Raw genomic sequence first — 70,121 nt, 5'->3', positions numbered from 1 at the left:
CCCCAGTGGGTTATCTCAGAATCGGGTTCGGGGTCCTTTTTTCGGAAAATCGCGTTTTTCCGCGGGCATGTTTTCGTAGGAAATTAAGCCTGTATTTAACCTCTCATTAAACTGGCTGTAACTCCACAAAACGTAGCCCGAGGGCTCTGAAACTTCTAGGGTGCGTCCGTCAGGTCACTAGGAGCGTCCCCAGTGGGTTATCTCAGAATCGGGTTCGGGGTCCTTTTTTCGGAAAATCGCGTTTTTCCGCGGGCATGTTTTAATAGGAAATTAAGCCTGTATTTAGCCTCTCATTCAACTGGCCGTAACTCCACAAAACGTAGCCCGAGGGCTCTGAAACTTCTTGGGTGCGTCCGTCAGGTCACTAGGAGCGTCCCCAGTGGGTTATCTCAGAATCGGGTTCAGGGGCCTTTTTTCGGAAAATCGCGATTTTCCGCGGGCATGTTTTCGTAGGAAATTAAGCCTGTATTTAGCCTCTCATTAAACTGGCTGTAACTCCACAAAACGTAGCCCGAGGGCTCTGAAACTTCTAGGGTGCGTCCGTCAGGTCACTAGGAGCGTCCCCAGTGGGTTATCTCAGAATCGGGTTCGGGGTCCTTTTTTCGGAAAATCGCGTTTTTCCGCGGGCATGTTTTAATAGGAAATTAAGCCTGTATTTAGCCTCTCATTAAACTGGCCGTAACTCCACAAAACGTAGCCCGAGGGCTCTGAAACTTCTTGGGTCCGTCCGTCAGGTCACTAGGAGCGTCCCCAGTGGGTTATCTCAGAATCGGGTTCGGGGTCCTTTTTTCGGAAAATCGCGATTTTCCGCGGGCATGTTTTAATAGGAAATTAAGCCTGTATTTAGCCTCTCATTAAACTGGCCGTAACTCCACAAAACGTAGCCCGAGGGCTCTGAAACTTCTTGGGTGCGTCCGTCAGATCACTAGGAGCGTCCCCAGTGGGTTATCTCAGAATCGGGTTCGGGGTCCTTTTTTCGGAAAATCGCGTTTTTCCGCGGGCATTTTTTAATAGGAAATTAAGCCTGTATTTAACCTCTCATTAAACTGGCCGTAACTCCACAAAACGTAGCCCGAGGGCTCTGAAACTTCTAGGGTGCGTCCGTCAGGTCACTAGGAGCGTCCCCAGTGGGTTATCTCAGAATCGGGTTCGGGGTCCTTTTTTCGGAAAATCGCGATTTTCCGCGGGCATGTTTTAATAGGAAATTAAGCCTGTATTTAACCTCTCATTAAACTGGCCGTAACTCCACAAAACGTAGCCCGAGGGCTCTGAAACTTCTTGGGTGCGTCCGTCAGATCACTAGGAGCGTCCCCAGTGGGTTATCTCAGAATCGGGTTCGGGGTCCTTTTTTCGGAAAATCGCGTTTTTCCGCGGGCATGTTTTAATAGGAAATTAAGCCTGTATTTAACCTCTCATTAAACTGGCCGTAACTCCACAAAACGTAGCCCGAGGGCTCTGAAACTTCTAGGGTGCTTCCGTCAGGTCACTAGGAGCGTCCCCAGTGGGTTATCTCAGAATCGGGTTCGGGGTCCTTTTTTCGGAAAATCGCGTTTTTCCGCGGGCATGTTTTAATAGGAAATTAAGCCTGTATTTAACCTCTCATTAAACTGGCCGTAACTCCACAAAACGTAGCCCGAGGGCTCTGAAACTTCTAGGGTGCGTCCGTCAGATCACTAGGAGCGTCCCCAGTGGGTTATCTCAGAATCGGGTTCGGGGTCCTTTTTTCGGAAAATCGCGATTTTCCGCGGGCATGTTTTAATAGGAAATTAAGCCTGTATTTAACCTCTCATTAAACTGGCCGTAACTCCACAAAACGTAGCCCGAGGGCTCTGAAACTTCTAGGGTGCGTCCGTCAGGTCACTAGGAGCGTCCCTAGTGGGTTATCTCAGAATCGGGTTCGGGGTCCTTTTTTCGGAAAATCGCGTTTTTCCGCGGGCATGTTTTAATAGGAAATTAAGCCTGTATTTAACCTCCCATTAAACTGGCCGTAACTCCACAAAATGTAGCCCGAGGGCTCTGAAACTTCTTGGGTGCGTCCGTCAGATCACTAGGAGCGTCCCCAGTGGGTTATCTCAGAATCGGGTTCGGGGTCCTTTTTCGGAAAATCGCGATTTTCCGCGGGCATGTTTAATAGGAAATTAAGCCTGTATTTAGCCTCTCATTAAACTGGCCGTAACTCCACAAAACGTAGCCAGAGGGCTCTGAAACTTCTTGGGTGCGTCCGTCAGGTCACTAGGAGCGTCCCCAGTGGGTTATCTCAGAATCGGGTTCGGGGTCCTTTTTTCGGAAAATCGCGTTTTTCCGCCGGCATGTTTTAATAGGAAATTAAGCCTGTATTTAGCCTCTCATTAAACTGGCCGTAACTCCACAAAACGTAGCCCGAGGGCTCTGAAACTTCTAGGGTGCGTCCGTCAGGTCACTAGGAGCGTCCCCAGTGGGTTATCTCAGAATCGGGTTCGGGGTCCTTTTTTCGGAAAATCGCGATTTTCCGCGGGCATGTTTTAATAGGAAATTAAGCCTGTATTTAGCCTCTAATTAAACTGGCCGTAACTCCACAAAACGTAGCCCGAGGGCTCTGAAACTTCTAGGGTGCGTCCGTCAGGTCACTAGGAGCATCCCCAGTGGGTTATCTCAGAATCGGGTTCGGGGTCCTTTTTTCGGAAAATCGCGATTTTCCGCAGGCATGTTTTAATAGGAAATTAAGCCTGTATTTAGCCTCTCATTAAACTGGCCGTAACTCCACAAAACGTAGCCCGAGGGCTCTGAAACTTCTAGGGTGCGTCCGTCAGGTCACTAGGAGCGTCCCCAGTGGGTTATCTCAGAATCGGGTTCGGGGTCCTTTTTTCGGAAAATCGCGTTTTTCCGCGGGCATGTTTTAATAGGAAATTAAGCCTGTATTTAACCTCTCATTAAACTGGCCGTAACTCCACAAAACGTAGCCCGAGGGCTCTGAAACTTCTAGGGTGCGTCCGTCAGGTCACTAGGAGCGTCCCCAGTGGGTTATCTCAGAATCGGGTTCGGGGTCCTTTTTTCGGAAAATCGCGTTTTTCCGCGGGCATGTTTTAATAGGAAATTAAGCCTGTATTTAACCTCTCATTAAACTGGCCGTAACTCCACAAAACGTAGCCCGAGGGCTCTGAAACTTCTTGGGTGCGTCCGTCAGATCACTAGGAGCGTCCCCAGTGGGTTATCTCAGAATCGGGTTCGGGGTCCTTTTTTCGGAAAATCGCGATTTTCCGCGGGCATGTTTTCGTAGGAAATTAAGCCTGTATTTAGCCTCTAATTAAACTGGCTGTAACTCCACAAAACGTAGCCCGAGGGCTCTGAAACTTCTAGGGTGCGTCCGTCAGGTCACTAGGAGCGTCCCCAGTGGGTTATCTCAGAATCGGGTTCGGGGTCCTTTTTTCGGAAAATCGCGTTTTTCCGCGGGCATGTTTTAATAGGAAATTAAGCCTGTATTTAGCCTCTCATTAAACTGGCCGTAACTCCACAAAACGTAGCCCGAGGGCTCTGAAACTTCTTGGGTGCGTCCGTCAGGTCACTAGGAGCGTCCCCAGTGGGTTATCTCAGAATCGGGTTCGGGGTCCTTTTTTCGGAAAATCGCGATTTTCCGCGGGCATGTTTTAATAGGAAATTAAGCCTGTATTTAGCCTCTCATTAAACTGGCTGTAACTCCACAAAACGTAGCCCGAGGGCTCTGAAACTTCTAGGGTGCGTCCATCAGGTCACTAGGAGCGTCCCCAGTGGGTTATCTCAGAATCGGGTTCGGGGTCCTTTTTTCGGAAAATCGTTTTTTTCCGCCGGCATGTTTTAATAGGAAATTAAGCCTGTATTTAGCCTCTCATTAAACTGGCCGTAACTCCACAAAACGTAGCCCGAGGGCTCTGAAACTTCTTGGGTGCGTCTGTCAGGTCACTAGGAGCGTCCCCAGTGGATTATCTCAGAATCGGGTTCGGGGTCCTTTTTTCGGAAAATCGCGATTTTCCGCGGGCATGTTTTAATAGGAAATTAAGCCTGTATTTAGCCTCTCATTAAACTGGCCGTAACTCCACAAAACGTAGCCCGAGGGCTCTGAAACTTCTAGGGTGCGTCCGTCAGGTCACTAGGAGCGTCCCCAGTGGGTTATCTCAGAATCGGGTTCGGGGTCCTTTTTTCGGAAAATCGCGTTTTTCCGCGGGCATGTTTTAATAGGAAATTAAGCCTGTATTTAGCCTCTCATTAAACTGGCCGTAACTCCACAAAACGTAGCCCGAGGGCTCTGAAACTTCTTGGGTGCGTCCGTCAGGTCACTAGGAGCGTCCCCAGTGGGTTATCTCAGAATCGGGTTCGGGGTCCTTTTTTCGGAAAATCGCGATTTTCCGCGGGCATGTTTTAATAGGAAATTAAGCCTGTATTTAGCCTCTCATTAAACTGGCTGTAACTCCACAAAACGTAGCCCGAGGGCTCTGAAACTTCTAGGGTGCGTCCATCAGGTCACTAGGAGCGTCCCCAGTGGGTTATCTCAGAATCGGGTTCGGGGTCCTTTTTTCGGAAAATCGTTTTTTTCCGCCGGCATGTTTTAATAGGAAATTAAGCCTGTATTTAGCCTCTCATTAAACTGGCCGTAACTCCACAAAACGTAGCCCGAGGGCTCTGAAACTTCTAGGGTGCGTCCGTCAGGTCACTAGGAGCGTCCCCAGTGGGTTATCTCAGAATCGGGTTCGGGGTCCTTTTTTCGGAAAATCGCGTTTTTCCGCGGGCATGTTTTCGTAGGAAATTAAGCCTGTATTTAGCCTCTCATTAAACTGGCTGTAACTCCACAAAACGTAGCCCGAGGGCTCTGAAACTTCTAGGGTGCGTCCGTCAGGTCACTAGGAGCGTCCCCAGTGGGTTATCTCAGAATCGGGTTCGGGGTCCTTTTTTCGGAAAATCGCGTTTTTCCGCGGGCATGTTTTAATAGGAAATTAAGCCTGTATTTAGCCTCTCATTCAACTGGCCGTAACTCCACAAAACGTAGCCCGAGGGCTCTGAAACTTCTTGGGTGCGTCCGTCAGGTCACTAGGAGCGTCCCCAGTGGGTTATCTCAGAATCGGGTTCGGGGTCCTTTTTTCGGAAAATCGCGTTTTTCCGCGGGCATTTTTTAATAGGAAATTAAGCCTGTATTTAACCTCTCATTAAACTGGCCGTAACTCCACAAAACGTAGCCCGAGGGCTCTGAAACTTCTAGGGTGCGTCCGTCAGGTCACTAGGAGCGTCCCCAGTGGGTTATCTCAGAATCGGGTTCGGGGTCCTTTTTTCGGAAAATCGCGATTTTCCGCGGGCATGTTTTAATAGGAAATTAAGCCTGTATTTAACCTCTCATTAAACTGGCCGTAACTCCACAAAACGTAGCCCGAGGGCTCTGAAACTTCTTGGGTGCGTCCGTCAGATCACTAGGAGCGTCCCCAGTGGGTTATCTCAGAATCGGGTTCGGGGTCCTTTTTTCGGAAAATCGCGTTTTTCCGCGGGCATGTTTTAATAGGAAATTAAGCCTGTATTTAACCTCTCATTAAACTGGCCGTAACTCCACAAAACGTAGCCCGAGGGCTCTGAAACTTCTAGGGTGCGTCCGTCAGGTCACTAGGAGCGTCCCCAGTGGGTTATCTCAGAATCGGGTTCGGGGTCCTTTTTTCGGAAAATCGCGTTTTTCCGCGGGCATGTTTTAATAGGAAATTAAGCCTGTATTTAACCTCTCATTAAACTGGCCGTAACTCCACAAAACGTAGCCCGAGGGCTCTGAAACTTCTAGGGTGCGTCCGTCAGATCACTAGGAGCGTCCCCAGTGGGTTATCTCAGAATCGGGTTCGGGGTCCTTTTTTCGGAAAATCGCGATTTTCCGCGGGCATGTTTTAATAGGAAATTAAGCCTGTATTTAGCCTCTAATTAAACTGGCCGTAACTCCACAAAACGTAGCCCGAGGGCTCTGAAACTTCTAGGGTGCGTCCGTCAGGTCACTTGGAGCGTCCCCAGTGGGTTATCTCAGAATCGGGTTCGGGGTCCTTTTTTCGGAAAATCGCGATTTTCCGCGGGCATGTTTTAATAGGAAATTAAGCCTGTATTTAACCTCTCATTAAACTGGCCGTAACTCCACAAAACGTAGCCCGAGGGCTCTGAAACTTCTAGGGTGCGTCCGTCAGGTCACTAGGAGCGTCCCTAGTGGGTTATCTCAGAATCGGGTTCGGGGTCCTTTTTTCGGAAAATCGCGTTTTTCCGCGGGCATGTTTTAATAGGAAATTAAGCCTGTATTTAACCTCCCATTAAACTGGCCGTAACTCCACAAAATGTAGCCCGAGGGCTCTGAAACTTCTTGGGTGCGTCCGTCAGATCACTAGGAGCGTCCCCAGTGGGTTATCTCAGAATCGGGTTCGGGGTCCTTTTTCGGAAAATCGCGATTTTCCGCGGGCATGTTTAATAGGAAATTAAGCCTGTATTTAGCCTCTCATTAAACTGGCCGTAACTCCACAAAACGTAGCCAGAGGGCTCTGAAACTTCTTGGGTGCGTCCGTCAGGTCACTAGGAGCGTCCCCAGTGGGTTATCTCAGAATCGGGTTCGGGGTCCTTTTTTCGGAAAATCGCGTTTTTCCGCCGGCATGTTTTAATAGGAAATTAAGCCTGTATTTAGCCTCTCATTAAACTGGCCGTAACTCCACAAAACGTAGCCCGAGGGCTCTGAAACTTCTAGGGTGCGTCCGTCAGGTCACTAGGAGCGTCCCCAGTGGGTTATCTCAGAATCGGGTTCGGGGTCCTTTTTTCGGAAAATCGCGATTTTCCGCGGGCATGTTTTAATAGGAAATTAAGCCTGTATTTAGCCTCTAATTAAACTGGCCGTAACTCCACAAAACGTAGCCCGAGGGCTCTGAAACTTCTAGGGTGCGTCCGTCAGGTCACTAGGAGCGTCCCCAGTGGGTTATCTCAGAATCGGGTTCGGGGTCCTTTTTTCGGAAAATCGCGATTTTCCGCAGGCATGTTTTAATAGGAAATTAAGCCTGTATTTAGCCTCTCATTAAACTGGCCGTAACTCCACAAAACGTAGCCCGAGGGCTCTGAAACTTCTAGGGTGCGTCCGTCAGGTCACTAGGAGCGTCCCCAGTGGGTTATCTCAGAATCGGGTTCGGGGTCCTTTTTTCGGAAAATCGCGTTTTTCCGCGGGCATGTTTTAATAGGAAATTAAGCCTGTATTTAACCTCTCATTAAACTGGCCGTAACTCCACAAAACGTAGCCCGAGGGCTCTGAAACTTCTAGGGTGCGTCCGTCAGGTCACTAGGAGCGTCCCCAGTGGGTTATCTCAGAATCGGGTTCGGGGTCCTTTTTTCGGAAAATCGCGTTTTTCCGCGGGCATGTTTTAATAGGAAATTAAGCCTGTATTTAACCTCTCATTAAACTGGCCGTAACTCCACAAAACGTAGCCCGAGGGCTCTGAAACTTCTTGGGTGCGTCCGTCAGATCACTAGGAGCGTCCCCAGTGGGTTATCTCAGAATCGGGTTCGGGGTCCTTTTTTCGGAAAATCGCGATTTTCCGCGGGCATGTTTTCGTAGGAAATTAAGCCTGTATTTAGCCTCTAATTAAACTGGCTGTAACTCCACAAAACGTAGCCCGAGGGCTCTGAAACTTCTAGGGTGCGTCCGTCAGGTCACTAGGAGCGTCCCCAGTGGGTTATCTCAGAATCGGGTTCGGGGTCCTTTTTTCGGAAAATCGCGTTTTTCCGCGGGCATGTTTTAATAGGAAATTAAGCCTGTATTTAGCCTCTCATTAAACTGGCCGTAACTCCACAAAACGTAGCCCGAGGGCTCTGAAACTTCTTGGGTGCGTCCGTCAGGTCACTAGGAGCGTCCCCAGTGGGTTATCTCAGAATCGGGTTCGGGGTCCTTTTTTCAGAAAATCGCGATTTTCCGCGGGCATGTTTTAATAGGAAATTAAGCCTGTATTTAGCCTCTCATTAAACTGGCTGTAACTCCACAAAACGTAGCCCGAGGGCTCTGAAACTTCTAGGGTGCGTCCATCAGGTCACTAGGAGCGTCCCCAGTGGGTTATCTCAGAATCGGGTTCGGGGTCCTTTTTTCGGAAAATCGTTTTTTTCCGCCGGCATGTTTTAATAGGAAATTAAGCCTGTATTTAGCCTCTCATTAAACTGGCCGTAACTCCACAAAACGTAGCCCGAGGGCTCTGAAACTTCTTGGGTGCGTCTGTCAGGTCACTAGGAGCGTCCCCAGTGGATTATCTCAGAATCGGGTTCGGGGTCCTTTTTTCGGAAAATCGCGATTTTCCGCGGGCATGTTTTAATAGGAAATTAAGCCTGTATTTAGCCTCTCATTAAACTGGCCGTAACTCCACAAAACGTAGCCCGAGGGCTCTGAAACTTCTAGGGTGCGTCCGTCAGGTCACTAGGAGCGTCCCCAGTGGGTTATCTCAGAATCGGGTTCGGGGTCCTTTTTTCGGAAAATCGCGTTTTTCCGCGGGCATGTTTTAATAGGAAATTAAGCCTGTATTTAGCCTCTCATTAAACTGGCCGTAACTCCACAAAACGTAGCCCGAGGGCTCTGAAACTTCTTGGGTGCGTCCGTCAGGTCACTAGGAGCGTCCCCAGTGGGTTATCTCAGAATCGGGTTCGGGGTCCTTTTTTCGGAAAATCGCGATTTTCCGCGGGCATGTTTTAATAGGAAATTAAGCCTGTATTTAGCCTCTCATTAAACTGGCTGTAACTCCACAAAACGTAGCCCGAGGGCTCTGAAACTTCTAGGGTGCGTCCATCAGGTCACTAGGAGCGTCCCCAGTGGGTTATCTCAGAATCGGGTTCGGGGTCCTTTTTTCGGAAAATCGTTTTTTTCCGCCGGCATGTTTTAATAGGAAATTAAGCCTGTATTTAGCCTCTCATTAAACTGGCCGTAACTCCACAAAACGTAGCCCGAGGGCTCTGAAACTTCTTGGGTGCGTCTGTCAGGTCACTAGGAGCGTCCCCAGTGGATTATCTCAGAATCGGGTTCGGGGTCCTTTTTTCGGAAAATCGCGATTTTCCGCGGGCATGTTTTAATAGGAAATTAAGCCTGTATTTAGCCTCTCATTAAACTGGCCGTAACTCCACAAAACGTAGCCCGAGGGCTCTGAAACTTCTAGGGTGCGTCCGTCAGGTCACTAGGAGCGTCCCCAGTGGGTTATCTCAGAATCGGGTTCGGGGTCCTTTTTTCGGAAAATCGCGTTTTTCCGCGGGCATGTTTTAATAGGAAATTAAGCCTGTATTTAACCTCTCATTAAACTGGCCGTAACTCCACAAAACGTAGCCCGAGGGCTCTGAAACTTCTAGGGTGCGTCCGTCAGGTCACTAGGAGCGTCCCCAGTGGGTTATCTCAGAATCGGGTTCGGGGTCCTTTTTTCGGAAAATCGCGTTTTTCCGCGGGCATGTTTTCGTAGGAAATTAAGCCTGTATTTAACCTCTCATTAAACTGGCCGTAACTCCACAAAACGTAGCCCGAGGGCTCTGAAACTTCTAGGGTGCGTCCGTCAGGTCACTAGGAGCGTCCCCAGTGGGTTATCTCAGAATCGGGTTCGGGGTCCTTTTTTCGGAAAATCGCGTTTTTCCGCGGGCATGTTTTAATAGGAAATTAAGCCTGTATTTAGCCTCTCATTCAACTGGCCGTAACTCCACAAAACGTAGCCCGAGGGCTCTGAAACTTCTTGGGTGCGTCCGTCAGGTCACTAGGAGCGTCCCCAGTGGGTTATCTCAGAATCGGGTTCGGGGTCCTTTTTTCGGAAAATCGCGATTTTCCGCGGGCATGTTTTCGTAGGAAATTAAGCCTGTATTTAGCCTCTCATTAAACTGGCTGTAACTCCACAAAACGTAGCCCGAGGGCTCTGAAACTTCTAGGGTGCGTCCGTCAGGTCACTAGGAGCGTCCCCAGTGGGTTATCTCAGAATCGGGTTCGGGGTCCTTTTTTCGGAAAATCGCGTTTTTCCGCGGGCATGTTTTAATAGGAAATTAAGCCTGTATTTAGCCTCTCATTAAACTGGCCGTAACTCCACAAAACGTAGCCCGAGGGCTCTGAAACTTCTTGGGTGCGTCCGTCAGGTCACTAGGAGCGTCCCCAGTGGGTTATCTCAGAATCGGGTTCGGGGTCCTTTTTTCGGAAAATCGCGATTTTCCGCGGGCATGTTTTAATAGGAAATTAAGCCTGTATTTAGCCTCTCATTAAACTGGCCGTAACTCCACAAAACGTAGCCCGAGGGCTCTGAAACTTCTTGGGTGCGTCCGTCAGATCACTAGGAGCGTCCCCAGTGGGTTATCTCAGAATCGGGTTCGGGGTCCTTTTTTCGGAAAATCGCGTTTTTCCGCGGGCATGTTTTAATAGGAAATTAAGCCTGTATTTAACCTCTCATTAAACTGGCCGTAACTCCACAAAACGTAGCCCGAGGGCTCTGAAACTTCTAGGGTGCGTCCGTCAGGTCACTAGGAGCGTCCCCAGTGGGTTATCTCAGAATCGGGTTCGGGGTCCTTTTTTCGGAAAATCGCGTTTTTCCGCGGGCATGTTTTAATAGGAAATTAAGCCTGTATTTAACCTCTCATTAAACTGGCCGTAACTCCACAAAACGTAGCCCGAGGGCTCTGAAACTTCTTGGGTGCGTCCGTCAGATCACTAGGAGCGTCCCCAGTGGGTTATCTCAGAATCGGGTTCGGGGTCCTTTTTTCGGAAAATCGCGTTTTTCCGCGGGCATGTTTTAATAGGAAATTAAGCCTGTATTTAACCTCTCATTAAACTGGCCGTAACTCCACAAAACGTAGCCCGAGGGCTCTGAAACTTCTAGGGTGCGTCCGTCAGGTCACTAGGAGCGTCCCCAGTGGGTTATCTCAGAATCGGGTTCGGGGTCCTTTTTTCGGAAAATCGCGTTTTTCCGCGGGCATGTTTTCGTAGGAAATTAAGCCTGTATTTAACCTCTCATTAAACTGGCCGTAACTCCACAAAACGTAGCCCGAGGGCTCTGAAACTTCTAGGGTGCGTCCGTCAGGTCACTAGGAGCGTCCCCAGTGGGTTATCTCAGAATCGGGTTCGGGGTCCTTTTTTCGGAAAATCGCGTTTTTCCGCGGGCATGTTTTAATAGGAAATTAAGCCTGTATTTAGCCTCTCATTCAACTGGCCGTAACTCCACAAAACGTAGCCCGAGGGCTCTGAAACTTCTTGGGTGCGTCCGTCAGGTCACTAGGAGCGTCCCCAGTGGGTTATCTCAGAATCGGGTTCGGGGTCCTTTTTTCGGAAAATCGCGATTTTCCGCGGGCATGTTTTCGTAGGAAATTAAGCCTGTATTTAGCCTCTCATTAAACTGGCTGTAACTCCACAAAACGTAGCCCGAGGGCTCTGAAACTTCTAGGGTGCGTCCGTCAGGTCACTAGGAGCGTCCCCAGTGGGTTATCTCAGAATCGGGTTCGGGGTCCTTTTTTCGGAAAATCGCGTTTTTCCGCCGGCATGTTTTAATAGGAAATTAAGCCTGTATTTAGCCTCTCATTAAACTGGCCGTAACTCCACAAAACGTAGCCCGAGGGCTCTGAAACTTCTTGGGTGCGTCCGTCAGATCACTAGGAGCGTCCCCAGTCGGTTATCTCAGAATCGGGTTCGGGGCCTTTTTCTCGGAAAATCGCGATTTTCTGCGGGCATGTTTTCGTAGGAAATTAAGCCTGTATTTAACCTCTCATTAAACTGGCCGTAACTCCACAAAACGTAGCCCGAGGGCTCTGAAACTTCTTGGGTGCGTCCGTCAGGTCACTAGGAGCGTCCCCAGTGGGTTATCCCAGAATCGGGTTCGGGGTCCTTTTTTCGGAAAATCGCGATTTTCCGCGGGCATGTTTTCATAGGAAATTAAGCCTGTATTTAGCCTCTCATTAAACTGGCCGTAACTCCACAAAACATAGCCCGAGGGCTCTGAAACTTCTTGGGTGCGTCCGTCAGGTCACTAGGAGCGTCCCCAGTGGGTTATCTCAGAATCGGGTTCGGGGTCCTTTTTTCGGAAAATCGCGATTTTCCGCGGGCATGTTTTAATAGGAAATTAAGCCTGTATTTAGCCTCTCATTAAACTGGCCGTAACTCCACAAAACGTAGCCAGAGGGCTCTGAAACTTCTTGGGTGCGTCCGTCAGGTCACTAGGAGCGTCCCCAGTGGGTTATCTCAGAATCGGGTTCGGGGTCCTTTTTTCGGAAAATCGCGTTTTTCCGCCGGCATGTTTTAATAGGAAATTAAGCCTGTATTTAGCCTCTCATTAAACTGGCCGTAACTCCACAAAACGTAGCCCGAGGGCTCTGAAACTTCTTGGGTGCGTCCGTCAGGTCACTAGGAGCGTCCCCAGTGGGTTATCTCAGAATCGGGTTCGGGGTCCTTTTTTCGGAAAATCGCGATTTTCCGCGGGCATGTTTTAATAGGAAATTAAGCCTGTATTTAGCCTCTCATTAAACTGGCCGTAACTCCACAAAACGTAGCCCGAGGGCTCTGAAACTTCTTGGGTGCGTCTGTCAGGTCACTAGGAGCGTCCCCAGTGGATTATCTCAGAATCGGGTTCGGGGTCCTTTTTTCGGAAAATCGCGATTTTCCGCGGGCATGTTTTAATAGGAAATTAAGCCTGTATTTAGCCTCTCATTAAACTGGCCGTAACTCCACAAAACGTAGCCCGAGGGCTCTGAAACTTCTAGGGTGCGTCCGTCAGGTCACTAGGAGCGTCCCCAGTGGGTTATCTCAGAATCGGGTTCGGGGTCCTTTTTTCGGAAAATCGCGTTTTTCCGCGGGCATGTTTTAATAGGAAATTAAGCCTGTATTTAGCCTCTCATTAAACTGGCCGTAACTCCACAAAACGTAGCCCGAGGGCTCTGAAACTTCTTGGGTGCGTCCGTCAGGTCACTAGGAGCGTCCCCAGTGGGTTATCTCAGAATCGGGTTCGGGGTCCTTTTTTCGGAAAATCGCGATTTTCCGCGGGCATGTTTTAATAGGAAATTAAGCCTGTATTTAGCCTCTCATTAAACTGGCTGTAACTCCACAAAACGTAGCCCGAGGGCTCTGAAACTTCTAGGGTGCGTCCATCAGGTCACTAGGAGCGTCCCCAGTGGGTTATCTCAGAATCGGGTTCGGGGTCCTTTTTTCGGAAAATCGTTTTTTTCCGCCGGCATGTTTTAATAGGAAATTAAGCCTGTATTTAGCCTCTCATTAAACTGGCCGTAACTCCACAAAACGTAGCCCGAGGGCTCTGAAACTTCTAGGGTGCGTCCGTCAGGTCACTAGGAGCGTCCCCAGTGGGTTATCTCAGAATCGGGTTCGGGGTCCTTTTTTCGGAAAATCGCGTTTTTCCGCGGGCATGTTTTCGTAGGAAATTAAGCCTGTATTTAGCCTCTCATTAAACTGGCTGTAACTCCACAAAACGTAGCCCGAGGGCTCTGAAACTTCTAGGGTGCGTCCGTCAGGTCACTAGGAGCGTCCCCAGTGGGTTATCTCAGAATCGGGTTCGGGGTCCTTTTTTCGGAAAATCGCGTTTTTCCGCGGGCATGTTTTAATAGGAAATTAAGCCTGTATTTAGCCTCTCATTCAACTGGCCGTAACTCCACAAAACGTAGCCCGAGGGCTCTGAAACTTCTTGGGTGCGTCCGTCAGGTCACTAGGAGCGTCCCCAGTGGGTTATCTCAGAATCGGGTTCGGGGTCCTTTTTTCGGAAAATCGCGTTTTTCCGCGGGCATTTTTTAATAGGAAATTAAGCCTGTATTTAACCTCTCATTAAACTGGCCGTAACTCCACAAAACGTAGCCCGAGGGCTCTGAAACTTCTAGGGTGCGTCCGTCAGGTCACTAGGAGCGTCCCCAGTGGGTTATCTCAGAATCGGGTTCGGGGTCCTTTTTTCGGAAAATCGCGATTTTCCGCGGGCATGTTTTAATAGGAAATTAAGCCTGTATTTAACCTCTCATTAAACTGGCCGTAACTCCACAAAACGTAGCCCGAGGGCTCTGAAACTTCTTGGGTGCGTCCGTCAGATCACTAGGAGCGTCCCCAGTGGGTTATCTCAGAATCGGGTTCGGGGTCCTTTTTTCGGAAAATCGCGTTTTTCCGCGGGCATGTTTTAATAGGAAATTAAGCCTGTATTTAACCTCTCATTAAACTGGCCGTAACTCCACAAAACGTAGCCCGAGGGCTCTGAAACTTCTAGGGTGCGTCCGTCAGGTCACTAGGAGCGTCCCCAGTGGGTTATCTCAGAATCGGGTTCGGGGTCCTTTTTTCGGAAAATCGCGTTTTTCCGCGGGCATGTTTTAATAGGAAATTAAGCCTGTATTTAACCTCTCATTAAACTGGCCGTAACTCCACAAAACGTAGCCCGAGGGCTCTGAAACTTCTAGGGTGCGTCCGTCAGATCACTAGGAGCGTCCCCAGTGGGTTATCTCAGAATCGGGTTCGGGGTCCTTTTTTCGGAAAATCGCGATTTTCCGCGGGCATGTTTTAATAGGAAATTAAGCCTGTATTTAGCCTCTAATTAAACTGGCCGTAACTCCACAAAACGTAGCCCGAGGGCTCTGAAACTTCTAGGGTGCGTCCGTCAGGTCACTTGGAGCGTCCCCAGTGGGTTATCTCAGAATCGGGTTCGGGGTCCTTTTTTCGGAAAATCGCGATTTTCCGCGGGCATGTTTTAATAGGAAATTAAGCCTGTATTTAACCTCTCATTAAACTGGCCGTAACTCCACAAAACGTAGCCCGAGGGCTCTGAAACTTCTAGGGTGCGTCCGTCAGGTCACTAGGAGCGTCCCTAGTGGGTTATCTCAGAATCGGGTTCGGGGTCCTTTTTTCGGAAAATCGCGTTTTTCCGCGGGCATGTTTTAATAGGAAATTAAGCCTGTATTTAACCTCCCATTAAACTGGCCGTAACTCCACAAAATGTAGCCCGAGGGCTCTGAAACTTCTTGGGTGCGTCCGTCAGATCACTAGGAGCGTCCCCAGTGGGTTATCTCAGAATCGGGTTCGGGGTCCTTTTTCGGAAAATCGCGATTTTCCGCGGGCATGTTTAATAGGAAATTAAGCCTGTATTTAGCCTCTCATTAAACTGGCCGTAACTCCACAAAACGTAGCCAGAGGGCTCTGAAACTTCTTGGGTGCGTCCGTCAGGTCACTAGGAGCGTCCCCAGTGGGTTATCTCAGAATCGGGTTCGGGGTCCTTTTTTCGGAAAATCGCGTTTTTCCGCCGGCATGTTTTAATAGGAAATTAAGCCTGTATTTAGCCTCTCATTAAACTGGCCGTAACTCCACAAAACGTAGCCCGAGGGCTCTGAAACTTCTAGGGTGCGTCCGTCAGGTCACTAGGAGCGTCCCCAGTGGGTTATCTCAGAATCGGGTTCGGGGTCCTTTTTTCGGAAAATCGCGATTTTCCGCGGGCATGTTTTAATAGGAAATTAAGCCTGTATTTAGCCTCTAATTAAACTGGCCGTAACTCCACAAAACGTAGCCCGAGGGCTCTGAAACTTCTAGGGTGCGTCCGTCAGGTCACTAGGAGCGTCCCCAGTGGGTTATCTCAGAATCGGGTTCGGGGTCCTTTTTTCGGAAAATCGCGATTTTCCGCAGGCATGTTTTAATAGGAAATTAAGCCTGTATTTAGCCTCTCATTAAACTGGCCGTAACTCCACAAAACGTAGCCCGAGGGCTCTGAAACTTCTAGGGTGCGTCCGTCAGGTCACTAGGAGCGTCCCCAGTGGGTTATCTCAGAATCGGGTTCGGGGTCCTTTTTTCGGAAAATCGCGTTTTTCCGCGGGCATGTTTTAATAGGAAATTAAGCCTGTATTTAACCTCTCATTAAACTGGCCGTAACTCCACAAAACGTAGCCCGAGGGCTCTGAAACTTCTAGGGTGCGTCCGTCAGGTCACTAGGAGCGTCCCCAGTGGGTTATCTCAGAATCGGGTTCGGGGTCCTTTTTTCGGAAAATCGCGTTTTTCCGCGGGCATGTTTTAATAGGAAATTAAGCCTGTATTTAACCTCTCATTAAACTGGCCGTAACTCCACAAAACGTAGCCCGAGGGCTCTGAAACTTCTTGGGTGCGTCCGTCAGATCACTAGGAGCGTCCCCAGTGGGTTATCTCAGAATCGGGTTCGGGGTCCTTTTTTCGGAAAATCGCGATTTTCCGCGGGCATGTTTTCGTAGGAAATTAAGCCTGTATTTAGCCTCTAATTAAACTGGCTGTAACTCCACAAAACGTAGCCCGAGGGCTCTGAAACTTCTAGGGTGCGTCCGTCAGGTCACTAGGAGCGTCCCCAGTGGGTTATCTCAGAATCGGGTTCGGGGTCCTTTTTTCGGAAAATCGCGTTTTTCCGCGGGCATGTTTTAATAGGAAATTAAGCCTGTATTTAGCCTCTCATTAAACTGGCCGTAACTCCACAAAACGTAGCCCGAGGGCTCTGAAACTTCTTGGGTGCGTCCGTCAGGTCACTAGGAGCGTCCCCAGTGGGTTATCTCAGAATCGGGTTCGGGGTCCTTTTTTCAGAAAATCGCGATTTTCCGCGGGCATGTTTTAATAGGAAATTAAGCCTGTATTTAGCCTCTCATTAAACTGGCTGTAACTCCACAAAACGTAGCCCGAGGGCTCTGAAACTTCTAGGGTGCGTCCATCAGGTCACTAGGAGCGTCCCCAGTGGGTTATCTCAGAATCGGGTTCGGGGTCCTTTTTTCGGAAAATCGTTTTTTTCCGCCGGCATGTTTTAATAGGAAATTAAGCCTGTATTTAGCCTCTCATTAAACTGGCCGTAACTCCACAAAACGTAGCCCGAGGGCTCTGAAACTTCTTGGGTGCGTCTGTCAGGTCACTAGGAGCGTCCCCAGTGGGTTATCTCAGAATCGGGTTCGGGGTCCTTTTTTCGGAAAATCGCGATTTTCCGCGGGCATGTTTTAATAGGAAATTAAGCCTGTATTTAGCCTCTCATTAAACTGGCCGTAACTCCACAAAACGTAGCCCGAGGGCTCTGAAACTTCTAGGGTGCGTCCGTCAGGTCACTAGGAGCGTCCCCAGTGGGTTATCTCAGAATCGGGTTCGGGGTCCTTTTTTCGGAAAATCGCGTTTTTCCGCGGGCATGTTTTAATAGGAAATTAAGCCTGTATTTAGCCTCTCATTAAACTGGCCGTAACTCCACAAAACGTAGCCCGAGGGCTCTGAAACTTCTTGGGTGCGTCCGTCAGGTCACTAGGAGCGTCCCCAGTGGGTTATCTCAGAATCGGGTTCGGGGTCCTTTTTTCGGAAAATCGCGATTTTCCGCGGGCATGTTTTAATAGGAAATTAAGCCTGTATTTAGCCTCTCATTAAACTGGCTGTAACTCCACAAAACGTAGCCCGAGGGCTCTGAAACTTCTAGGGTGCGTCCATCAGGTCACTAGGAGCGTCCCCAGTGGGTTATCTCAGAATCGGGTTCGGGGTCCTTTTTTCGGAAAATCGTTTTTTTCCGCCGGCATGTTTTAATAGGAAATTAAGCCTGTATTTAGCCTCTCATTAAACTGGCCGTAACTCCACAAAACGTAGCCCGAGGGCTCTGAAACTTCTTGGGTGCGTCTGTCAGGTCACTAGGAGCGTCCCCAGTGGATTATCTCAGAATCGGGTTCGGGGTCCTTTTTTCGGAAAATCGCGATTTTCCGCGGGCATGTTTTAATAGGAAATTAAGCCTGTATTTAGCCTCTCATTAAACTGGCCGTAACTCCACAAAACGTAGCCCGAGGGCTCTGAAACTTCTAGGGTGCGTCCGTCAGGTCACTAGGAGCGTCCCCAGTGGGTTATCTCAGAATCGGGTTCGGGGTCCTTTTTTCGGAAAATCGCGTTTTTCCGCGGGCATGTTTTAATAGGAAATTAAGCCTGTATTTAACCTCTCATTAAACTGGCCGTAACTCCACAAAACGTAGCCCGAGGGCTCTGAAACTTCTAGGGTGCGTCCGTCAGGTCACTAGGAGCGTCCCCAGTGGGTTATCTCAGAATCGGGTTCGGGGTCCTTTTTTCGGAAAATCGCGTTTTTCCGCGGGCATGTTTTCGTAGGAAATTAAGCCTGTATTTAACCTCTCATTAAACTGGCCGTAACTCCACAAAACGTAGCCCGAGGGCTCTGAAACTTCTAGGGTGCGTCCGTCAGGTCACTAGGAGCGTCCCCAGTGGGTTATCTCAGAATCGGGTTCGGGGTCCTTTTTTCGGAAAATCGCGTTTTTCCGCGGGCATGTTTTAATAGGAAATTAAGCCTGTATTTAGCCTCTCATTCAACTGGCCGTAACTCCACAAAACGTAGCCCGAGGGCTCTGAAACTTCTTGGGTGCGTCCGTCAGGTCACTAGGAGCGTCCCCAGTGGGTTATCTCAGAATCGGGTTCGGGGTCCTTTTTTCGGAAAATCGCGATTTTCCGCGGGCATGTTTTCGTAGGAAATTAAGCCTGTATTTAGCCTCTCATTAAACTGGCTGTAACTCCACAAAACGTAGCCCGAGGGCTCTGAAACTTCTAGGGTGCGTCCGTCAGGTCACTAGGAGCGTCCCCAGTGGGTTATCTCAGAATCGGGTTCGGGGTCCTTTTTTCGGAAAATCGCGTTTTTCCGCGGGCATGTTTTAATAGGAAATTAAGCCTGTATTTAGCCTCTCATTAAACTGGCCGTAACTCCACAAAACGTAGCCCGAGGGCTCTGAAACTTCTTGGGTGCGTCCGTCAGGTCACTAGGAGCGTCCCCAGTGGGTTATCTCAGAATCGGGTTCGGGGTCCTTTTTTCGGAAAATCGCGATTTTCCGCGGGCATGTTTTAATAGGAAATTAAGCCTGTATTTAGCCTCTCATTAAACTGGCCGTAACTCCACAAAACGTAGCCCGAGGGCTCTGAAACTTCTTGGGTGCGTCCGTCAGATCACTAGGAGCGTCCCCAGTGGGTTATCTCAGAATCGGGTTCGGGGTCCTTTTTTCGGAAAATCGCGTTTTTCCGCGGGCATGTTTTAATAGGAAATTAAGCCTGTATTTAACCTCTCATTAAACTGGCCGTAACTCCACAAAACGTAGCCCGAGGGCTCTGAAACTTCTAGGGTGCGTCCGTCAGGTCACTAGGAGCGTCCCCAGTGGGTTATCTCAGAATCGGGTTCGGGGTCCTTTTTTCGGAAAATCGCGTTTTTCCGCCGGCATGTTTTAATAGGAAATTAAGCCTGTATTTAGCCTCTCATTAAACTGGCCGTAACTCCACAAAACGTAGCCCGAGGGCTCTGAAACTTCTTGGGTGCGTCCGTCAGGTCACTAGGAGCGTCCCCAGTGGGTTATCTCAGAATCGGGTTCGGGGTCCTTTTTTCGGAAAATCGCGATTTTCCGCGGGCATGTTTTAATAGGAAATTAAGCCTGTATTTAGCCTCTCATTAAACTGGCCGTAACTCCACAAAACGTAGCCCGAGGGCTCTGAAACTTCTAGGGTGCGTCCGTCAGGTCACTAGGAGCGTCCCCAGTGGGTTATCTCAGAATCGGGTTCGGGGTCCTTTTTTCGGAAAATCGCGATTTTCCGCGGGCATGTTTTAATAGGAAATTAAGCCTGTATTTAGCCTCTCATTAAACTGGCCGTAACTCCACTAAACGTAGCCCGAGGGCTCTGAAACTTCTTGGGTGCGTCCGTCAGGTCACTAGGAGCGTCCCCAGTGGGTTATCTCAGAATCGGGTTCGGGGTCCTTTTTTCGGAAAATCGCGTTTTTCCGCGGGCATGTTTTAATAGGAAATTAAGCCTGTATTTAACCTCTCATTAAACTGGCCGTAACTCCACAAAACGTAGCCCGAGGGCTCTGAAACTTCTTGGGTGCGTCCGTCAGGTCACTAGGAGCGTCCCCAGTGGGTTATCTCAGAATCGGGTTCGGGGTCCTTTTTTCGGAAAATCGCGATTTTCCGCGGGCATGTTTTCGTAGGAAATTAAGCCTGTATTTAGCCTCTCATTAAACTGGCTGTAACTCCACAAAACGTAGCCCGAGGGCTCTGAAACTTCTAGGGTGCGTCCGTCAGGTCACTAGGAGCGTCCCCAGTGGGTTATCTCAGAATCGGGTTCGGGGTCCTTTTTTCGGAAAATCGCGTTTTTCCGCGGGCATGTTTTAATAGGAAATTAAGCCTGTATTTAGCCTCTCATTAAACTGGCCGTAACTCCACAAAACGTAGCCCGAGGGCTCTGAAACTTCTTGGGTGCGTCCGTCAGGTCACTAGGAGCGTCCCCAGTGGGTTATCTCAGAATCGGGTTCGGGGTCCTTTTTTCGGAAAATCGCGATTTTCCGCGGGCATGTTTTAATAGGAAATTAAGCCTGTATTTAGCCTCTCATTAAACTGGCCGTAACTCCACAAAACGTAGCCCGAGGGCTCTGAAACTTCTAGGGTGCGTCCATCAGGTCACTAGGAGCGTCCCCAGTGGGTTATCTCAGAATCGGGTTCGGGGTCCTTTTTTCGGAAAATCGTTTTTTTCCGCCGGCATGTTTTAATAGGAAATTAAGCCTGTATTTAGCCTCTCATCAAACTGGCCGTAACTCCACAAAACGTAGCCCGAGGGCTCTGAAACTTCTTGGGTGCGTCTGTCAGGTCACTAGGAGCGTCCCCAGTGGATTATCTCAGAATCGGGTTCGGGGTCCTTTTTTCGGAAAATCGCGATTTTCCGCGGGCATGTTTTAATAGGAAATTAAGCCTGTATTAAGCCTCTCATTAAACTGGCCGTAACTCCACAAAACGTAGCCCGAGGGCTCTGAAACTTCTAGGGTGCGTCCGTCAGGTCACTAGGAGCGTCCCCAGTGGGTTATCTCAGAATCGGGTTCGGGGTCCTTTTTTCGGAAAATCGCGTTTTTCCGCGGGCATGTTTTCGTAGGAAATTAAGCCTGTATTTAACCTCTCATTAAACTGGCCGTAACTCCACAAAACGTAGCCCGAGGGCTCTGAAACTTCTAGGGTGCGTCCGTCAGGTCACTAGGAGCGTCCCCAGTGGGTTATCTCAGAATCGGGTTCGGGGTCCTTTTTTCGGAAAATCGCGTTTTTCCGCGGGCATGTTTTCGTAGGAAATTAAGCCTGTATTTAACCTCTCATTAAACTGGCCGTAACTCCACAAAACGTAGCCCGAGGGCTCTGAAACTTCTAGGGTGCGTCCGTCAGGTCACTAGGAGCGTCCCCAGTGGGTTATCTCAGAATCGGGTTCGGGGTCCTTTTTTCGGAAAATCGCGATTTTCCGCGGGCATGTTTTCGTAGGAAATTAAGCCTGTATTTAACCTCTCATTAAACTGGCCGTAACTCCACAAAACGTAGCCCGAGGGCTCTGAAACTTCTTGGGTGCGTCCGTCAGGTCACTAGGAGCGTCCCCAGTGGGTTATCTCAGAATCGGGTTCGGGGTCCTTTTTTCGGAAAATCGCGTTTTTCCGCGGGCATGTTTTAATAGGAAATTAAGCCTGTATTTAACCTCTCATTAAACTGGCCGTAACTCCACAAAACGTAGCCCGAGGGCTCTGAAACTTCTAGGGTGCGTCCGTCAGGTCACTAGGAGCGTCCCCAGTGGGTTATCTCAGAATCGGGTTCGGGGTCCTTTTTTCGGAAAATCGCGTTTTTCCGCGGGCATGTTTTAATAGGAAATTAAGCCTGTATTTAGCCTCTCATTAAACTGGCCGTAACTCCACAAAACGTAGCCCGAGGGCTCTGAAACTTCTTGGGTGCGTCTGTCAGATCACTAGGAGCGTCCCCAGTGGGTTATCTCAGAATCGGGTTCGGGGTCCTTTTTTCGGAAAATCGCGTTTTTCCGCGGGCATGTTTTAATAGGAAATTAAGCCTGTATTTAACCTCTCATTAAACTGGCCGTAACTCCACAAAACGTAGCCCGAGGGCTCTGAAACTTCTAGGGTGCGTCCGTCAGGTCACTAGGAGCGTCCCCAGTGGGTTATCTCAGAATCGGGTTCGGGGTCCTTTTTTCGGAAAATCGCGTTTTTCCGCGGGCATGTTTTAATAGGAAATTAAGCCTGTATTTAACCTCTCATTAAACTGGCCGTAACTCCACAAAACGTAGCCCGAGGGCTCTGAAACTTCTAGGGTGCGTCCGTCAGGTCACTAGGAGCGTCCCCAGTGGGTTATCTCAGAATCGGGTTCGGGGTCCTTTTTTCGGAAAATCGCGTTTTTCCGCGGGCATGTTTTCGTAGGAAATTAAGCCTGTATTTAACCTCTCATTAAACTGGCCGTAACTCCACAAAACGTAGCCCGAGGGCTCTGAAACTTCTAGGGTGCGTCCGCCAGGTCACTAGGAGCGTCCCCAGTGGGTTATCTCAGAATCGGGTTCGGGGTCCTTTTTTCGGAAAATCGCGATTTTCCGCGGGCATGTTTTCGTAGGAAATTAAGCCTGTATTTAACCTCTCATTAAACTGGCCGTAACTCCACAAAACGTAGCCCGAGGGCTCTGAAACTTCTTGGGTGCGTCCGTCAGGTCACTAGGAGCGTCCCCAGTGGGTTATCTCAGAATCGGGTTCGGGGTCCTTTTTTCGGAAAATCGCGTTTTTCCGCGGGCATGTTTTAATAGGAAATTAAGCCTGTATTTAGCCTCTCATTAAACTGGCCGTAACTCCACAAAACGTAGCCCGAGGGCTCTGAAACTTCTAGGGTGCGTCCGTCAGGTCACTAGGAGCGTCCCCAGTGGGTTATCTCAGAATCGGGTTCGGGGTCCTTTTTTCGGAAAATCGCGTTTTTCCGCGGGCATGTTTTAATAGGAAATTAAGCCTGTATTTAACCTCTCATTAAACTGGCCGTAACTCCACAAAACGTAGCCCGAGGGCTCTGAAACTTCTAGGGTGCGTCCATCAGGTCACTAGGAGCGTCCCCAGTGGGTTATCTCAGAATCGGGTTCGGGGTCCTTTTTTCGGAAAATCGTTTTTTTCCGCCGGCATGTTTTAATAGGAAATTAAGCCTGTATTTAGCCTCTCATTAAACTGGCCGTAACTCCACAAAACGTAGCCCGAGGGCTCTGAAACTTCTTGGGTGCGTCTGTCAGGTCACTAGGAGCGTCCCCAGTGGATTATCTCAGAATCGGGTTCGGGGTCCTTTTTTCGGAAAATCGCGATTTTCCGCGGGCATGTTTTAATAGGAAATTAAGCCTGTATTTAGCCTCTCATTAAACTGGCAGTAACTCCACAAAACGTAGCCCGAGGGCTCTGAAACTTCTAGGGTGCGTCCGTCAGGTCACTAGGAGCGTCCCCAGTGGGTTATCTCAGAATCGGGTTCGGGGTCCTTTTTTCGGAAAATCGCGTTTTTCCGCGGGCATGTTTTCGTAGGAAATTAAGCCTGTATTTAACCTCTCATTAAACTGGCCGTAACTCCACAAAACGTAGCCCGAGGGCTCTGAAACTTCTAGGGTGCGTCCGTCAGGTCACTAGGAGCGTCCCCAGTGGGTTATCTCAGAATCGGGTTCGGGGTCCTTTTTTCGGAAAATCGCGTTTTTCCGCGGGCATGTTTTAATAGGAAATTAAGCCTGTATTTAGCCTCTCATTCAACTGGCCGTAACTCCACAAAACGTAGCCCGAGGGCTCTGAAACTTCTTGGGTGCGTCCGTCAGGTCACTAGGAGCGTCCCCAGTGGGTTATCTCAGAATCGGGTTCAGGGGCCTTTTTTCGGAAAATCGCGATTTTCCGCGGGCATGTTTTCGTAGGAAATTAAGCCTGTATTTAGCCTCTCATTAAACTGGCTGTAACTCCACAAAACGTAGCCCGAGGGCTCTGAAACTTCTAGGGTGCGTCCGTCAGGTCACTAGGAGCGTCCCCAGTGGGTTATCTCAGAATCGGGTTCGGGGTCCTTTTTTCGGAAAATCGCGTTTTTCCGCGGGCATGTTTTAATAGGAAATTAAGCCTGTATTTAGCCTCTCATTAAACTGGCCGTAACTCCACAAAACGTAGCCCGAGGGCTCTGAAACTTCTTGGGTCCGTCCGTCAGGTCACTAGGAGCGTCCCCAGTGGGTTATCTCAGAATCGGGTTCGGGGTCCTTTTTTCGGAAAATCGCGATTTTCCGCGGGCATGTTTTAATAGGAAATTAAGCCTGTATTTAGCCTCTCATTAAACTGGCCGTAACTCCACAAAACGTAGCCCGAGGGCTCTGAAACTTCTTGGGTGCGTCCGTCAGATCACTAGGAGCGTCCCCAGTGGGTTATCTCAGAATCGGGTTCGGGGTCCTTTTTTCGGAAAATCGCGTTTTTCCGCGGGCATTTTTTAATAGGAAATTAAGCCTGTATTTAACCTCTCATTAAACTGGCCGTAACTCCACAAAACGTAGCCCGAGGGCTCTGAAACTTCTAGGGTGCGTCCGTCAGGTCACTAGGAGCGTCCCCAGTGGGTTATCTCAGAATCGGGTTCGGGGTCCTTTTTTCGGAAAATCGCGATTTTCCGCGGGCATGTTTTAATAGGAAATTAAGCCTGTATTTAACCTCTCATTAAACTGGCCGTAACTCCACAAAACGTAGCCCGAGGGCTCTGAAACTTCTAGGGTGCGTCCGTCAGATCACTAGGAGCGTCCCCAGTGGGTTATCTCAGAATCGGGTTCGGGGTCCTTTTTTCGGAAAATCGCGTTTTTCCGCGGGCATGTTTTAATAGGAAATTAAGCCTGTATTTAACCTCTCATTAAACTGGCCGTAACTCCACAAAACGTAGCCCGAGGGCTCTGAAACTTCTAGGGTGCGTCCGTCAGGTCACTAGGAGCGTCCCCAGTGGGTTATCTCAGAATCGGGTTCGGGGTCCTTTTTTCGGAAAATCGCGTTTTTCCGCGGGCATGTTTTAATAGGAAATTAAGCCTGTATTTAACCTCTCATTAAACTGGCCGTAACTCCACAAAACGTAGCCCGAGGGCTCTGAAACTTCTAGGGTGCGTCCGTCAGATCACTAGGAGCGTCCCCAGTGGGTTATCTCAGAATCGGGTTCGGGGTCCTTTTTTCGGAAAATCGCGTTTTTCCGCGGGCATTTTTTAATAGGAAATTAAGCCTGTATTTAACCTCTCATTAAACTGGCCGTAACTCCACAAAACGTAGCCCGAGGGCTCTGAAACTTCTAGGGTGCGTCCGTCAGGTCAATAGGAGCGTCCCCAGTGGGTTATCTCAGAATCGGGTTCGGGGTCCTTTTTTCGGAAAATCGCGATTTTCCGCGGGCATGTTTTAATAGGAAATTAAGCCTGTATTTAACCTCTCATTAAACTGGCCGTAACTCCACAAAACGTAGCCCGAGGGCTCTGAAACTTCTTGGGTGCGTCCGTCAGATCACTAGGAGCGTCCCCAGTGGGTTATCTCAGAATCGGGTTCGGGGTCCTTTTTTCGGAAAATCGCGTTTTTCCGCGGGCATGTTTTCGTAGGAAATTAAGCCTGTATTTAGCCTCTCATTAAACTGGCCGTAACTCCACAAAACGTAGCCCGAGGGCTCTGAAACTTCTAGGGTGCGTCCGTCAGGTCACTAGGAGCGTCCCCAGTGGGTTATCTCAGAATCGGGTTCGGGGTCCTTTTTTCGGAAAATCGCGTTTTTCCGCGGGCATGTTTTAATAGGAAATTAAGCCTGTATTTAACCTCTCATTAAACTGGCCGTAACTCCACAAAACGTAGCCCGAGGGCTCTGAAACTTCTAGGGTGCGTCCGTCAGATCACTAGGAGCGTCCCCAGTGGGTTATCTCAGAATCGGGTTCGGGGTCCTTTTTTCGGAAAATCGCGATTTTCCGCGGGCATGTTTTAATAGGAAATTAAGCCTGTATTTAGCCTCTAATTAAACTGGCCGTAACCCCACAAAACGTAGCCCGAGGGCTCTGAAACTTCTAGGGTGCGTCCGTCAGGTCACTTGGAGCGTCCCCAGTGGGTTATCTCAGAATCGGGTTCGGGGTCCTTTTTTCGGAAAATCGCGATTTTCCGCGGGCATGTTTTAATAGGAAATTAAGCCTGTATTTAACCTCTCATTAAACTGGCCGTAACTCCACAAAACGTAGCACGAGGGCTCTGAAACTTCTAGGGTGCGTCCGTCAGGTCACTAGGAGCGTCCCTAGTGGGTTATCTCAGAATCGGGTTCGGGGTCCTTTTTTCGGAAAATCGCGTTTTTCCGCGGGCATGTTTTAATAGGAAATTAAGCCTGTATTTAACCTCCCATTAAACTGGCCGTAACTCCACAAAATGTAGCCCGAGGGCTCTGAAACTTCTTGGGTGCGTCCGTCAGATCACTAGGAGCGTCCCCAGTGGGTTATCTCAGAATCGGGTTCGGGGTCCTTTTTCGGAAAATCGCGATTTTCCGCGGGCATGTTTAATAGGAAATTAAGCCTGTATTTAGCCTCTCATTAAACTGGCCGTAACTCCACAAAACGTAGCCAGAGGGCTCTGAAACTTCTTGGGTGCGTCCGTCAGGTCACTAGGAGCGTCCCCAGTGGGTTATCTCAGAATCGGGTTCGGGGTCCTTTTTTCGGAAAATCGCGTTTTTCCGCCGGCATGTTTTAATAGGAAATTAAGCCTGTATTTAGCCTCTCATTAAACTGGCCGTAACTCCACAAAACGTAGCCCGAGGGCTCTGAAACTTCTAGGGTGCGTCCGTCAGGTCACTAGGAGCGTCCCCAGTGGGTTATCTCAGAATCGGGTTCGGGGTCCTTTTTTCGGAAAATCGCGATTTTCCGCGGGCATGTTTTAATAGGAAATTAAGCCTGTATTTAGCCTCTAATTAAACTGGCCGTAACTCCACAAACCGTAGCCCGAGGGCTCTGAAACTTCTAGGGTGCGTCCGTCAGGTCACTAGGAGCGTCCCCAGTGGGTTATCTCAGAATCGGGTTCGGGGTCCTTTTTTCGGAAAATCGCGATTTTCCGCAGGCATGTTTTAATAGGAAATTAAGCCTGTATTTAGCCTCTCATTAAACTGGCCGTAACTCCACAAAACGTAGCCCGAGGGCTCTGAAACTTCTAGGGTGCGTCCGTCAGGTCACTAGGAGCGTCCCCAGTGGGTTATCTCAGAATCGGGTTCGGGGTCCTTTTTTCGGAAAATCGCGTTTTTCCGCGGGCATGTTTTAATAGGAAATTAAGCCTGTATTTAACCTCTCATTAAACTGGCCGTAACTCCACAAAACGTAGCCCGAGGGCTCTGAAACTTCTAGGGTGCGTCCGTCAGGTCACTAGGAGCGTCCCCAGTGGGTTATCTCAGAATCGGGTTCGGGGTCCTTTTTTCGGAAAATCGCGATTTTCCGCGGGCATGTTTTAATAGGAAATTAAGCCTGTATTTAGCCTCTCATTAAACTGGCCGTAACTCCACAAAACGTAGCCCGAGGGCTCTGAAACTTCTTGGGTGCGTCCGTCAGATCACTAGGAGCGTCCCCAGTGGGTTATCTCAGAATCGGGTTCGGGGTCCTTTTTTCGGAAAATCGCGATTTTCCGCGGGCATGTTTTCGTAGGAAATTAAGCCTGTATTTAGCCTCTAATTAAACTGGCTGTAACTCCACAAAACGTAGCCCGAGGGCTCTGAAACTTCTAGGGTGCGTCCGTCAGGTCACTAGGAGCGTCCCCAGTGGGTTATCTCAGAATCGGGTTCGGGGTCCTTTTTTCGGAAAATCGCGTTTTTCCGCGGGCATGTTTTAATAGGAAATTAAGCCTGTATTTAGCCTCTCATTAAACTGGCCGTAACTCCACAAAACGTAGCCCGAGGGCTCTGAAACTTCTTGGGTGCGTCCGTCAGGTCACTAGGAGCGTCCCCAGTGGGTTATCTCAGAATCGGGTTCGGGGTCCTTTTTTCGGAAAATCGCGATTTTCCGCGGGCATGTTTTAATAGGAAATTAAGCCTGTATTTAGCCTCTCATTAAACTGGCTGTAACTCCACAAAACGTAGCCCGAGGGCTCTGAAACTTCTAGGGTGCGTCCATCAGGTCACTAGGAGCGTCCCCAGTGGGTTATCTCAGAATCGGGTTCGGGGTCCTTTTTTCGGAAAAATCGTTTTTTTCCGCCGGCATGTTTTAATAGGAAATTAAGCCTGTATTTAGCCTCTCATTAAACTGGCCGTAACTCCACAAAACGTAGCCCGAGGGCTCTGAAACTTCTTGGGTGCGTCTGTCAGGTCACTAGGAGCGTCCCCAGTGGATTATCTCAGAATCGGGTTCGGGGTCCTTTTTTCGGAAAATCGCGATTTTCCGCGGGCATGTTTTAATAGGAAATTAAGCCTGTATTTAGCCTCTCATTAAACTGGCCGTAACTCCACAAAACGTAGCCCGAGGGCTCTGAAACTTCTAGGGTGCGTCCGTCAGGTCACTAGGAGCGTCCCCAGTGGGTTATCTCAGAATCGGGTTCGGGGTCCTTTTTTCGGAAAATCGCGTTTTTCCGCGGGCATGTTTTCGTAGGAAATTAAGCCTGTATTTAACCTCTCATTAAACTGGCCGTAACTCCACAAAACGTAGCCCGAGGGCTCTGAAACTTCTAGGGTGCGTCCGTCAGGTCACTAGGAGCGTCCCCAGTGGGTTATCTCAGAATCGGGTTCGGGGTCCTTTTTTCGGAAAATCGCGTTTTTCCGCGGGCATGTTTTCGTAGGAAATTAAGCCTGTATTTAACCTCTCATTAAACTGGCCGTAACTCCACAAAACGTAGCCCGAGGGCTCTGAAACTTCTAGGGTGCGTCCGTCAGGTCACTAGGAGCGTCCCCAGTGGGTTATCTCAGAATCGGGTTCGGGGTCCTTTTTTCGGAAAATCGCGTTTTTCCGCGGGCATGTTTTAATAGGAAATTAAGCCTGTATTTAGCCTCTCATTCAACTGGCCGTAACTCCACAAAACGTAGCCCGAGGGCTCTGAAACTTCTTGGGTGCGTCCGTCAGGTCACTAGGAGCGTCCCCAGTGGGTTATCTCAGAATCGGGTTCGGGGTCCTTTTTTCGGAAAATCGCGATTTTCCGCGGGCATGTTTTCGTAGGAAATTAAGCCTGTATTTAGCCTCTCATTAAACTGGCTGTAACTCCACAAAACGTAGCCCGAGGGCTCTGAAACTTCTAGGGTGCGTCCGTCAGGTCACTAGGAGCGTCCCCAGTGGGTTATCTCAGAATCGGGTTCGGGGTCCTTTTTTCGGAAAATCGCGTTTTTCCGCGGGCATGTTTTAATAGGAAATTAAGCCTGTATTTAGCCTCTCATTAAACTGGCCGTAACTCCACAAAACGTAGCCCGAGGGCTCTGAAACTTCTTGGGTGCGTCCGTCAGGTCACTAGGAGCGTCCCCAGTGGGTTATCTCAGAATCGGGTTCGGGGTCCTTTTTTCGGAAAATCGCGATTTTCCGCGGGCATGTTTTAATAGGAAATTAAGCCTGTATTTAGCCTCTCATTAAACTGGCCGTAACTCCACAAAACGTAGCCCGAGGGCTCTGAAACTTCTTGGGTGCGTCCGTCAGATCACTAGGAGCGTCCCCAGTGGGTTATCTCAGAATCGGGTTCGGGGTCCTTTTTTCGGAAAATCGCGTTTTTCCGCGGGCATGTTTTAATAGGAAATTAAGCCTGTATTTAACCTCTCATTAAACTGGCCGTAACTCCACAAAACGTAGCCCGAGGGCTCTGAAACTTCTAGGGTGCGTCCGTCAGGTCACTAGGAGCGTCCCCAGTGGGTTATCTCAGAATCGGGTTCGGGGTCCTTTTTTCGGAAAATCGCGTTTTTCCGCGGGCATGTTTTAATAGGAAATTAAGCCTGTATTTAACCTCTCATTAAACTGGCCGTAACTCCACAAAACGTAGCCCGAGGGCTCTGAAACTTCTTGGGTGCGTCCGTCAGATCACTAGGAGCGTCCCCAGTGGGTTATCTCAGAATCGGGTTCGGGGTCCTTTTTTCGGAAAATCGCGTTTTTCCGCGGGCATGTTTTAATAGGAAATTAAGCCTGTATTTAACCTCTCATTAAACTGGCCGTAACTCCACAAAACGTAGCCCGAGGGCTCTGAAACTTCTTGGGTGCGTCCGTCAGATCACTAGGAGCGTCCCCAGTGGGTTATCTCAGAATCGGGTTCGGGGTCCTTTTTTCGGAAAATCGCGTTTTTCCGCGGGCATGTTTTAATAGGAAATTAAGCCTGTATTTAGCCTCTCATTAAACTGGCTGTAACTCCACAAAACGTAGCCCGAGGGCTCTGAAACTTCTAGGGTGCGTCCGTCAGGTCACTAGGAGCGTCCCCAGTGGGTTATCTCAGAATCGGGTTCGGGGTCCTTTTTTCGGAAAATCGCGTTTTTCCGCGGGCATGTTTTAATAGGAAATTAAGCCTGTATTTAGCCTCTCATTAAACTGGCCGTAACTCCACAAAACGTAGCCCGAGGGCTCTGAAACTTCTTGGGTGCGTCCGTCAGGTCACTAGGAGCGTCCCCAGTGGGTTATCTCAGAATCGGGTTCGGGGTCCTTTTTTCGGAAAATCGCGATTTTCCGCGGGCATGTTTTAATAGGAAATTAAGCCTGTATTTAGCCTCTCATTAAACTGGCCGTAACTCCACAAAACGTAGCCCGAGGGCTCTGAAACTTCTTGGGTGCGTCCGTCAGGTCACTAGGAGCGTCCCCAGTGGGTTATCTCAGAATCGGGTTCGGGGTCCTTTTTTCGGAAAATCGCGTTTTTCCGCGGGCATGTTTTAATAGGAAATTAAGCCTGTATTTAACCTCTCATTAAACTGGCCGTAACTCCACAAAACGTAGCCCGAGGGCTCTGAAACTTCTAGGGTGCGTCCGTCAGATCACTAGGAGCGTCCCCAGTGGGTTATCTCAGAATCGGGTTCGGGGTCCTTTTTTCGGAAAATCGCGTTTTTCCGCGGGCATGTTTTAATAGGAAATTAAGCCTGTATTTAACCTCTCATTAAACTGGCCGTAACTCCACAAAACGTAGCCCGAGGGCTCTGAAACTTCTAGGGTGCGTCCGTCAGATCACTAGGAGCGTCCCCAGTGGGTTATCTCAGAATCGGGTTCGGGGTCCTTTTTTCGGAAAATCGCGTTTTTCCGCGGGCATGTTTTCGTAGGAAATTAAGCCTGTATTTAACCTCTCATTAAACTGGCCGTAACTCCACAAAACGTAGCCCGAGGGCTCTGAAACTTCTAGGGTGCGTCCGTCAGATCACTAGGAGCGTCCCCAGTGGGTTATCTCAGAATCGGGTTCGGGGTCCTTTTTTCGGAAAATCGCGTTTTTCCGCGGGCATGTTTTCGTAGGAAATTAAGCCTGTATTTAACCTCTCATTAAACTGGCCGTAACTCCACAAAACGTAGCCCGAGGGCTCTGAAACTTCTTGGGTGCGTCCGTCAGGTCACTGGGAGTGTCCCCAGTGGGTTATCTCAGAATCGGGTTCGGGGTCCTTTTTTCGGAAAATCGCGATTTTCCGCGGGCATGTTTTAATAGGAAATTAAGCCTGTATTTAGCCTCTAATTAAACTGGCCGTAACTCCACAAAACGTAGCCCGAGGGCTCTGAAACTTCTAGGGTGCGTCCGTCAGGTCACTAGGAGCGTCCCCAGTGGGTTATCTCAGAATCGGGTTCGGGGTCCTTTTTTCGAAAAATTGCGTTTTTCCGCGGGCATGTTTTAATAGGAAATTAAGCCTGTATTTAACCTCTCATTAAACTGGCCGTAACTCCACAAAACGTAGCCCGAGGGCTCTGAAACTTCTAGGGTGCGTCCGTCAGGTCACTAGGAGCGTCCCCAGTGGGTTATCTCAGAATCGGGTTCGGGGTCCTTTTTTCGGAAAATCGCGTTTTTCCGCGGGCATGTTTTAATAGGAAATTAAGCCTGTATTTAACCTCCCATTAAACTGGCCGTAACTCCACAAAACGTAGCCCGAGGGCTCTGAAACTTCTTGGGTGCGTCCGTCAGATCACTAGGAGCGTCCCCAGTGGGTTATCTCAGAATCGGGTTCGGGGTCCTTTTTTCGGAAAATCGCGATTTTCCGCGGGCATGTTTTCGTAGGAAATTAAGCCTGTATTTAACCTCTCATTAAACTGGCCGTAACTCCACAAAACGTAGCCCGAGGGCTCTGAAACTTCTTGGGTGCGTCCGTCAGGTCACTAGGAGCGTCCCCAGTGGGTTATCTCAGAATCGGGTTCGGGGTCCTTTTTTCGGAAAATCGCGTTTTTCCGCGGGCATGTTTTAATAGGAAATTAAGCCTGTATTTAACCTCTCATTAAACTGGCCGTAACTCCACAAAACGTAGCCCGAGGGCTCTGAAACTTCTTGGGTGCGTCCGTCAGATCACTAGGAGCGTCCCCAGTCGGTTATCTCAGAATCGGGTTCGGGGTCCTTTTTCTCGGAAAATCGCGATTTTCCGCGGGCATGTTTTCGTAGGAAATTAAGCCTGTATTTAACCTCTCATTAAACTGGCCGTAACTCCACAAAACGTAGCCCGAGGGCTCTGAAACTTCTTGGGTGCGTCCGTCAGGTCACTAGGAGCGTCCCCAGTGGGTTATCTCAGAATCGGGTTCGGGGTCCTTTTTTCGGAAAATTGCGATTTTCCGCGGGCATGTTTTCATAGGAAATTAAGCCTGTATTTAGCCTCTCATTAAACTGGCCGTAACTCCACAAAACATAGCCCGAGGGCTCTGAAACTTCTTGGGTGCGTCCGTCAGATCACTAGGAGCGTCCCCAGTGGGTTATCTCAGAATCGGGTTCGGGGTCCTTTTTTCGGAAAATCGCGATTTTCCGCGGGCATGTTTTCGTAGGAAATTAAGCCTGTATTTAACCTCTCATTAAACTGGCCGTAACTCCACAAAACGTAGCCAGAGGGCTCTGAAACTTCTTGGGTGCGTCCGTCAGGTCACTAGGAGCGTCCCCAGTGGGTTATCTCAGAATCGGGTTCGGGGTCCTTTTTTCGGAAAATCGCGATTTTCCGCGGGCATGTTTTAATAGGAAATTAAGCCTGTATTTAGCCTCTAATTAAACTGGCCGTAACTCCACAAAACGTAGCCCGAGGGCTCTGAAACTTCTAGGGTGCGTCCGTCAGGTCACTAGGAGCGTCCCCAGTGGGTTATCTCAGAATCGGGTTCGGGGTCCTTTTTTCGGAAAATCGCGATTTTCCGCGGGCATGTTTTAATAGGAAATTAAGCCTGTATTTAGCCTCTCATTAAACTGGCCGTAACTCCACAAAACGTTGCCCGAGGGCTCTGAAACTTCTAGGGTGCGTCCGTCAGATCACTAGGAGCGTCCCCAGTGGGTTATCTCAGAATCGGGTTCGGGGTCCTTTTTTCGGGAAAATCGCGATTTTCCGCGGGCATGTTTTAATAGGAAATTAAGCCTGTATTTAGCCTCTCATTAAACTGGCTGTAACTCCACAAAACGTAGCCCGAGGGCTCTGAAACTTCTAGGGTGCGTCCGTCAGGTCACTAGGAGCGTCCCCAGTGGGTTATCTCAGAATCGGGTTCGGGGTCCTTTTTTCGGAAAATCGCGATTTTCCGCGGGCATGTTTTAATAGGAAATTAAGCCTGTATTTAGCCTCTAATTAAACTGGCCGTAACTCCACAAAACGTAGCCCGAGGGCTCTGAAACTTCTAGGGTGCGTCCGTCAGGTCACTAGGAGCGTCCCCAGTGGGTTATCTCAGAATCGGGTTCGGGGTCCTTTTTTCGGAAAATCGCGATTTTCCGCAGGCATGTTTTAATAGGAAATTAAGCCTGTATTTAGCCTCTCATTAAACTGGCCGTAACTCCACAAAACGTAGCCCGAGGGCTCTGAAACTTCTAGGGTGCGTCCGTCAGGTCACTAGGAGCGTCCCCAGTGGGTTATCTCAGAATCGGGTTCGGGGTCCTTTTTTCGGAAAATCGCGATTTTCCGCGGGCATGTTTTAATAGGAAATTAAGCCTGTATTTAACCTCTCATTAAACTGGCCGTAACTCCACAAAACGTAGCCCGAGGGCTCTGAAACTTCTTGGGTGCGTCCGTCAGATCACTAGGAGCGTCCCCAGTGGGTTATCTCAGAATCGGGTTCGGGGTCCTTTTTTCGGAAAATCGCGTTTTTCCGCGGGCATGTTTTAATAGGAAATTAAGCCTGTATTTAACCTCTCATTAAACTGGCCGTAACTCCACAAAACGTAGCCCGAGGGCTCTGAAACTTCTAGGGTGCGTCCGTCAGGTCACTAGGAGCGTCCCCAGTGGGTTATCTCAGAATCGGGTTCGGGGTCCTTTTTTCGGAAAATCGCGATTTTCCGCGGGCATGTTTTAATAGGAAATTAAGCCTGTATTTAACCTCTCATTAAACTGGCCGTAACTCCACAAAACGTAGCCCGAGGGCTCTGAAACTTCTTGGGTGCGTCCGTCAGATCACTAGGAGCGTCCCCAGTGGGTTATCTCAGAATCGGGTTCGGGGTCCTTTTTTCGGAAAATCGCGTTTTTCCGTGGGCATGTTTTAATAGGAAATTAAGCCTGTATTTAACCTCTCATTAAACTGGCCGTAACTCCACAAAACGTAGCCCGAGGGCTCTGAAACTTCTAGGGTGCGTCCGTCAGGTCACTAGGAGCGTCCCCAGTGGGTTATCTCAGAATCGGGTTCGGGGTCCTTTTTTCGGAAAATCGCGTTTTTCCGCGGGCATGTTTTAATAGGAAATTAAGCCTGTATTTAACCTCTCATTAAACTGGCCGTAACTCCACAAAACGTAGCCCGAGGGCTCTGAAACTTCTAGGGTGCGTCCGTCAGATCACTAGGAGCGTCCCCAGTGGGTTATCTCAGAATCGGGTTCGGGGTCCTTTTTTCGGAAAATCGCGTTTTTCCGCGGGCATGTTTTCGTAGGAAATTAAGCCTGTATTTAACCTCTCATTAAACTGGCCGTAACTCCACAAAACGTAGCCCGAGGGCTCTGAAACTTCTTGGGTGCGTCCGTCAGGTCACTAGGAGCGTCCCCAGTGGGTTATCTCAGAATCGGGTTCGGGGTCCTTTTTTCGGAAAATCGCGATTTTCCGCGGGCATGTTTTAATAGGAAATTAAGCCTGTATTTAGCCTCTAATTAAACTGGCCGTAACTCCACAAAACGTAGCCCGAGGGCTCTGAAACTTCTAGGGTGCGTCCGTCAGGTCACTAGGAGCGTCCCCAGTGGGTTATCTCAGAATCGGGTTCGGGGTCCTTTTTTCGGAAAATCGCGTTTTTCCGCGGGCATGTTTTAATAGGAAATTAAGCCTGTATTTAACCTCTCATTAAACTGGCCGTAACTCCACAAAACGTAGCCCGAGGGCTCTGAAACTTCTAGGGTGCGTCCGTCAGGTCACTAGGAGCGTCCCCAGTGGGTTATCTCAGAATCGGGTTCGGGGTCCTTTTTTTCGGAAAATCGCGTTTTTCCGCGGGCATGTTTTAATAGGAAATTAAGCCTGTATTTAACCTCCCATTAAACTGGCCGTAACTCCACAAAACGTAGCCCGAGGGCTCTGAAACTTCTTGGGTGCGTCCGTCAGATCACTAGGAGCGTCCCCAGTGGGTTATCTCAGAATCGGGTTCGGGGTCCTTTTTTCGGAAAATCGCGATTTTCCGCGGGCATGTTTTCGTAGGAAATTAAGCCTGTATTTAACCTCTCATTAAACTGGCCGTAACTCCACAAAACGTAGCCCGAGGGCTCTGAAACTTCTTGGGTGCGTCCGTCAGGTCACTAGGAGCGTCCCCAGTGGGTTATCTCAGAATCGGGTTCGGGGTCCTTTTTTCGGAAAATCGCGTTTTTCCGCGGGCATGTTTTAATAGGAAATTAAGCCTGTATTTAACCTCTCATTAAACTGGCCGTAACTCCACAAAACGTAGCCCGAGGGCTCTGAAACTTCTTGGGTGCGTCCGTCAGATCACTAGGAGCGTCCCCAGTCGGTTATCTCAGAATCGGGTTCGGGGTCCTTTTTCTCGGAAAATCGCGATTTTCCGCGGGCATGTTTTCGTAGGAAATTAAGCCTGTATTTAACCTCTCATTAAACTGGCCGTAACTCCACAAAACGTAGCCCGAGGGCTCTGAAACTTCTTGGGTGCGTCCGTCAGGTCACTAGGAGCGTCCCCAGTGGGTTATCTCAGAATCGGGTTCGGGGTCCTTTTTTCGGAAAATCGCGATTTTCCGCGGGCATGTTTTCATAGGAAATTAAGCCTGTATTTAGCCTCTCATTAAACTGGCCGTAACTCCACAAAACATAGCCCGAGGGCTCTGAAACTTCTTGGGTGCGTCCGTCAGGTCACTAGGAGCGTCCCCAGTGGGTTATCTCAGAATCGGGTTCGGGGTCCTTTTTTCGGAAAATCGCGATTTTCCGCGGGCATGTTTTAATAGGAAATTAAGCCTGTATTTAGCCTCTCATTAAACTGGCCGTAACTCCACAAAACGTAGCCAGAGGGCTCTGAAACTTCTTGGGTGCGTCCGTCAGGTCACTAGGAGCGTCCCCAGTGGGTTATCTCAGAATCGGGTTCGGGGTCCTTTTTTCGGAAAATCGCGTTTTTCCGCCGGCATGTTTTAATAGGAAATTAAGCCTGTATTTAGCCTCTCATTAAACTGGCCGTAACTCCACAAAACGTAGCCCGAGGGCTCTGAAACTTCTTGGGTGCGTCCGTCAGATCACTAGGAGCGTCCCCAGTGGGTTATCTCAGAATCGGGTTCGGGGTCCTTTTTTCGGAAAATCGCGTTTTTCCGCGGGCATGTTTTAATAGGAAATTAAGCCTGTATTTAGCCTCTCATTAAACTGGCCGTAACTCCACAAAACGTAGCCCGAGGGCTCTGAAACTTCTTGGGTGCGTCCGTCAGGTCACTAGGAGCGTCCCCAGTGGGTTATCTCAGAATCGGGTTCGGGGTCCTTTTTTCGGAAAATCGCGATTTTCCGCGGGCATGTTTTAATAGGAAATTAAGCCTGTATTTAGCCTCTCATTAAACTGGCCGTAACTCCACAAAACGTAGCCCGAGGGCTCTGAAACTTCTTGGGTGCGTCCGTCAGATCACTAGGAGCGTCCCCAGTGGGTTATCTCAGAATCGGGTTCGGGGTCCTTTTTTCGGAAAATCGCGTTTTTCCGCGGGCATGTTTTAATAGGAAATTAAGCCTGTATTTAACCTCTCATTAAACTGGCCGTAACTCCACAAAACGTAGCCCGAGGGCTCTGAAACTTCTAGGGTGCGTCCGTCAGGTCACTAGGAGCGTCCCCAGTGGGTTATCTCAGAATCGGGTTCGGGGTCCTTTTTTCGGAAAATCGCGTTTTTCCGCGGGCATGTTTTAATAGGAAATTAAGCCTGTATTTAACCTCTCATTAAACTGGCCGTAACTCCACAAAACGTAGCCCGAGGGCTCTGAAACTTCTTGGGTGCGTCCGTCAGATCACTAGGAGCGTCCCCAGTGGGTTATCTCAGAATCGGGTTCGGGGTCCTTTTTTCGGAAAATCGCGTTTTTCCGCGGGCATGTTTTAATAGGAAATTAAGCCTGTATTTAACCTCTCATTAAACTGGCCGTAACTCCACAAAACGTAGCCCGAGGGCTCTGAAACTTCTTGGGTGCGTCCGTCAGATCACTAGGAGCGTCCCCAGTGGGTTATCTCAGAATCGGGTTCGGGGTCCTTTTTTCGGAAAATCGCGTTTTTCCGCGGGCATGTTTTAATAGGAAATTAAGCCTGTATTTAGCCTCTCATTAAACTGGCTGTAACTCCACAAAACGTAGCCCGAGGGCTCTGAAACTTCTAGGGTGCGTCCGTCAGGTCACTAGGAGCGTCCCCAGTGGGTTATCTCAGAATCGGGTTCGGGGTCCTTTTTTCGGAAAATCGCGTTTTTCCGCGGGCATGTTTTAATAGGAAATTAAGCCTGTATTTAGCCTCTCATTAAACTGGCCGTAACTCCACAAAACGTAGCCCGAGGGCTCTGAAACTTCTTGGGTGCGTCCGTCAGGTCACTAGGAGCGTCCCCAGTGGGTTATCTCAGAATCGGGTTCGGGGTCCTTTTTTCGGAAAATCGCGATTTTCCGCGGGCATGTTTTAATAGGAAATTAAGCCTGTATTTAGCCTCTCATTAAACTGGCCGTAACTCCACAAAACGTAGCCCGAGGGCTCTGAAACTTCTTGGGTGCGTCCGTCAGGTCACTAGGAGCGTCCCCAGTGGGTTATCTCAGAATCGGGTTCGGGGTCCTTTTTTCGGAAAATCGCGTTTTTCCGCGGGCATGTTTTCGTAGGAAATTAAGCCTGTATTTAACCTCTCATTAAACTGGCCGTAACTCCACAAAACGTAGCCCGAGGGCTCTGAAACTTCTAGGGTGCGTCCGTCAGATCACTAGGAGCGTCCCCAGTGGGTTATCTCAGAATCGGGTTCGGGGTCCTTTTTTCGGAAAATCGCGTTTTTCCGCGGGCATGTTTTAATAGGAAATTAAGCCTGTATTTAACCTCTCATTAAACTGGCCGTAACTCCACAAAACGTAGCCCGAGGGCTCTGAAACTTCTAGGGTGCGTCCGTCAGATCACTAGGAGCGTCCCCAGTGGGTTATCTCAGAATCGGGTTCGGGGTCCTTTTTTCGGAAAATCGCGTTTTTCCGCGGGCATGTTTTCGTAGGAAATTAAGCCTGTATTTAACCTCTCATTAAACTGGCCGTAACTCCACAAAACGTAGCCCGAGGGCTCTGAAACTTCTAGGGTGCGTCCGTCAGATCACTAGGAGCGTCCCCAGTGGGTTATCTCAGAATCGGGTTCGGGGTCCTTTTTTCGGAAAATCGCGTTTTTCCGCGGGCATGTTTTCGTAGGAAATTAAGCCTGTATTTAACCTCTCATTAAACTGGCCGTAACTCCACAAAACGTAGCCCGAGGGCTCTGAAACTTCTTGGGTGCGTCCGTCAGGTCACTAGGAGCGTCCCCAGTGGGTTATCTCAGAATCGGGTTCGGGGTCCTTTTTTTGGAAAATCGCGATTTTCCGCGGGCATGTTTTAATAGGAAATTAAGCCTGTATTTAGCCTCTAATTAAACTGGCCGTAACTCCACAAAACGTAGCCCGAGGGCTCTGAAACTTCTAGGGTGCGTCCGTCAGGTCACTAGGAGCGTCCCCAGTGGGTTATCTCAGAATCGGGTTCGGGGTCCTTTTTTCGAAAAATTGCGTTTTTCCGCGGGCATGTTTTAATAGGAAATTAAGCCTGTATTTAACCTCTCATTAAACTGGCCGTAACTCCACAAAACGTAGCCCGAGGGCTCTGAAACTTCTAGGGTGCGTCCGTCAGGTCACTAGGAGCGTCCCCAGTGGGTTATCTCAGAATCGGGTTCGGGGTCCTTTATTCGGAAAATCGCGTTTTTCCGCGGGCATGTTTTAATAGGAAATTAAGCCTGTATTTAACCTCCCATTAAACTGGCCGTAACTCCACAAAACGTAGCCCGAGGGCTCTGAAACTTCTTGGGTGCGTCCGTCAGATCACTAGGAGCGTCCCCAGTGGGTTATCTCAGAATCGGGTTCGGGGTCCTTTTTTCGGAAAATCGCGATTTTCCGCGGGCATGTTTTCGTAGGAAATTAAGCCTGTATTTAACCTCTCATTAAACTGGCCGTAACTCCACAAAACGTAACCCGAGGGCTCTGAAACTTCTTGGGTGCGTCCGTCAGGTCACTAGGAGCGTCCCCAGTGGGTTATCTCAGAATCGGGTTCGGGGTCCTTTTTTCGGAAAATCGCGTTTTTCCGCGGGCATGTTTTAATAGGAAATTAAGCCTGTATTTAACCTCTCATTAAACTGGCCGTAACTCCACAAAACGTAGCCCGAGGGCTCTGAAACTTCTTGGGTGCGTCCGTCAGATCACTAGGAGCGTCCCCAGTCGGTTATCTCAGAATCGGGTTCGGGGTCCTTTTTCTCGGAAAATCGCGATTTTCCGCGGGCATGTTTTCGTAGGAAATTAAGCCTGTATTTAACCTCTCATTAAACTGGCCGTAACTCCACAAAACGTAGCCCGAGGGCTCTGAAACTTCTTGGGTGCGTCCGTCAGGTCACTAGGAGCGTCCCCAGTGGGTTATCTCAGAATCGGGTTCGGGGTCCTTTTTTCGGAAAATTGCGATTTTCCGCGGGCATGTTTTCATAGGAAATTAAGCCTGTATTTAGCCTCTCATTAAACTGGCCGTAACTCCACAAAACATAGCCCGAGGGCTCTGAAACTTCTAGGGTGCGTCCGTCAGATCACTAGGAGCGTCCCCAGTGGGTTATCTCAGAATCGGGTTCGGGGTCCTTTTTTCGGAAAATCGCAATTTTCCGCGGGCATGTTTTCGTAGGAAATTAAGCCTGTATTTAACCTCTCATTAAACTGGCCGTAACTCCACAAAACGTAGCCCGAGGGCTCTGAAACTTCTTGGGTGCGTCCGTCAGGTCACTAGGAGCGTCCCCAGTGGGTTATCTCAGAATCGGGTTCGGGGTCCTTTTTTCGGAAAATCGCGATTTTCCGCGGGCATGTTTTAATAGGAAATTAAGCCTGTATTTAGCCTCTAATTAAACTGGCCGTAACTCCACAAAACGTAGCCCGAGGGCTCTGAAACTTCTAGGGTGCGTCCGTCAGGTCACTAGGAGCGTCCCCAGTGGGTTATCTCAGAATCGGGTTCGGGGTCCTTTTTTCGGAAAATCGCGTTTTTCCGCGGGCATGTTTTAATAGGAAATTAAGCCTGTATTTAGCCTCTCATTAAACTGGCCGTAACTCCACAAAACGTTGCCCGAGGGCTCTGAAACTTCTAGGGTGCGTCCGTCAGATCACTAGGAGCGTCCCCAGTGGGTTATCTCAGAATCGGGTTCGGGGTCCTTTTTTCGGGAAAATCGCGATTTTCCGCGGGCATGTTTTAATAGGAAATTAAGCCTGTATTTAGCCTCTCATTAAACTGGCTGTAACTCCACAAAACGTAGCCCGAGGGCTCTGAAACTTCTAGGGTGCGTCCGTCAGGTCACTAGGAGCGTCCCCAGTGGGTTATCTCAGAATCGGGTTCGGGGTCCTTTTTTCGGAAAATCGCGATTTTCCGCGGGCATGTTTTAATAGGAAATTAAGCCTGTATTTAGCCTCTAATTAAACTGGCCGTAACTCCACAAAACGTAGCCCGAGGGCTCTGAAACTTCTAGGGTGCGTCCGTCAGGTCACTAGGAGCGTCCCCAGTGGGTTATCTCAGAATCGGGTTCGGGGTCCTTTTTTCGGAAAATCGCGATTTTCCGCAGGCATGTTTTAATAGGAAATTAAGCCTGTATTTAGCCTCTCATTAAACTGGCCGTAACTCCACAAAACGTAGCCCGAGGGCTCTGAAACTTCTAGGGTGCGTCCGTCAGGTCACTAGGAGCGTCCCCAGTGGGTTATCTCAGAATTGGGTTCGGGGTCCTTTTTTCGGAAAATCGCGATTTTCCGCGGGCATGTTTTAATAGGAAATTAAGCCTGTATTTAACCTCTCATTAAACTGGCCGTAACTCCACAAAACGTAGCCCGAGGGCTCTGAAACTTCTTGGGTGCGTCCGTCAGATCACTAGGAGCGTCCCCAGTGGGTTATCTCAGAATCGGGTTCGGGGTCCTTTTTTCGGAAAATCGCGTTTTTCCGCGGGCATGTTTTAATAGGAAATTAAGCCTGTATTTAACCTCTCATTAAACTGGCCGTAACTCCACAAAACGTAGCCCGAGGGCTCTGAAACTTCTAGGGTGCGTCCGTCAGGTCACTAGGAGCGTCCCCAGTGGGTTATCTCAGAATCGGGTTCGGGGTCCTTTTTTCGGAAAATCGCGATTTTCCGCGGGCATGTTTTAATAGGAAATTAAGCCTGTATTTAACCTCTCATTAAACTGGCCGTAACTCCACAAAACGTAGCCCGAGGGCTCTGAAACTTCTTGGGTGCGTCCGTCAGATCACTAGGAGCGTCCCCAGTGGGTTATCTCAGAATCGGGTTCGGGGTCCTTTTTTCGGAAAATCGCGTTTTTCCGCGGGCATGTTTTAATAGGAAATTAAGCCTGTATTTAACCTCTCATTAAACTGGCCGTAACTCCACAAAACGTAGCCCGAGGGCTCTGAAACTTCTAGGGTGCGTCCGTCAGGTCACTAGGAGCGTCCCCAGTGGGTTATCTCAGAATCGGGTTCGGGGTCCTTTTTTCGGAAAATCGCGTTTTTCCGCGGGCATGTTTTAATAGGAAATTAAGCCTGTATTTAACCTCTCATTAAACTGGCCGTAACTCCACAAAACGTAGCCCGAGGGCTCTGAAACTTCTAGGGTGCGTCCGTCAGATCACTAGGAGCGTCCCCAGTGGGTTATCTCAGAATCGGGTTCGGGGTCCTTTTTTCGGAAAATCGCGTTTTTCCGCGGGCATGTTTTCGTAGGAAATTAAGCCTGTATTTAACCTCTCATTAAACTGGCCGTAACTCCACAAAACGTAGCCCGAGGGCTCTGAAACTTCTTGGGTGCGTCCGTCAGGTCACTAGGAGCGTCCCCAGTGGGTTATCTCAGAATCGGGTTCGGGGTCCTTTTTTCGGAAAATCGCGATTTTCCGCGGGCATGTTTTAATAGGAAATTAAGCCTGTATTTAGCCTCTAATTAAACTGGCCGTAACTCCACAAAACGTAGCCCGAGGGCTCTGAAACTTCTAGGGTGCGTCCGTCAGGTCACTAGGAGCGTCCCCAGTGGGTTATCTCAGAATCGGGTTCGGGGTCCTTTTTTCGGAAAATCGCGTTTTTCCGCGGGCATGTTTTAATAGGAAATTAAGCCTGTATTTAACCTCTCATTAAACTGGCCGTAACTCCACAAAACGTAGCCCGAGGGCTCTGAAACTTCTAGGGTGCGTCCGTCAGGTCACTAGGAGCGTCCCCAGTGGGTTATCTCAGAATCGGGTTCGGGGTCCTTTTTTCGGAAAATCGCGTTTTTCCGCGGGCATGTTTTAATAGGAAATTAAGCCTGTATTTAACCTCCCATTAAACTGGCCGTAACTCCACAAAACGTAGCCCGAGGGCTCTGAAACTTCTTGGGTGCGTCCGTCAGATCACTAGGAGCGTCCCCAGTGGGTTATCTCAGAATCGGGTTCGGGGTCCTTTTTTCGGAAAATCGCGATTTTCCGCGGGCATGTTTTCGTAGGAAATTAAGCCTGTATTTAACCTCTCATTAAACTGGCCGTAACTCCACAAAACGTAGCCCGAGGGCTCTGAAACTTCTTGGGTGCGTCCGTCAGGTCACTAGGAGCGTCCCCAGTGGGTTATCTCAGAATCGGGTTCGGGGTCCTTTTTTCGGAAAATCGCGTTTTTCCGCGGGCATGTTTTAATAGGAAATTAAGCCTGTATTTAACCTCTCATTAAACTGGCCGTAACTCCACAAAACGTAGCCCGAGGGCTCTGAAACTTCTTGGGTGCGTCCGTCAGATCACTAGGAGCGTCCCCAGTCGGTTATCTCAGAATCGGGTTCGGGGTCCTTTTTCTCGGAAAATCGCGAATTTCCGCGGGCATGTTTTCGTAGGAAATTAAGCCTGTATTTAACCTCTCATTAAACTGGCCGTAACTCCACAAAACGTAGCCCGAGGGCTCTGAAACTTCTTGGGTGCGTCCGTCAGATCACTAGGAGCGTCCCCAGTCGGTTATCTCAGAATCGGGTTCGGGGTCCTTTTTCTCGGAAAATCGCGATTTTCCGCGGGCATGTTTTCGTAGGAAATTAAGCCTGTATTTAACCTCTCATTAAACTGGCCGTAACTCCACAAAACGTAGCCCGAGGGCTCTGAAACTTCTTGGGTGCGTCCGTCAGGTCACTAGGAGCGTCCCCAGTGGGTTATCTCAGAATCGGGTTCGGGGTCCTTTTTTCGGAAAATCGCGATTTTCCGCGGGCATGTTTTCATAGGAAATTAAGCCTGTATTTAGCCTCTCATTAAACTGGCCGTAACTCCACAAAACATAGCCCGAGGGCTCTGAAACTTCTTGGGTGCGTCCGTCAGGTCACTAGGAGCGTCCCCAGTGGGTTATCTCAGAATCGGGTTCGGGGTCCTTTTTTCGGAAAATCGCGATTTTCCGCGGGCATGTTTTAATAGGAAATTAAGCCTGTATTTAGCCTCTCATTAAACTGGCCGTAACTCCACAAAACGTAGCCAGAGGGCTCTGAAACTTCTTGGGTGCGTCCGTCAGGTCACTAGGAGCGTCCCCAGTGGGTTATCTCAGAATCGGGTTCGGGGTCCTTTTTTCGGAAAATCGCGTTTTTCCGCGGGCATGTTTTAATAGGAAATTAAGCCTGTATTTAGCCTCTCATTAAACTGGCCGTAACTCCACAAAACGTAGCCCGAGGGCTCTGAAACTTCTTGGGTGCGTCCGTCAGGTCACTAGGAGCGTCCCCAGTGGGTTATCTCAGAATCGGGTTCGGGGTCCTTTTTTCGGAAAATCGCGATTTTCCGCGGGCATGTTTTAATAGGAAATTAAGCCTGTATTTAGCCTCTCATTAAACTGGCCGTAACTCCACAAAACGTAGCCCGAGGGCTCTGAAACTTCTAGGGTGCGTCCGTCAGGTCACTAGGAGCGTCCCCAGTGGGTTATCTCAGAATCGGGTTCGGGGTCCTTTTTTCGGAAAATCGCGATTTTCCGCGGGCATGTTTTAATAGGAAATTAAGCCTGTATTTAGCCTCTCATTAAACTGGCCGTAACTCCACAAAACGTAGCCCGAGGGCTCTGAAACTTCTTGGGTGCGTCCGTCAGGTCACTAGGAGCGTCCCCAGTGGGTTATCTCAGAATCGGGTTCGGGGTCCTTTTTTCGGAAAATCGCGTTTTTCCGCGGGCATGTTTTAATAGGAAATTAAGCCTGTATTTAACCTCTCATTAAACTGGCCGTAACTCCACAAAACGTAGCCCGAGGGCTCTGAAACTTCTTGGGTGCGTCCGTCAGGTCACTAGGAGCGTCCCCAGTGGGTTATCTCAGAATCGGGTTCGGGGTCCTTTTTTCGGAAAATCGCGAATTTCCGCGGGCATGTTTTCGTAGGAAATTAAGCCTGTATTTAGCCTCTCATTAAACTGGCTGTAACTCCACAAAACGTAGCCCGAGGGCTCTGAAACTTCTAGGGTGCGTCCGTCAGGTCACTAGGAGCGTCCCCAGTGGGTTATCTCAGAATCGGGTTCGGGGTCCTTTTTTCGGAAAATCGCGTTTTTCCGCGGGCATGTTTTAATAGGAAATTAAGCCTGTATTTAGCCTCTCATTAAACTGGCCGTAACTCCACAAAACGTAGCCCGAGGGCTCTGAAACTTCTTGGGTGCGTCCGTCAGGTCACTAGGAGCGTCCCCAGTGGGTTATCTCAGAATCGGGTTCGGGGTCCTTTTTTCGGAAAATCGCGATTTTCCGCGGGCATGTTTTAATAGGAAATTAAGCCTGTATTTAGCCTCTCATTAAACTGGCCGTAACTCCACAAAACGTAGCCCGAGGGCTCTGAAACTTCTAGGGTGCGTCCATCAGGTCACTAGGAGCGTCCCCAGTGGGTTATCTCAGAATCGGGTTCGGGGTCCTTTTTTCGGAAAATCGCGTTTTTCCGCGGGCATGTTTTAATAGGAAATTAAGCCTGTATTTAACCTCTCATTAAACTGGCCGTAACTCCACAAAACGTAGCCCGAGGGCTCTGAAACTTCTTGGGTGCGTCCGTCAGGTCACTAGGAGCGTCCCCAGTGGGTTATCTCAGAATCGGGTTCGGGGTCCTTTTTTCGGAAAATCGCGATTTTCCGCGGGCATGTTTTAATAGGAAATTAAGCCTGTATTTAGCCTCTAATTAAACTGGCCGTAACTCCACAAAACGTAGCCCGAGGGCTCTGAAACTTCTAGGGTGCGTCCGTCAGGTCACTAGGAGCGTCCCCAGTGGGTTATCTCAGAATCGGGTTCGGGGTCCTTTTTTCGGAAAATCGCGTTTTTCCGCGGGCATGTTTTAATAGGAAATTAAGCCTGTATTTAACCTCTCATTAAACTGGCCGTAACTCCACAAAACGTAGCCCGAGGGCTCTGAAACTTCTAGGGTGCGTCCGTCAGGTCACTAGGAGCGTCCCCAGTGGGTTATCTCAGAATCGGGTTCGGGGTCCTTTTTTCGGAAAATCGCGTTTTTCCGCGGGCATGTTTTAATAGGAAATTAAGCCTGTATTTAACCTCCCATTAAACTGGCCGTAACTCCACAAAACGTAGCCCGAGGGCTCTGAAACTTCTTGGGTGCGTCCGTCAGATCACTAGGAGCGTCCCCTGTGGGTTATCTCAGAATCGGGTTCGGGGTCCTTTTTTCGGAAAATCGCGATTTTCCGCGGGCATGTTTTCGTAGGAAATTAAGCCTGTATTTAACCTCTCATTAAACTGGCCGTAACTCCACAAAACGTAGCCCGAGGGCTCTGAAACTTCTAGGGTGCGTCCGTCAGGTCACTAGGAGCGTCCCCAGTGGGTTATCTCAGAATCGGGTTCGGGGTCCTTTTTTCGGAAAATCGCGTTTTTCCGCGGGCATGTTTTAATAGGAAATTAAGCCTGTATTTAACCTCTCATTAAACTGGCCGTAACTCCACAAAACGTAGCCCGAGGGCTCTGAAACTTCTTGGGTGCGTCCGTCAGATCACTAGGAGCGTCCCCAGTCGGTTATCTCAGAATCGGGTTCGGGGTCCTTTTTCTCGGAAAATCGCGATTTTCCGCAGGCATGTTTTCGTAGGAAATTAAGCCTGTATTTAACCTCTCATTAAACTGGCCGTAACTCCACAAAACGTAGCCCGAGGGCTCTGAAACTTCTTGGGTGCGTCCGTCAGGTCACTAGGAGCGTCCCCAGTGGGTTATCTCAGAATCGGGTTCGGGGTCCTTTTTTCGGAAAATCGCGATTTTCCGCGGGCATGTTTTCATAGGAAATTAAGCCTGTATTTAGCCTCTCATTAAACTGGCCGTAACTCCACAAAACATAGCCCGAGGGCTCTGAAACTTCTTGGGTGCGTCCGTCAGGTCACTAGGAGCGTCCCCAGTGGGTTATCTCAGAATCGGGTTCGGGGTCCTTTTTTCGGAAAATCGCGATTTTCCGCGGGCATGTTTTAATAGGAAATTAAGCCTGTATTTAGCCTCTCATTAAACTGGCCGTAACTCCACAAAACGTAGCCAGAGGGCTCTGAAACTTCTTGGGTGCGTCCGTCAGGTCACTAGGAGCGTCCCCAGTGGGTTATCTCAGAATCGGGTTCGGGGTCCTTTTTTCGGAAAATCGCGTTTTTCCGCCGGCATGTTTTAATAGGAAATTAAGCCTGTATTTAGCCTCTCATTAAACTGGCCGTAACTCCACAAAACGTAGCCCGAGGGCTCTGAAACTTCTTGGGTGCGTCCGTCAGATCACTAGGAGCGTCCCCTGTGGGTTATCTCAGAATCGGGTTCGGGGTCCTTTTTTCGGAAAATCGCGATTTTCCGCGGGCATGTTTTCGTAGGAAATTAAGCCTGTATTTAACCTCTCATTAAACTGGCCGTAACTCCACAAAACGTAGCCCGAGGGCTCTGAAACTTCTAGGGTGCGTCCGTCAGGTCACTAGGAGCGTCCCCAGTGGGTTATCTCAGAATCGGGTTCGGGGTCCTTTTTTCGGAAAATCGCGTTTTTCCGCGGGCATGTTTTAATAGGAAATTAAGCCTGTATTTAACCTCTCATTAAACTGGCCGTAACTCCACAAAACGTAGCCCGAGGGCTCTGAAACTTCTTGGGTGCGTCCGTCAGATCACTAGGAGCGTCCCCAGTCGGTTATCTCAGAATCGGGTTCGGGGTCCTTTTTCTCGGAAAATCGCGATTTTCCGCAGGCATGTTTTCGTAGGAAATTAAGCCTGTATTTAACCTCTCATTAAACTGGCCGTAACTCCACAAAACGTAGCCCGAGGGCTCTGAAACTTCTTGGGTGCGTCCGTCAGGTCACTAGGAGCGTCCCCAGTGGGTTATCTCAGAATCGGGTTCGGGGTCCTTTTTTCGGAAAATCGCGATTTTCCGCGGGCATGTTTTCATAGGAAATTAAGCCTGTATTTAGCCTCTCATTAAACTGGCCGTAACTCCACAAAACGTAGCCCGAGGGCTCTGAAACTTCTTGGGTGCGTCCGTCAGGTCACTAGGAGCGTCCCCAGTGGGTTATCTCAGAATCGGGTTCGGGGTCCTTTTTTCGGAAAATCGCGATTTTCCGCGGGCATGTTTTAATAGGAAATTAAGCCTGTATTTAGCCTCTCATTAAACTGGCCGTAACTCCACAAAACGTAGCCAGAGGGCTCTGAAACTTCTTGGGTGCGTCCGTCAGGTCACTAGGAGCGTCCCCAGTGGGTTATCTCAGAATCGGGTTCGGGGTCCTTTTTTCGGAAAATCGCGTTTTTCCGCCGGCATGTTTTAATAGGAAATTAAGCCTGTATTTAGCCTCTCATTAAACTGGCCGTAACTCCACAAAACGTAGCCCGAGGGCTCTGAAACTTCTTGGGTGCGTCCGTCAGGTCACTAGGAGCGTCCCCAGTGGGTTATCTCAGAATCGGGTTCGGGGTCCTTTTTTCGGAAAATCGCGATTTTCCGCGGGCATGTTTTCGTAGGAAATTAAGCCTGTATTTAGCCTCTCATTAAACTGGCTGTAACTCCACAAAACGTAGCCCGAGGGCTCTGAAACTTCTAGGGTGCGTCCGTCAGGTCACTAGGAGCGTCCCCAGTGGGTTATCTCAGAATCGGGTTCGGGGTCCTTTTTTCGGAAAATCGCGTTTTTCCGCGGGCATGTTTTAATAGGAAATTAAGCCTGTATTTAGCCTCTCATTAAACTGGCCGTAACTCCACAAAACGTAGCCCGAGGGCTCTGAAACTTCTTGGGTGCGTCCGTCAGGTCACTAGGAGCGTCCCCAGTGGGTTATCTCAGAATCGGGTTCGGGGTCCTTTTTTCGGAAAATCGCGATTTTCCGCGGGCATGTTTTAATAGGAAATTAAGCCTGTATTTAGCCTCTCATTAAACTGGCCGTAACTCCACAAAACGTAGCCCGAGGGCTCTGAAACTTCTAGGGTGCGTCCATCAGGTCACTAGGAGCGTCCCCAGTGGGTTATCTCAGAATCGGGTTCGGGGTCCTTTTTTCGGAAAATCGTTTTTTTCCGCCGGCATGTTTTAATAGGAAATTAAGCCTGTATTTAGCCTCTCATCAAACTGGCCGTAACTCCACAAAACGTAGCCCGAGGGCTCTGAAACTTCTTGGGTGCGTCTGTCAGGTCACTAGGAGCGTCCCCAGTGGATTATCTCAGAATCGGGTTCGGGGTCCTTTTTTCGGAAAATCGCGATTTTCCGCGGGCATGTTTTAATAGGAAATTAAGCCTGTATTTAGCCTCTCATTAAACTGGACGTAACTCCACAAAACGTAGCCCGAGGGCTCTGAAACTTCTAGGGTGCGTCCGTCAGGTCACTAGGAGCGTCCCCAGTGGGTTATCTCAGAATCGGGTTCGGGGTCCTTTTTTCGGAAAATCGCGTTTTTCCGCGGGCATGTTTTCGTAGGAAATTAAGCCTGTATTTAACCTCTCATTAAACTGGCCGTAACTCCACAAAACGTAGCCAGAGGGCTCTGAAACTTCTAGGGTGCGTCCGTCAGGTCACTAGGAGCGTCCCCAGTGGGTTATCTCAGAATCGGGTTCGGGGTCCTTTTTTCGGAAAATCGCGTTTTTCCGCGGGCATGTTTTCGTAGGAAATTAAGCCTGTATTTAACCTCTCATTAAACTGGCCGTAACTCCACAAAACGTAGCCCGAGGGCTCTGAAACTTCTAGGGTGCGTCCGTCAGGTCACTAGGAGCGTCCCCAGTGGGTTATCTCAGAATCGGGTTCGGGGTCCTTTTTTCGGAAAATCGCGATTTTCCGCGGGCATGTTTTCGTAGGAAATTAAGCCTGTATTTAACCTCTCATTAAACTGGCCGTAACTCCACAAAACGTAGCCCGAGGGCTCTGAAACTTCTTGGGTGCGTCCGTCAGGTCACTAGGAGCGTCCCCAGTGGGTTATCTCAGAATCGGGTTCGGGGTCCTTTTTTCGGAAAATCGCGTTTTTCCGCGGGCATGTTTTAATAGGAAATTAAGCCTGTATTTAACCTCTCATTAAACTGGCCGTAACTCCACAAAACGTAGCCCGAGGGCTCTGAAACTTCTTGGGTGCGTCCGTCAGGTCACTAGGAGCGTCCCCAGTGGGTTATCTCAGAATCGGGTTCGGGGTCCTTTTTTCGGAAAATCGCGTTTTTCCGCGGGCATGTTTTAATAGGAAATTAAGCCTGTATTTAGCCTCTCATTAAACTGGCCGTAACTCCACAAAATGTAGCCCGAGGGCTCTGAAACTTCTAGGGTGCGTCCGTCAGGTCACTAGGAGCGTCCCCAGTGGGTTATCTCAGAATCGGGTTCGGGGTCCTTTTTTCGGAAAATCGCGTTTTTCCGCGGGCATGTTTTAATAGGAAATTAAGCCTGTATTTAACCTCTCATTAAACTGGCCGTAACTCCACAAAACGTAGCCCGAGGGCTCTGAAACTTCTAGGGTGCGTCCATCAGGTCACTAGGAGCGTCCCCAGTGGGTTATCTCAGAATCGGGTTCGGGGTCCTTTTTTCGGAAAATCGTTTTTTTCCGCCGGCATGTTTTAATAGGAAATTAAGCCTGTATTTAGCCTCTCATTAAACTGGCCGTAACTCCACAAAACGTAGCCCGAGGGCTCTGAAACTTCTTGGGTGCGTCTGTCAGGTCACTAGGAGCGTCCCCAGTGGATTATCTCAGAATCGGGTTCGGGGTCCTTTTTTCGGAAAATCGCGATTTTCCGCGGGCATGTTTTAATAGGAAATTAAGCCTGTATTTAGCCTCTCATTAAACTGGCCGTAACTCCACAAAACGTAGCCCGAGGGCTCTGAAACTTCTAGGGTGCATCCGTCAGGTCACTAGGAGCGTCCCCAGTGGGTTATCTCAGAATCGGGTTCGGGGTCCTTTTTTCGGAAAATCGCGTTTTTCCGCGGGCATGTTTTCGTAGGAAATTAAGCCTGTATTTAACCTCTCATTAAACTGGCCGTAACTCCACAAAACGTAGCCCGAGGGCTCTGAAACTTCTAGGGTGCGTCCGTCAGATCACTAGGAGCGTCCCCAGTGGGTTATCTCAGAATCGGGTTCGGGGTCCTTTTTTCGGAAAATCGCGTTTTTCCGCGGGCATGTTTTAATAGGAAATTAAGCCTGTATTTAGCCTCTCATTCAACTGGCCGTAACTCCACAAAACGTAGCCCGAGGGCTCTGAAACTTCTTGGGTGCGTCCGTCAGGTCACTAGGAGCGTCCCCAGTGGGTTATCTCAGAATCGGGTTCAGGGGCCTTTTTTCGGAAAATCGCGATTTTCCGCGGGCATGTTTTCGTAGGAAATTAAGCCTGTATTTAGCCTCTCATTAAACTGGCTGTAACTCCACAAAACGTAGCCCGAGGGCTCTGAAACTTCTAGGGTGCGTCCGTCAGGTCACTAGGAGCGTCCCCAGTGGGTTATCTCAGAATCGGGTTCGGGGTCCTTTTTTCGGAAAATCGCGTTTTTCCGCGGGCATGTTTTAATAGGAAATTAAGCCTGTATTTAGCCTCTCATTAAACTGGCCGTAACTCCACAAAACGTAGCCCGAGGGCTCTGAAACTTCTTGGGTCCGTCCGTCAGGTCACTAGGAGCGTCCCCAGTGGGTTATCTCAGAATCGGGTTCGGGGTCCTTTTTTCGGAAAATCGCGATTTTCCGCGGGCATGTTTTAATAGGAAATTAAGCCTGTATTTAGCCTCTCATTAAACTGGCCGTAACTCCACAAAACTTAGCCCGAGGGCTCTGAAACTTCTTGGGTGCGTCCGTCAGATCACTAGGAGCGTCCCCAGTGGGTTATCTCAGAATCGGGTTCGGGGTCCTTTTTTCGGAAAATCGCGTTTTTCCGCGGGCATTTTTTAATAGGAAATTAAGCCTGTATTTAACCTCTCATTAAACTGGCCGTAACTCCACAAAACGTAGCCCGAGGGCTCTGAAACTTCTAGGGTGCGTCCGTCAGGTCACTAGGAGCGTCCCCAGTGGGTTATCTCAGAATCGGGTTCGGGGTCCTTTTTTCGGAAAATCGCGATTTTCCGCGGGCATGTTTTAATAGGAAATTAAGCCTGTATTTAACCTCTCATTAAACTGGCCGTAACTCCACAAAACGTAGCCCGAGGGCTCTGAAACTTCTTGGGTGCGTCCGTCAGATCACTAGGAGCGTCCCCAGTGGGTTATCTCAGAATCGGGTTCGGGGTCCTTTTTTCGGAAAATCGCGTTTTTCCGCGGGCATGTTTTAATAGGAAATTAAGCCTGTATTTAACCTCTCATTAAACTGGCCGTAACTCCACAAAACGTAGCCCGAGGGCTCTGAAACTTCTAGGGTGCGTCCGTCAGGTCACTAGGAGCGTCCCCAGTGGGTTATCTCAGAATCGGGTTCGGGGTCCTTTTTTCGGAAAATCGCGTTTTTCCGCGGGCATGTTTTAATAGGAAATTAAGCCTGTATTTAACCTCTCATTAAACTGGCCGTAACTCCACAAAACGTAGCCCGAGGGCTCTGAAACTTCTAGGGTGCGTCCGTCAGATCACTAGGAGCGTCCCCAGTGGGTTATCTCAGAATCGGGTTCGGGGTCCTTTTTTCGGAAAATCGCGATTTTCCGCGGGCATGTTTTAATAGGAAATTAAGCCTGTATTTAGCCTCTAATTAAACTGGCCGTAACTCCACAAAACGTAGCCCGAGGGCTCTGAAACTTCTAGGGTGCGTCCGTCAGGTCACTAGGAGCGTCCCCAGTGGGTTATCTCAGAATCGGGTTCGGGGTCCTTTTTTCGGAAAATCGCGATTTTCCGCGGGCATGTTTTAATAGGAAATTAAGCCTGTATTTAACCTCTCATTAAACTGGCCGTAACTCCACAAAACGTAGCCCGAGGGCTCTGAAACTTCTAGGGTGCGTCCGTCAGGTCACTAGGAGCGTCCCCAGTGGGTTATCTCAGAATCGGGTTCGGGGTCCTTTTTTCGGAAAATCGCGTTTTTCCGCGGGCATGTTTTAATAGGAAATTAAGCCTGTATTTAACCTCCCATTAAACTGGCCGTAACTCCACAAAACGTAGCCCGAGGGCTCTGAAACTTCTTGGGTGCGTCCGTCAGATCACTAGGAGCGTCCCCAGTCGGTTATCTCAGAATCGGGTTCGGGGTCCTTTTTCGGAAAATCGCGATTTTCCGCGGGCATGTTTAATAGGAAATTAAGCCTGTATTTAGCCTCTCATTAAACTGGCCGTAACTCCACAAAACGTAGCCAGAGGGCTCTGAAACTTCTTGGGTGCGTCCGTCAGGTCACTAGGAGCGTCCCCAGTGGGTTATCTCAGAATCGGGTTCGGGGTCCTTTTTTCGGAAAATCGCGTTTTTCCGCCGGCATGTTTTAATAGGAAATTAAGCCTGTATTTAGCCTCTCATTAAACTGGCTGTAACTCCACAAAACGTAGCCCGAGGGCTCTGAAACTTCTAGGGTGCGTCCGTCAGATCACTAGGAGCGTCCCCTGTGGGTTATCTCAGAATCGGGTTCGGGGTCCTTTTTTCGGAAAATCGCGATTTTCCGCGGGCATGTTTTAATAGGAAATTAAGCCTGTATTTAACCTCTCATTAAACTGGCCGTAACTCCACAAAACGTAGCCCGAGGGCTCTGAAACTTCTAGGGTGCGTCCGTCAGATCACTAGGAGCGTCCCCAGTGGGTTATCTCAGAATCGGGTTCGGGGTCCTTTTTTCGGAAAATCGCGATTTTCCGCGGGCATGTTTTAATAGGAAATTAAGCCTGTATTTAGCCTCTAATTAAACTGGCCGTAACTCCACAAAACGTAGCCCGAGGGCTCTGAAACTTCTAGGGTGCGTCCGTCAGGTCACTAGGAGCGTCCCCAGTGGGTTATCTCAGAATCGGGTTCGGGGTCCTTTTTTCGGAAAATCGCGATTTTCCGCGGGCATGTTTTAATAGGAAATTAAGCCTGTATTTAACCTCTCATTAAACTGGCCGTAACTCCACAAAACGTAGCCCGAGGGCTCTGAAACTTCTAGGGTGCGTCCGTCAGGTCACTAGGAGCGTCCCCAGTGGGTTATCTCAGAATCGGGTTCGGGGTCCTTTTTTCGGAAAATCGCGTTTTTCCGCGGGCATGTTTTAATAGGAAATTAAGCCTGTATTTAACCTCCCATTAAACTGGCCGTAACTCCACAAAACGTAGCCCGAGGGCTCTGAAACTTCTTGGGTGCGTCCGTCAGATCACTAGGAGCGTCCCCAGTCGGTTATCTCAGAATCGGGTTCGGGGTCCTTTTTCGGAAAATCGCGATTTTCCGCGGGCATGTTTAATAGGAAATTAAGCCTGTATTTAGCCTCTCATTAAACTGGCCGTAACTCCACAAAACGTAGCCAGAGGGCTCTGAAACTTCTTGGGTGCGTCCGTCAGGTCACTAGGAGCGTCCCCAGTGGGTTATCTCAGAATCGGGTTCGGGGTCCTTTTTTCGGAAAATCGCGTTTTTCCGCCGGCATGTTTTAATAGGAAATTAAGCCTGTATTTAGCCTCTCATTAAACTGGCTGTAACTCCACAAAACGTAGCCCGAGGGCTCTGAAACTTCTAGGGTGCGTCCGTCAGGTCACTAGGAGCGTCCCCAGTGGGTTATCTCAGAATCGGGTTCGGGGTCCTTTTTTCGGAAAATCGCGATTTTCCGCGGGCATGTTTTAATAGGAAATTAAGCCTGTATTTAGCCTCTAATTAAACTGGCCGTAACTCCACAAAACGTAGCCCGAGGGCTCTGAAACTTCTAGGGTGCGTCCGTCAGGTCACTAGGAGCGTCCCCAGTGGGTTATCTCAGAATCGGGTTCGGGGTCCTTTTTTCGGAAAATCGCGATTTTCCGCAGGCATGTTTTAATAGGAAATTAAGCCTGTATTTAGCCTCTCATTAAACTGGCCGTAACTCCACAAAACGTAGCCCGAGGGCTCTGAAACTTCTAGGGTGCGTCCGTCAGGTCACTAGGAGCGTCCCCAGTGGGTTATCTCAGAATCGGGTTCGGGGTCCTTTTTTCGGAAAATCGCGTTTTTCCGCGGGCATGTTTTAATAGGAAATTAAGCCTGTATTTAACCTCTCATTAAACTGGCCGTAACTCCACAAAACGTAGCCCGAGGGCTCTGAAACTTCTAGGGTGCGTCCGTCAGGTCACTAGGAGCGTCCCCAGTGGGTTATCTCAGAATCGGGTTCGGGGTCCTTTTTTCGGAAAATCGCGTTTTTCCGCGGGCATGTTTTCGTAGGAAATTAAGCCTGTATTCAACCTCTCATTAAACTGGCCGTAACTCCACAAAACGTAGCCCGAGGGCTCTGAAACTTCTTGGGTGCGTCCGTCAGGTCACTAGGAGCGTCCCCAGTGGGTTATCTCAGAATCGGGTTCGGGGTCCTTTTTTCGAAAAATCGCGTTTTTCCGCGGGCATGTTTTAATAGGAAATTAAGCCTGTATTTAACCTCTCATTAAACTGGCCGTAACTCCACAAAACGTAGCCCGAGGGCTCTGAAACTTCTTGGGTGTGTCCGTCAGATCACTAGGAGCGTCCCCAGTCGGTTATCTCAGAATCGGGTTCGGGGTCCTTTTTCTCGGAAAATCGCGATTTTCCGCGGGCATGTTTTCGTAGGAAATTAAGCCTGTATTTAACCTCTCATTAAACTGGCCGTAACTCCACAAAACGTAGCCCGAGGGCTCTGAAACTTCTTGGGTGCGTCCGTCAGGTCACTAGGAGCGTCCCCAGTGGGTTATCTCAGAATCGGGTTCGGGGTCCTTTTTTCGGAAAATCGCGATTTTCCGCGGGCATGTTTTCATAGGAAATTAAGCCTGTATTTAGCCTCTCATTAAACTGGCCGTAACTCCACAAAACATAGCCCGAGGGCTCTGAAACTTCTTGGGTGCGTCCGTCAGGTCACTAGGAGCGTCCCCAGTGGGTTATCTCAGAATCGGGTTCGGGGTCCTTTTTTCGGAAAATCGCGATTTTCCGCGGGCATGTTTTAATAGGAAATTAAGCCTGTATTTAGCCTCTCATTAAACTGGCCGTAACTCCACAAAACGTAGCCAGAGGGCTCTGAAACTTCTTGGGTGCGTCCGTCAGGTCACTAGGAGCGTCCCCAGTGGGTTATCTCAGAATCGGGTTCGGGGTCCTTTTTTCGGAAAATCGCGTTTTTCCGCCGGCATGTTTTAATAGGAAATTAAGCCTGTATTTAGCCTCTCATTAAACTGGCCGTAACTCCACAAAACGTAGCCCGAGGGCTCTGAAACTTCTTGGGTGCGTCCGTCAGGTCACTAGGAGCGTCCCCATTGGGTTATCTCAGAATCGGGTTCGGGGTCCTTTTTTCGGAAAATCGCGATTTTCCGCGGGCATGTTTTAATAGGAAATTAAGCCTGTATTTAGCCTCTCATTAAACTGGCCGTAACTCCACAAAACGTAGCCCGAGGGCTCTGAAACTTCTAGGGTGCGTCCGTCAGGTCACTAGGAGCGTCCCCAGTGGGTTATCTCAGAATCGGGTTCGGGGTCCTTTTTTCGGAAAATCGCGATTTTCCGCGGGCATGTTTTAATAGGAAATTAAGCCTGTATTTAGCCTCTCATTAAACTGGCCGTAACTCCACAAAACGTAGCCCGAGGGCTCTGAAACTTCTTGGGTGCGTCCGTCAGGTCACTAGGAGCGTCCCCAGTGGGTTATCTCAGAATCGGGTTCGGGGTCCTTTTTTCGGAAAATCGCGTTTTTCCGCGGGCATGTTTTAATAGGAAATTAAGCCTGTATTTAACCTCTCATTAAACTGGCCGTAACTCCACAAAACGTAGCCCGAGGGCTCTGAAACTTCTTGGGTGCGTCCGTCAGGTCACTAGGAGCGTCCCCAGTGGGTTATCTCAGAATCGGGTTCGGGGTCCTTTTTTCGGAAAATCGCGAATTTCCGCGGGCATGTTTTCGTAGGAAATTAAGCCTGTATTTAACCTCTCATTAAACTGGCCGTAACTCCACAAAACGTAGCCCGAGGGCTCTGAAACTTCTAGGGTGCGTCCGTCAGGTCACTAGGAGCGTCCCCAGTGGGTTATCTCAGAATCGGGTTCGGGGTCCTTTTTTCGGAAAATCGCGTTTTTCCGCGGGCATGTTTTAATAGGAAATTAAGCCTGTATTTAACCTCTCATTAAACTGGCCGTAACTCCACAAAACGTAGCCCGAGGGCTCTGAAACTTCTTGGGTGCGTCCGTCAGATCACTAGGAGCGTCCCCAGTCGGTTATCTCAGAATCGGGTTCGGGGTCCTTTTTCTCGGAAAATCGCGATTTTCCGCAGGCATGTTTTCGTAGGAAATTAAGCCTGTATTTAACCTCTCATTAAACTGGCCGTAACTCCACAAAACGTAGCCCGAGGGCTCTGAAACTTCTTGGGTGCGTCCGTCAGGTCACTAGGAGCGTCCCCAGTGGGTTATCTCAGAATCGGGTTCGGGGTCCTTTTTTCGGAAAATCGCGATTTTCCGCGGGCATGTTTTCATAGGAAATTAAGCCTATATTTAGCCTCTCATTAAACTGGCCGTAACTCCACAAAACATAGCCCGAGGGCTCTGAAACTTCTTGGGTGCGTCCGTCAGGTCACTAGGAGCGTCCCCAGTGGGTTATCTCAGAATCGGGTTCGGGGTCCTTTTTTCGGAAAATCGCGATTTTCCGCGGGCATGTTTTAATAGGAAATTAAGCCTGTATTTAGCCTCTCATTAAACTGGCCGTAACTCCACAAAACGTAGCCAGAGGGCTCTGAAACTTCTTGGGTGCGTCCGTCAGGTCACTAGGAGCGTCCCCAGTGGGTTATCTCAGAATCGGGTTCGGGGTCCTTTTTTCGGAAAATCGCGTTTTTCCGCCGGCATGTTTTAATAGGAAATTAAGCCTGTATTTAGCCTCTCATTAAACTGGCCGTAACTCCACAAAACGTAGCCCGAGGGCTCTGAAACTTCTTGGGTGCGTCCGTCAGGTCACTAGGAGCGTCCCCAGTGGGTTATCTCAGAATCGGGTTCGGGGTCCTTTTTTCGGAAAATCGCGATTTTCCGCGGGCATGTTTTAATAGGAAATTAAGCCTGTATTTAGCCTCTCATTAAACTGGCCGTAACTCCACAAAACGTAGCCCGAGGGCTCTGAAACTTCTAGGGTGCGTCCGTCAGGTCACTAGGAGCGTCCCCAGTGGGTTATCTCAGAATCGGGTTCGGGGTCCTTTTTTCGGAAAATCGCGATTTTCCGCGGGCATGTTTTAATAGGAAATTAAGCCTGTATTTAGCCTCTCATTAAACTGGCCGTAACTCCACAAAACGTAGCCCGAGGGCTCTGAAACTTCTTGGGTGCGTCCGTCAGGTCACTAGGAGCGTCCCCAGTGGGTTATCTCAGAATCGGGTTCGGGGTCCTTTTTTCGGAAAATCGCGTTTTTCCGCGGGCATGTTTTAATAGGAAATTAAGCCTGTATTTAACCTCTCATTAAACTGGCCGTAACTCCACAAAACGTAGCCTGAGGGCTCTGAAACTTCTTGGGTGCGTCCGTCAGGTCACTAGGAGCGTCCCCAGTGGGTTATCTCAGAATCGGGTTCGGGGTCCTTTTTTCGGAAAATCGCGATTTTCCGCGGGCATGTTTTCGTAGGAAATTAAGCCTGTATTTAGCCTCTCATTAAACTGGCTGTAACTCCACAAAACGTAGCCCGAGGGCTCTGAAACTTCTAGGGTGCGTCCGTCAGGTCACTAGGAGCGTCCCCAGTGGGTTATCTCAGAATCGGGTTCGGGGTCCTTTTTTCGGAAAATCGCGTTTTTCCGCGGGCATGTTTTAATAGGAAATTAAGCCTGTATTTAGCCTCTCATTAAACTGGCCGTAACTCCACAAAACGTAGCCCGAGGGCTCTGAAACTTCTTGGGTGCGTCCGTCAGGTCACTAGGAGCGTCCCCAGTGGGTTATCTCAGAATCGGGTTCGGGGTCCTTTTTTCGGAAAATCGCGATTTTCCGCGGGCATGTTTTAATAGGAAATTAAGCCTGTATTTAGCCTCTCATTAAACTGGCCGTAACTCCACAAAACGTAGCCCGAGGGCTCTGAAACTTCTAGGGTGCGTCCATCAGATCACTAGGAGCGTCCCCAGTGGGTTATCTCAGAATCGGGTTCGGGGTCCTTTTTTCGGAAAATCGTTTTTTTCCGCCGGCATGTTTTAATAGGAAATTAAGCCTGTATTTAGCCTCTCATCAAACTGGCCGTAACTCCACAAAACGTAGCCCGAGGGCTCTGAAACTTCTTGGGTGCGTCTGTCAGGTCACTAGGAGCGTCCCCAGTGGATTATCTCAGAATCGGGTTCGGGGTCCTTTTTTCGGAAAATCGCGATTTTCCGCGGGCATGTTTTAATAGGAAATTAAGCCTGTATTTAGCCTCTGATTAAACTGGACGTAACTCCACAAAACGTAGCCCGAGGGCTCTGAAACTTCTAGGGTGCGTCCGTCAGGTCACTAGGAGCGTCCCCAGTGGGTTATCTCAGAATCGGGTTCGGGGTCCTTTTTTCGGAAAATCGCGTTTTTCCGCGGGCATGTTTTCGTAGGAAATTAAGCCTGTATTTAACCTCTCATTAAACTGGCCGTAACTCCACAAAACGTAGCCAGAGGGCTCTGAAACTTCTAGGGTGCGTCCGTCAGGTCACTAGGAGCGTCCCCAGTGGGTTATCTCAGAATCGGGTTCGGGGTCCTTTTTTCGGAAAATCGCGTTTTTCCGCGGGCATGTTTTCGTAGGAAATTAAGCCTGTATTTAACCTCTCATTAAACTGGCCGTAACTCCACAAAACGTAGCCCGAGGGCTCTGAAACTTCTAGGGTGCGTCCGTCAGGTCACTAGGAGCGTCCCCAGTGGGTTATCTCAGAATCGGGTTCGGGGTCCTTTTTTCGGAAAATCGCGATTTTCCGCGGGCATGTTTTCGTAGGAAATTAAGCCTGTATTTAACCTCTCATTAAACTGGCCGTAACTCCACAAAACGTAGCCCGAGGGCTCTGAAACTTCTTGGGTGCGTCCGTCAGGTCACTAGGAGCGTCCCCAGTGGGTTATCTCAGAATCGGGTTCGGGGTCCTTTTTTCGGAAAATCGCGTTTTTCCGCGGGCATGTTTTAATAGGAAATTAAGCCTGTATTTAGCCTCTCATTAAACTGGCCGTAACTCCACAAAACGTAGCCCGAGGGCTCTGAAACTTCTAGGGTGCGTCCGTCAGGTCACTAGGAGCGTCCCCAGTGGGTTATCTCAGAATCGGGTTCGGGGTCCTTTTTTCGGAAAATCGCGATTTTCCGCGGGCATGTTTTCGTAGGAAATTAAGCCTGTATTTAACCTCTCATTAAACTGGCCGTAACTCCACAAAACGTAGCCCGAGGGCTCTGAAACTTCTTGGGTGCGTCCGTCAGGTCACTAGGAGCGTCCCCAGTGGGTTATCTCAGAATCGGGTTCGGGGTCCTTTTTTCGGAAAATCGCGTTTTTCCGCGGGCATGTTTTAATAGGAAATTAAGCCTGTATTTAGCCTCTCATTAAACTGGCCGTAACTCCACAAAATGTAGCCCGAGGGCTCTGAAACTTCTAGGGTGCGTCCGTCAGGTCACTAGGAGCGTCCCCAGTGGGTTATCTCAGAATCGGGTTCGGGGTCCTTTTTTCGGAAAATCGCGTTTTTCCGCGGGCATGTTTTAATAGGAAATTAAGCCTGTATTTAACCTCTCATTAAACTGGCCGTAACTCCACAAAACGTAGCCCGAGGGCTCTGAAACTTCTAGGGTGCGTCCATCAGGTCACTAGGAGCGTCCCCAGTGGGTTATCTCAGAATCGGGTTCGGGGTCCTTTTTTCGGAAAATCGTTTTTTTCCGCCGGCATGTTTTAATAGGAAATTAAGCCTGTATTTAGCCTCTCATTAAACTGGCCGTAACTCCACAAAACGTAGCCCGAGGGCTCTGAAACTTCTTGGGTGCGTCTGTCAGGTCACTAGGAGCGTCCCCAGTGGATTATCTCAGAATCGGGTTCGGGGTCCTTTTTTCGGAAAATCGCGATTTTCCGCGGGCATGTTTTAATAGGAAATTAAGCCTGTATTTAGCCTCTCATTAAACTGGCCGTAACTCCACAAAACGTAGCCCGAGGGCTCTGAAACTTCTAGGGTGCATCCGTCAGGTCACTAGGAGCGTCCCCAGTGGGTTATCTCAGAATCGGGTTCGGGGTCCTTTTTTCGGAAAATCGCGTTTTTCCGCGGGCATGTTTTCGTAGGAAATTAAGCCTGTATTTAACCTCTCATTAAACTGGCCGTAACTCCACAAAACGTAGCCCGAGGGCTCTGAAACTTCTAGGGTGCGTCCGTCAGGTCACTAGGAGCGTCCCCAGTGGGTTATCTCAGAATCGGGTTCGGGGTCCTTTTTTCGGAAAATCGCGTTTTTCCGCGGGCATGTTTTAATAGGAAATTAAGCCTGTATTTAGCCTCTCATTCAACTGGCCGTAACTCCACAAAACGTAGCCCGAGGGCTCTGAAACTTCTTGGGTGCGTCCGTCAGGTCACTAGGAGCGTCCCCAGTGGGTTATCTCAGAATCGGGTTCAGGGGCCTTTTTTCGGAAAATCGCGATTTTCCGCGGGCATGTTTTCGTAGGAAATTAAGCCTGTATTTAGCCTCTCATTAAACTGGCTGTAACTCCACAAAACGTAGCCCGAGGGCTCTGAAACTTCTAGGGTGCGTCCGTCAGGTCACTAGGAGCGTCCCCAGTGGGTTATCTCAGAATCGGGTTCGGGGTCCTTTTTTCGGAAAATCGCGTTTTTCCGCGGGCATGTTTTAATAGGAAATTAAGCCTGTATTTAGCCTCTCATTAAACTGGCCGTAACTCCACAAAACGTAGCCCGAGGGCTCTGAAACTTCTTGGGTCCGTCCGTCAGGTCACTAGGAGCGTCCCCAGTGGGTTATCTCAGAATCGGGTTCGGGGTCCTTTTTTCGGAAAATCGCGATTTTCCGCGGGCATGTTTTAATAGGAAATTAAGCCTGTATTTAGCCTCTCATTAAACTGGCCGTAACTCCACAAAACTTAGCCCGAGGGCTCTGAAACTTCTTGGGTGCGTCCGTCAGATCACTAGGAGCGTCCCCAGTGGGTTATCTCAGAATCGGGTTCGGGGTCCTTTTTTCGGAAAATCGCGTTTTTCCGCGGGCATTTTTTAATAGGAAATTAAGCCTGTATTTAACCTCTCATTAAACTGGCCGTAACTCCACAAAACGTAGCCCGAGGGCTCTGAAACTTCTAGGGTGCGTCCGTCAGGTCACTAGGAGCGTCCCCAGTGGGTTATCTCAGAATCGGGTTCGGGGTCCTTTTTTCGGAAAATCGCGATTTTCCGCGGGCATGTTTTAATAGGAAATTAAGCCTGTATTTAACCTCTCATTAAACTGGCCGTAACTCCACAAAACGTAGCCCGAGGGCTCTGAAACTTCTTGGGTGCGTCCGTCAGATCACTAGGAGCGTCCCCAGTGGGTTATCTCAGAATCGGGTTCGGGGTCCTTTTTTCGGAAAATCGCGTTTTTCCGCGGGCATGTTTTAATAGGAAATTAAGCCTGTATTTAACCTCTCATTAAACTGGCCGTAACTCCACAAAACGTAGCCCGAGGGCTCTGAAACTTCTAGGGTGCGTCCGTCAGGTCACTAGGAGCGTCCCCAGTGGGTTATCTCAGAATCGGGTTCGGGGTCCTTTTTTCGGAAAATCGCGTTTTTCCGCGGGCATGTTTTAATAGGAAATTAAGCCTGTATTTAACCTCTCATTAAACTGGCCGTAACTCCACAAAACGTAGCCCGAGGGCTCTGAAACTTCTAGGGTGCGTCCGTCAGATCACTAGGAGCGTCCCCAGTGGGTTATCTCAGAATCGGGTTCGGGGTCCTTTTTTCGGGAAATCGCGATTTTCCGCGGGCATGTTTTAATAGGAAATTAAGCCTGTATTTAGCCTCTAATTAAACTGGCCGTAACTCCACAAAACGTAGCCCGAGGGCTCTGAAACTTCTAGGGTGCGTCCGTCAGGTCACTAGGAGCGTCCCCAGTGGGTTATCTCAGAATCGGGTTCGGGGTCCTTTTTTCGGAAAATCGCGATTTTCCGCGGGCATGTTTTAATAGGAAATTAAGCCTGTATTTAACCTCTCATTAAACTGGCCGTAACTCCACAAAACGTAGCCCGAGGGCTCTGAAACTTCTAGGGTGCGTCCGTCAGGTCACTAGGAGCGTCCCCAGTGGGTTATCTCAGAATCGGGTTCGGGGTCCTTTTTTCGGAAAATCGCGTTTTTCCGCGGGCATGTTTTAATAGGAAATTAAGCCTGTATTTAACCTCCCATTAAACTGGCCGTAACTCCACAAAACGTAGCCCGAGGGCTCTGAAACTTCTTGGGTGCGTCCGTCAGATCACTAGGAGCGTCCCCAGTGGGTTATCTCAGAATCGGGTTCGGGGTCCTTTTTCGGAAAATCGCGATTTTCCGCGGGCATGTTTAATAGGAAATTAAGCCTGTATTTAGCCTCTCATTAAACTGGCCGTAACTCCACAAAACGTAGCCAGAGGGCTCTGAAACTTCTTGGGTGCGTCCGTCAGGTCACTAGGAGCGTCCCCAGTGGGTTATCTCAGAATCGGGTTCGGGGTCCTTTTTTCGGAAAATCGCGTTTTTCCGCCGGCATGTTTTAATAGGAAATTAAGCCTGTATTTAGCCTCTCATTAAACTGGCTGTAACTCCACAAAACGTAGCCCGAGGGCTCTGAAACTTCTAGGGTGCGTCCGTCAGGTCACTAGGAGCGTCCCCAGTGGGTTATCTCAGAATCGGGTTCGGGGTCCTTTTTTCGGAAAATCGCGATTTTCCGCGGGCATGTTTTAATAGGAAATTAAGCCTGTATTTAGCCTCTAATTAAACTGGCCGTAACTCCACAAAACGTAGCCCGAGGGCTCTGAAACTTCTAGGGTGCGTCCGTCAGGTCACTAGGAGCGTCCCCAGTGGGTTATCTCAGAATCGGGTTCGGGGTCCTTTTTTCGGAAAATCGCGATTTTCCGCAGGCATGTTTTAATAGGAAATTAAGCCTGTATTTAGCCTCTCATTAAACTGGCCGTAACTCCACAAAACGTAGCCCGAGGGCTCTGAAACTTCTAGGGTGCGTCCGTCAGGTCACTAGGAGCGTCCCCAGTGGGTTATCTCAGAATCGGGTTCGGGGTCCTTTTTTCGGAAAATCGCGTTTTTCCGCGGGCATGTTTTAATAGGAAATTAAGCCTGTATTTAACCTCTCATTAAACTGGCCGTAACTCCACAAAACGTAGCCCGAGGGCTCTGAAACTTCTAGGGTGCGTCCGTCAGGTCACTAGGAGCGTCCCCAGTGGGTTATCTCAGAATCGGGTTCGGGGTCCTTTTTTCGGAAAATCGCGTTTTTCCGCGGGCATGTTTTAATAGGAAATTAAGCCTGTATTTAACCTCTCATTAAACTGGCCGTAACTCCACAAAACGTAGCCCGAGGGCTCTGAAACTTCTAGGGTGCGTCCGTCAGGTCACTAGGAGCGTCCCCAGTGGGTTATCTCAGAATCGGGTTCGGGGTCCTTTTTTCGGAAAATCGCGATTTTCCGCGGGCATGTTTTAATAGGAAATTAAGCCTGTATTTAGCCTCTAATTAAACTGGCCGTAACTCCACAAAACGTAGCCCGAGGGCTCTGAAACTTCTAGGGTGCGTCCGTCAGGTCACTAGGAGCGTCCCCAGTGGGTTATCTCAGAATCGGGTTCGGGGTCCTTTTTTCGGAAAATCGCGATTTTCCGCAGGCATGTTTTAATAGGAAATTAAGCCTGTATTTAGCCTCTCATTAAACTGGCCGTAACTCCACAAAACGTAGCCCGAGGGCTCTGAAACTTCTAGGGTGCGTCCGTCAGGTCACTAGGAGCGTCCCCAGTGGGTTATCTCAGAATCGGGTTCGGGGTCCTTTTTTCGGAAAATCGCGTTTTTCCGCGGGCATGTTTTAATAGGAAATTAAGCCTGTATTTAACCTCTCATTAAACTGGCCGTAACTCCACAAAACGTAGCCCGAGGGCTCTGAAACTTCTAGGGTGCGTCCGTCAGGTCACTAGGAGCGTCCCCAGTGGGTTATCTCAGAATCGGGTTCGGGGTCCTTTTTTCGGAAAATCGCGTTTTTCCGCGGGCATGTTTTAATAGGAAATTAAGCCTGTATTTAACCTCTCATTAAACTGGCCGTAACTCCACAAAACGTAGCCCGAGGGCTCTGAAACTTCTTGGGTGCGTCCGTCAGATCACTAGGAGCGTCCCCAGTGGGTTATCTCAGAATCGGGTTCGGGGTCCTTTTTTCGGAAAATCGCGATTTTCCGCGGGCATGTTTTCGTAGGAAATTAAGCCTGTATTTAGCCTCTCATTAAACTGGCCGTAACTCCACAAAACGTAGCCCGAGGGCTCTGAAACTTCTTGGGTGCGTCCGTCAGGTCACTAGGAGCGTCCCCAGTGGGTTATCTCAGAATCGGGTTCGGGGTCCTTTTTTCGGAAAATCGCGATTTTCCGCGGGCATGTTTTAATAGGAAATTAAGCCTGTATTTAGCCTCTCATTAAACTGGCTGTAACTCCACAAAACGTAGCCCGAGGGCTCTGAAACTTCTAGGGTGCGTCCATCAGGTCACTAGGAGCGTCCCCAGTGGGTTATCTCAGAATCGGGTTCGGGGTCCTTTTTTCGGAAAATCGCGTTTTTCCGCGGGCATGTTTTAATAGGAAATTAAGCCTGTATTTAACCTCTCATTAAACTGGCCGTAACTCCACAAAACGTAGCCCGAGGGCTCTGAAACTTCTAGGGTGCGTCCGTCAGGTCACTAGGAGCGTCCCCAGTGGGTTATCTCAGAATCGGGTTCGGGGTCCTTTTTTCGGAAAATCGCGTTTTTCCGCGGGCATGTTTTAATAGGAAATTAAGCCTGTATTTAACCTCTCATTAAACTGGCCGTAACTCCACAAAACGTAGCCCGAGGGCTCTGAAACTTCTTGGGTGCGTCCGTCAGATCACTAGGAGCGTCCCCAGTGGGTTATCTCAGAATCGGGTTCGGGGTCCTTTTTTCGGAAAATCGCGATTTTCCGCGGGCATGTTTTCGTAGGAAATTAAGCCTGTATTTAGCCTCTCATTAAACTGGCCGTAACTCCACAAAACGTAGCCCGAGGGCTCTGAAACTTCTTGGGTGCGTCCGTCAGGTCACTAGGAGCGTCCCCAGTGGGTTATCTCAGAATCGGGTTCGGGGTCCTTTTTTCGGAAAATCGCGATTTTCCGCGGGCATGTTTTAATAGGAAATTAAGCCTGTATTTAGCCTCTCATTAAACTGGCTGTAACTCCACAAAACGTAGCCCGAGGGCTCTGAAACTTCTAGGGTGCGTCCATCAGGTCACTAGGAGCGTCCCCAGTGGGTTATCTCAGAATCGGGTTCGGGGTCCTTTTTTCGGAAAATCGTTTTTTTCCGCCGGCATGTTTTAATAGGAAATTAAGCCTGTATTTAGCCTCTCATTAAACTGGCCGTAACTCCACAAAACGTAGCCCGAGGGCTCTGAAACTTCTTGGGTGCGTCTGTCAGGTCACTAGGAGAGTCCCCAGTGGATTATCTCAGAATCGGGTTCGGGGTCCTTTTTTCGGAAAATCGCGATTTTCCGCGGGCATGTTTTAATAGGAAATTAAGCCTGTATTTAGCCTCTCATTAAACTGGCCGTAACTCCACAAAACGTAGCCCGAGGGCTCTGAAACTTCTAGGGTGCGTCCGTCAGGTCACTAGGAGCGTCCCCAGTGGGTTATCTCAGAATCGGGTTCGGGGTCCTTTTTTCGGAAAATCGCGTTTTTCCGCGGGCATGTTTTCGTAGGAAATTAAGCCTGTATTTAACCTCTCATTAAACTGGCCGTAACTCCACAAAACGTAGCCCGAGGGCTCTGAAACTTCTTGGGTGCGTCCGTCAGATCACTAGGAGCGTCCCCAGTGGGTTATCTCAGAATCGGGTTCGGGGTCCTTTTTTCGGAAAATCGCGATTTTCCGCGGGCATGTTTTCGTAGGAAATTAAGCCTGTATTTAGCCTCTCATTAAACTGGCTGTAACTCCACAAAACGTAGCCCGAGGGCTCTGAAACTTCTAGGGTGCGTCCGTCAGGTCACTAGGAGCGTCCCCAGTGGGTTATCTCAGAATCGGGTTCGGGGTCCTTTTTTCGGAAAATCGCGTTTTTCCGCGGGCATGTTTTAATAGGAAATTAAGCCTGTATTTAGCCTCTCATTAAACTGGCCGTAACTCCACAAAACGTAGCCCGAGGGCTCTGAAACTTCTTGGGTGCGTCCGTCAGATCACTAGGAGCGTCCCCAGTGGGTTATCTCAGAATCGGGTTCGGGGTCCTTTTTTCGGAAAATCGCGTTTTTCCGCGGGCATGTTTTAATAGGAAATTAAGCCTGTATTTAGCCTCTCATTAAACTGGCCGTAACTCCACAAAACGTAGCCCGAGGGCTCTGAAACTTCTTGGGTGCGTCAGTCAGATCACTAGGAGCGTCCCCAGTGGGTTATCTCAGAATCGGGTTCGGGGTCCTTTTTTCGGAAAATCGCGTTTTTCCGCGGGCATGTTTTAATAGGAAATTAAGCCTGTATTTAACCTCTCATTAAACTGGCCGTAACTCCACAAAACGTAGCCCGAGGGCTCTGAAACTTCTAGGGTGCGTCCGTCAGGTCACTAGGAGCGTCCCCAGTGGGTTATCTCAGAATCGGGTTCGGGGTCCTTTTTTCGGAAAATCGCGTTTTTCCGCGGGCATGTTTTAATAGGAAATTAAGCCTGTATTTAACCTCTCATTAAACTGGCCGTAACTCCACAAAACGTAGCCCGAGGGCTCTGAAACTTCTTGGGTGCGTCCGTCAGATCACTAGGAGCGTCCCCAGTCAGTTATCTCAGAATCGGGTTCGGGGTCCTTTTTCTCGGAAAATCGCGATTTTCCGCGGGCATGTTTTCGTAGGAAATTAAGCCTGTATTTAACCTCTCATTAAACTGGCCGTAACTCCACAAAACGTAGCCCGAGGGCTCTGAAACTTCTTGGGTGCGTCCGTCAGGTCACTAGGAGCGTCCCCAGTGGGTTATCTCAGAATCGGGTTCGGGGTCCTTTTTTCGGAAAATCGCGATTTTCCGCGGGCATGTTTTCATAGGAAATTAAGCCTGTATTTAGCCTCTCATTAAACTGGCCGTAACTCCACAAAACATAGCCCGAGGGCTCTGAAACTTCTTGGGTGCGTCCGTCAGATCACTAGGAGCGTCCCCAGTGGGTTATCTCAGAATCGGGTTCGGGGTCCTTTTTTCGGAAAATCGCGATTTTCCGCGGGCATGTTTTCGTAGGAAATTAAGCCTGTATTTAACCTCTCATTAAACTGGCCGTAACTCCACAAAACGTAGCCAGAGGGCTCTGAAACTTCTTGGGTGCGTCCGTCAGGTCACTAGGAGCGTCCCCAGTGGGTTATCTCAGAATCGGGTTCGGGGTCCTTTTTTCGGAAAATCGCGATTTTCCGCGGGCATGTTTTAATAGGAAATTAAGCCTGTATTTAGCCTCTAATTAAACTGGCCGTAACTCCACAAAACGTAGCCCGAGGGCTCTGAAACTTCTAGGGTGCGTCCGTCAGGTCACTAGGAGCGTCCCCAGTGGGTTATCTCAGAATCGGGTTCGGGGTCCTTTTTTCGGAAAATCGCGTTTTTCCGCGGGCATGTTTTAATAGGAAATTAAGCCTGTATTTAACCTCTCATTAAACTGGCCGTAACTCCACAAAACGTAGCCCGAGGGCTCTGAAACTTCTAGGGTGCGTCCGTCAGGTCACTAGGAGCGTCCCCAGTGGGTTATCTCAGAATCGGGTTCGGGGTCCTTTTTTCGGAAAATCGTTTTTTTCCGCCGGCATGTTTTAATAGGAAATTAAGCCTGTATTTAGCCTCTCATTAAACTGGCCGTAACTCCACAAAACGTAGCCCGAGGGCTCTGAAACTTCTTGGGTGCGTCTGTCAGGTCACTAGGAGCGTCCCCAGTGGATTATCTCAGAATCGGGTTCGGGGTCCTTTTTTCGGAAAATCGCGATTTTCCGCGGGCATGTTTTAATAGGAAATTAAGCCTGTATTTAGCCTCTCATTAAACTGGCCGTAACTCCACAAAACGTAGCCCGAGGGCTCTGAAACTTCTAGGGTGCGTCCGTCAGGTCACTAGGAGCGTCCCCAGTGGGTTATCTCAGAATCAGGTTCGGGGTCCTTTTTTCGGAAAATCGCGTTTTTCCGCGGGCATGTTTTCGTAGGAAATTAAGCCTGTATTTAACCTCTCATTAAACTGGCCGTAACTCCACAAAACGTAGCCCGAGGGCTCTGAAACTTCTAGGGTGCGTCCGTCAGGTCACTAGGAGCGTCCCCAGTGGGTTATCTCAGAATCGGGTTCGGGGTCCTTTTTTCGGAAAATCGCGTTTTTCCGCGGGCATGTTTTAGTAGGAAATTAAGCCTGTATTTAACCTCTCATTAAACTGGCCGTAACTCCACAAAACGTAGCCCGAGGGCTCTGAAACTTCTAGGGTGCGTCCGTCAGGTCACTAGGAGCGTCCCCAGTGGGTTATCTCAGAATCGGGTTCGGGGTCCTTTTTTCGGAAAATCGCGTTTTTCCGCGGGCATGTTTTAATAGGAAATTAAGCCTGTATTTAGCCTCTCATTCAACTGGCCGTAACTCCACAAAACGTAGCCCGAGGGCTCTGAAACTTCTTGGGTGCGTCCGTCAGGTCACTAGGAGCGTCCCCAGTGGGTTATCTCAGAATCGGGTTCGGGGTCCTTTTTTCGGAAAATCGCGATTTTCCGCGGGCATGTTTTCGTAGGAAATTAAGCCTGTATTTAGCCTCTCATTAAACTGGCCGTAACTCCACAAAACGTAGCCCGAGGGCTCTGAAACTTCTAGGGTGCGTCCGTCAGGTCACTAGGAGCGTCCCCAGTGGGTTATCTCAGAATCGGGTTCGGGGTCCTTTTTTCGGAAAATCGCGTTTTTCCGCGGGCATGTTTTAATAGGAAATTAAGCCTGTATTTAGCCTCTCATTAAACTGGCCGTAACTCCACAAAACGTAGCCCGAGGGCTCTGAAACTTCTTGGGTGCGTCCGTCAGGTCACTAGGAGCGTCCCCAGTGGGTTATCTCAGAATCGGGTTCGGGGTCCTTTTTTCGGAAAATCGCGATTTTCCGCGGGCATGTTTTCGTAGGAAATTAAGCCTGTATTTAGCCTCTCATTAAACTGGCTGTAACTCCACAAAACGTAGCCCGAGGGCTCTGAAACTTCTAGGGTGCGTCCGTCAGGTCACTAGGA

This window comes from Halichoeres trimaculatus, unplaced genomic scaffold (assembly GCF_033239565.1).
Source record: "Halichoeres trimaculatus isolate MK-OKI-2021-1 unplaced genomic scaffold, fHalTri1.1 fHalTri1_scaffold_20, whole genome shotgun sequence".
In the NCBI taxonomy this organism is placed as follows: Eukaryota; Metazoa; Chordata; class Actinopteri; order Labriformes; family Labridae; genus Halichoeres; species Halichoeres trimaculatus.
This window is presented reverse-complemented; position numbering follows the sequence as displayed.